A 72,089-nucleotide genomic window follows, 5' to 3' on the forward strand; every position below is an offset into this window, starting at 1 on the left:
GGGAAACTTTTAAAAGCCAGCAACGAATTAAGAGAGGGAAGATAGATTATGAAAGCAAACTAGCACTAAATATAAAAACAGATAGTAAGAGTTTATACAGGTATATAAAGTGGAAAAGAGTGGCTAAAGTAAATGTTGGTCACTTAGAGGATGAGACTGGGGAATTAATAATGGGGAACAGGGAAATGGCAGAGACTTTGAAAAAATATTTAGTATCGGCCTTCACGGTAGAAAACACTAAAAACATCCCAATAGTGGATAATCAAGGGGCTATAGGGAGGGAGTAGTACACGGTAAAACAATGGGACTAAAGTAACGAGTGGGGTGCCGCAGGGATCAGTGTTGGAACCCTAATTATTTACAATCTATATTAAAGACTTGGATGAATGGACCAAGTGTAACGTAACCAAGTTTGCTGACGATACAAAGATGGGAGAGTAATGAGTTAGGAGGACACAAAAAATATGCAAAAGGACATAGACAGGCTAAGTGAGTGGGCAAAAATTTAGCAGATGGAGTATAATGTTGGAAAGTGTGAGGTTATGCACTTTGGCAGAAAAAATTGAAGAGCATGTTATTATTTAAACGGAGAAAAATTGCAAAGTGCTGAAGTACAGTGGAACCTGGGGGTCCTGGTGCATGAAACACAAAAGGTTAGTATGCAGGTACAGCAAGTGATCAGGCAGGCTAATGGAATCTTGGCCTTTATTGCAAAGGGGGGAGTATAAAAGCAAGGAAGTCTTGCTGCAGTTATACAGGGTATTGGTGAGGCCACACCTGGAATACTGTGTAGTTTTGGTTTCCATATTTAAGAAAGGATATACTTGCTCTGGAGGCAATTCAGAAAAGGTTCACTAGGTTGATTCCAGAGATGAGGAGGTTGACTTATGAGGAAAGGTTGAATAGGTTTGGCCTCTACTCATAGGGGAGACTAGAACTAGAAGGCATAATCTTAGAAGAAGGGATCAGGGGCTGCCCATTTAAAACTGAGATGAGGAGGAATTTCTTCTCTCAGCGAGTTGTAAATCTGTGGAATTCGCTACCTCAAAGAGCTGTGGAAGTTGGGTAATTGAATACATTTAAGACAGAGATAGACAGTTTCTTAACAGATAAGGGAATAAGTGGTTATGGGGAGCGTGCAGGGAAGTGGCCTTGAGTCCATGATCGGATCAGCCATGATCGTATTAAATGGTGGAGCAGGCTTGAGGGGCTGTATGTCCTACTCCTGCTTCTATTTCTTATGTTCTTATGTAAAGGTGGACAAGTCCCCTGGACCTGATGGCTTGCATCCTAGGGTCTTAAAAGAAGTGGCTGAAAAGATAGTGGATGCATTGGTTGTAATCTACCAATATTCACTGGATGCGGGCATGGTCCCAGCGGATTGGAAAACTGCAAATGTAATGCCCCTATTTAAAAAAAGGAGGCAGACAGAAAGCAGGAAACTATAGACCAGTTAGCCTAACATCTGTTGTTGGGTAAATGCTGGAGTCCATTATTAAGGAAACAATGGCAGAACATTTGGAAAAGCATGATTCAATCAAGCAGAGTCAACATGGTTTTATGAAAGGGAAATCATGTTTGACAAATTTGCTGGAGTTCTTTGAGGATGTTATGAGCAGGGTGGATAAGGCAGAACCAGTAGATGTGGCGTATTTGGATTTCCAGAAGGCATTCGATAAGATGCCACATAAAAGGTTACTGCACAAGATGAAAGTTCACGGGGTTGGGGTTAATATATTAGCATTTGATTTTGATGGTTTAAATTTGATGATTACTGGTAAGTTGATAATTGAAAAACAGATAACCAAAAGCTTGGACAAAGAGGTACGTTTAAGGAGATCCCTAAATGAGTACAGACAGATGACGAGGTTTAGGGAGGGACTATTAACTCCCCATTTCTTTTTATATAGGGTGGTCAGGAGCAATCAGATTCTTAATGTGTACGTTCAGGTCCACACATAATAAGCAAACTGCTCTCTTTTTGGCATCTGTTGTAAGTAAAAATTAAGTCCTTCAACATACTCACTGCAGCTGGACCCCGTTCGGTCGTCTTTGATTTTTCCAACCATTGCTGACATGTTAAAAATTTTGCAGTGTCAAGATTGACCAGTAACTAAGTAACAAAGGGTATTCAATCTTCAAAACAACATGTTCATTAATAAAAGCAGAAAATGCTGGAAATCTCAGCGGGTCAGCCAGTAGATCTGTCTGACCCGCTGAGATTTCCAGCATTTTCTGTTATTTCACATTCCATCATCTGCAATATTTTGCTTTTGTATGTTGTTCGTTTTCCTTGTCACCATGTCCAACAAACCTTCAGTTGGTGTGACAATGTAAAGTTTGTGTCAGCTGTGACTCAGTGCGTAGCACACTTGCCTCTGAGTCAGAAGGTTGTGGGTTCAAGTCCCACTCCAGGAATTTGAGCACATAAATCTAAGCTGACATTCCAGTGCAGCACTGAAGGAATGTTGCATTGTCTTTCGGATGAGACATTAAACCGAGGCCCTGTCTGCCCTCTCAGGGGGAAGTAAAAGATCCCATAGCACTATTTTGAAGAAGAGCAGGGGCATTATCCTGGTCCTGGTCAATATTTATGGATGTGCTTATTTGCAACAGAAAAATGCTCTGTTTGGGTCCCCTTGATCACATGACCTGAATGCTAATTGGTCCCCTTGGAGGATAAGACATACCCAGCAGTTTCTCTGGAATGTGTAATTAGAACCGTCCAGCCCAAGTTCTCAGTGACTTTGCAAATTGTAATATGAGCCATTCTGACTGCCGACTCCAGACAGGAGAGAGCTCCCCCTCCCCACTCAAGTTCCTGACACCCCACCAACCCAAGTTCATGCCACATCCCAGCCCAAGTTCCTGAGTTTCCAGAGCCCCAAGTTACTGCCGCATCACAGCCCAAATTCCTGACACCCCCAGCCCAAGTTCCTGAACCCCCCAACCCAAATTCCTGACCAGCCCCCCCAGCCCAAGTTCATGCCCTATCCCAGCCCAAGTTCCCGATCCTCCCGAGCCCAAGTTCCTGCCCCATCCCAGCCCAAGTTCCTGCCCCATCCCAGGCCAAGTTCCCGACCCCCCCAGTCTAAATTCCTGACACCCCCTGCCCAAGTCCCTGCCCCATCCCAGCCCAAGTTCATTGCTTTTTGAAAGCTAACCTAAAAGCCCTAGTAGCTGGCAATAGTCACTGACCCAAATGATGCAGAATGAATCAAATGACACGGAAATAATGTAAAAAATGTAATGAAATTTATTGACATGGTCGGCAGCAGCTCCTGGGTCGTACAGCAAAGCAACATGGTTGGCAGCTGCACAGTTCCTCACGATACAGGCCCCATTTCGGGTTCAAGGTGTCTGCGCAAGCGTGGAACGGACAAGGGCAGAGTCCAGGGCGGTCATGTGTAGAAGGACACACAAAAAACTGTTGCAAATAATCACACTGAATATTTATCCCTCAATTAACATAACAGAAACAGATTATCTGGTCGTTATCACATTGCTGTTTGTGGGAGTTTGCTGTGTGCAAATTGGCTGCCGCGTTTCCCACATTACATAGAAACATAGAAAATAGGTGCAGGAGTAGGCCATTTGGCCCTTCGTGCCTGCACCGCCATTCAATAAGACCATGGCTGATCATTCCCTCAGTACCCCTTTCCTGCTTTCTCTCCATACCCCTTGATCTCTTTAGTCGTAAGGGCCATATCTAACTCCCTCTTGAATATATCCAATGAACTGGCATCAACAACTCTCTGCGGCAGGAAATTCCACAGGTTAATAACTCTCTGAGTGAAGAAGTTTCTCCTCATCTCAGTCCTAAATGGCCTACCCAACAGTGACTACACTCCAAAAATACTTAATTGGCTGTAAAGCGCATTGAGATGCCCGGTGGTTGTGAAAGGTGCTATATAAATGCAAGTCTTTCTTTCTTATATTTCAGACCCTGGAGCATTCTCTCTGGATACAACATGTAATACAAGAGGAGACCCTGGAGTGTAATTGCTACAATATGGTTGCTTCCATCAGGAGGTCCTCTAGTGTTCAATTAACAACATGCAAGTACAATACATATCACATTTATTTTGTAGTGGGTCCTGGGGGAATTGCCCCCAAGGAATGTTGATTTAAAAATATATATATTTTTTGCTACATGTTTGAAGTGTACTGTGATTAGATTACAAGATCTACTTTTCTCATAAACATGTTTCTCCTGCCCTATTTACAACAGAAATTTTCTGTAAAAATATCTGCAGTTCTATTAGTTTCTGGTGATCTAAGTACGTATTGTCAAACAGCTTTTCCATTTAAGGTTTAATATTTTAAAGATTGTCAACCTGATTGTTTGGAACTCTGCTTCTGGCCTGTTTGCATTTGAATTATTACAGGACTACAGTGGTGTCGTAGTGGGATAGTGATGACTTGTTTGTTTAGTAATTACAAGCTTAGTGTAAAATCATCACTGATCTGTTTGATTCTAGTTAAGTTGCTGGATTTTATGGAAAACCTTTGCTGTTTCATGAAAATGTAAAGTTCGACAATATTCTTGCAATGTTACCGTATGATCGATATTGCAATTGTATGAGCTTTTCTGTGTGAAGCAAGAGCAGACATATTTAAGTTAAAATTAAGTTGTATTTAAATTACTTTAAAATCTAATGAAAGTAATAGATTTTCTTTGAGAAAAGGAGCACATGCTTATACTCAAACGCTGTTGAATTTGGCATGAGATACAGCAGTGTCATGTGTATGTCTGCAACCTATTATTCCACATTTGAAATCCACCACTAATAGAGCTTCTACTATTTTATTAATTATCATGAATTTATTTCATCGCTTCTCTACTCTACTAAAAGTGATCTTATACTAATGATATAAACAAAAAGCACATCAAGGATCCATGATTGTTAACTCACAATAAATTATCCAATGTTACAATACATTTGCAAATTATTCTGCCGTTAAATATTATATCCAATGGATCTGTGATATGTCTATTTATTATAGTATTGTACAATTATGATACCTTACTTAATATTTGGTATATAAACCTTGCACATAAACCTGCATATAGAGATAGCATTTGAAGATTATCAGGCCCGACCTCAGATAGTCACAATGATCACATGACATATCTCTGCACAGGAACCCCAGGTGGCGATTAACACCACTCAGTACTTTGCACGCTATTGCTTTTGTACTAGTGCTGAAACATCAGAAGAGCTAACTCACAAAGTGTTGTGGGTGGATTTTAAAATCCCCCACAATGTAAACATGGGCTTACCATGTGTATAGCATGAATGGAGGGCTGAAAATGTGACATATCTGTACAAAAGCAAGCAATTGGTAACCAATGTCTTCCTTTTCTGGTTTCCATGTTAGCTGACATTCTTAACAGTCACCACCCCTCTCCTCAAAAAAACAACCCTTGACCTCTCTGTCTTTGCAACCTCCCTTTCCTCTCAAGTCCTTGAACGTGTTGTCGCCTCCCAAATCCGTACCCATCTTTCCCATAATTCCATGTTTGAATCCCTCCAATCCGGTTTCCATGCCTGCCACAGTATCAAAATGGCTCTCAAAGTCACAAATGACATCCTTTGTAACTGTGACAAAGGCAAACTATCCCTCCTCGTCCTTCTTGACTTGTCTGCAGCCCTTGACACAGTTGACCACTCTTTCCTTCTCCAACGTCTCTCCACCGTCGTCCGGCTGGGTGGGACTGCATTCGCCTGGTTCTATTCTTATCTATCTAAGCCTAGCCAGAGAAGCTCCTGCCCCCGCATCATTACCTATGGGTACCCCAAGGTTCTATCCTTGGCCTCCTCCTATTTCTCACTACATGTTGCCCTTGGTGACATCCGAAAACACAGCGTCAGTTTTTGTACAGGTATGCTGATGACACCTAGCTCTACCTCACTACCACTTATATCGACCCCTCCTCAGTCTCTAAATTGTCAGACTGCTTGGTCGACATCCAGTTCTGTATGAGCAGAAATTTTCTCCAATTGACTATTGGGAAGACCGAAGCCATTGTTTTCAGTCCTCAGCACAAGCACCGTTCCTGAGCCACCGACTCTATCCCTCTCCCCAACCTCTGTCTGAGGCTGAACCAGACTCTTCGCAACCTTGGTGTCATATTTGACCCTGAAATGAGCTTCCGACCACATATCCACAGCATAATTAAGACTGCCTATTTCCACCTCCATAACATCACCCATCTCCGCCCTTGCCTCAGCTCATCCGCTGCTGAAGCCCAAAACCATTCCTTTGCTACCTCTAGACTTGACTATTCCAACGTGCTCCTGGCTGGCTTCCCACATTCTACCCTATGTAAACTAGAGGTGATCCAAAACTCGGCTGCCCGTGCCCTAACTCGCACCAAGTCCCGCTCATCCATCATCCCTGTGCTCGCTGACCTACTTTGGCTCCCGGTTAAGCAATGCGATTTAAAAATTCTCATCCTTGTTTTCAAATCCCTCCATGGCCTCGCCCTTCCCTATCTCTGTAATTTCCTCCAGCCCAAAAATCGCCCCCCCCCCACACCCAGAGATGTCTGCGGTCCTCTAATTCTGCCCTCCTGATTATAATCACTCAACCATCGATGGCCGTGCCTTCTGTTGTCTAGGCCCTAAGCTCTGAAAGTCCCTACCTAAACCTCTCCGCCTCTCTTTCCTCCTTCAAGACGTTCCTTAAAACCTACCTCTTTGACCAAGCTTTGGGTCACCTACGCTAATTTCTCCTTATGCAGCTCGGTGTCAAACTTTTTTTTAATCTCCTAATACTCCTGTGAAGCACCTTAGGATGTTTCACTGTGTTAAAGGCGCTATATAAATATAAGTTGTTGTAAATTGCATAGCTGCGCAGCGCTCCAGGGAATCTGCGCATCCAGCTGGCCGGCTTTTCAATACAAAAGCCACATGTGTAAAGGGGCTGTGCAGCGCCAAACAAAATTAGAGGGGACATTGTTGGTATCTATGCAAAAGCTTGATCAAAAAAAAGTGTTTTGAGATTTTAAGAAGGAATGTACCAGATTTTGCAGTCAACAGCGAATAAACAGCATCAGCCGTTCATTACACATACATTTGCCCACAGACTTTTTATGGCCTTTTGCACTGGAACTTTCAGTGATCAGAAATCCAAATAAGCGCGGCACCCTCTACAGGGCATTTGGGACCTCTGTGAACAAGGCAAGCAACTGTGTATCTCCTCAACCAATCAGATTGAAGAATTCTTACTGAGACACGCAGAGTCTGAAACAGGAAGTGTCGGTTGGATAGTTAATTCAATGCCAAATCATGTACAGAAAGTAAAATAAAGAGGGAATGAAAGATGGGATTGAGAGATAAAAAAAGGAGAAAAATTTAAAACAAAATTAAAATGTTTTAATTCTTAGAAACTCCAACAATAAATAAAATCTGAAGGAATGAGACAGCAATTCCTGATTTCCGCATTTAATTGTGCATGTGCGGTTGCCAGATGTTCCTGCCTGATTTACTCTTTAGTAATGGTGAGTGCTGATAACCTTAGATTTTTTACCGCAAAATCCTCGCCAATATAAATTGCAGCCCACTTACCATTTCTTGATTGATTGTAAATCCAAACTGCCTCTAATGTTGCCTTTGCCGAGAAAGTCTTGATTAAACCAGTCTTCTGAAAGAAACTGCTAACACTGGCAGACACTGGCAAGAGATCCTTGTGGCTGATTAGCCTATGTTGATTAAATTATCACAGCTTAATGTCTTTGATGTGAAAGGAAAATGGAAGCCCGTCTGGGTTAAATTAAGCTTTTCTTTGAACCATTTTGGTCAGGCCTTTCTGTGAGAGAAGCTGAACTTTGGTCTGGTGTTGAATAGGGAGAATTTCTGTGCTGCATTTTTTCAACACTCGTAGGTCTCCGGTGGCATTGCTCAATAGTGTGCCAGAGAATGGACTGTTTCAAAGCAATATAGGTTTTATCAGGACAATTCTTCTAAAAATCCCTTTCTGCTAATAAAAGTCTTAATTAAATGGTTACCAAGCAGAACAATTTTTTTTAAAGTAGGAAGAAAAAAAGAACAAAATTAGGCCAATAAAAAAGAAATTGATTAAAAAAAGAGAATGAAGTTATCAAAAAATAGAGCTGGAAAAATGAAGAATGACCCTATTAAAAATTGAAGAGCTTGGGGACGAGGGAAGCTGAAAGGCGCCATTAAACAAAGCGGTTGAGAAAAATAGAAAATGGGATAATTAAAAAGCAAGAGGAATAAGGTATTAAAAGATAGAAAAAAAATAGAATAGGCCACAATTTTTTTTTTGGGGGGGGACATGATACAAAAGGAAGCTATTAATAATTAGATACATGCTGGAGGAAAAATAGAGAATAGGGCTTTAAAATTTAAAGCAGTGGTTTATATCTGCTCATTCCTTCTCTGAAAAATGAATGCATGTTCCTTGCTTACCTGATGATCCACTGGTCCATGTTGGGGGTCAAGGCCAGCTCACCTGCTATTTGTCTACCCGTGCAGCTTTGTTATTTCAGCTTTAATGTCATTTGTCGTTTGTTTTTGTTTGTGGTAATAAATTGTTCCATTTCCAGTTCTTCTAATCAGTTTTCTGTTTTCACTCATGTTTCCTTGTGAGTCACAGTTATATTTTCAGCGGACATTTTTCCAGTTTTCATTACCTCTCATCTACGAGGCTTCCATGACAAAATTTGTCATGAGGCCTCACAATTAATCTACATTTATTCTTACAATTTTTCCCCTGCTCTGAATTGATGGCTACCAATTTAAGATTTAAGACCACAAAGATTGTTTTACAGTATTGTTTATTCAATTTTACGGATCCTCAGACATGGCAATCATGGATTTTGATAAAGGAGTACCTGGGGATCGCTGAAAGTATTATTTGGGCTCTCATGTGCATTAGGCATGCCCATTGTTCTCAACTGATTACATTAGATTCACAGCACCACCTGCAGCTGCATTAACTTTGTAACCCTGGGACTATTCACTGCTTGTAAGTATAAATTAAAAATGGTGAGTGATTTCTAAATTCTATTGGTATTACACTAGTAAGTAGAATTGTAAAAGTAACATTATGTGACACATTGAAAATAGTGGAACACTGAAACAGCCAATTAATGTTATGTGACCGCTCTCTACTTAAAACACAGTAGCAACATAACCTACCTGAAAAAAAAAATCACAATATAAGAGCAGGTTATGGAGAGCGTGCCACTTTGTGGGCAAAAGCATTGGCCACACTTCAAACCATGGCCAGGATGAGGATTAAGTTTGCGATGAGAAAATTGTCTGGTGGCAACTCCTCCATGCTGAGTCCAAAAACCTGGATAAGCTACACAGAAAAAGTATAAAGGGTACGGTAGTGCATTGGTTATGTTACTGGACTGCTAACCCATAAAAATGAACTGATTCCAGAGAATGCAAATAAAAATTTCACCATGGCAGTTTGAGAATTTGAACTCAATTTCAAAGAAATAGGAAATAAAAAGCTGGTATCAGTAAAAGTGACCATGAAGCTGTCAGGTTGCCGTAAAAATCCAGCTGGTTTATTTATGTCTTTTATGGGCTGAAACCTACCGTCCTTACCTGGTCAGACGTAGATGTGACCCCAGTCACACACCATCGAGTAGACTTGTAACTGCCTTTGTAGCTTCTACCCGCAGCAGTTCAAAAAGGGCCACCCCTGCCTTCTCAGGTCAACTAAGGATGAGCAATAAATGCTTGAGATGCCCCAGTATGTCCCTACACTCTGTCTCTCCCTTTCTACCCCTCTTCCTCCAATGTGCGGCCCATTCAAGAGTCCACACATGCACGTTTTTTTTTATTTAAAAGCCGGCCTCACAGCTTAAAGGGAACATTGCTCTCCCCATACCTCCTCTTCCCTAACTATCTTCCCCCTTTCCTTTAGCTTGATTGTCCCTCCTCCCCGTCACTCCCCTCTGCTCCTGCCCCCCTCTAATCTGCCTCCAATCCCTCATCCATCTACCTTCCCTCTGCTCTCCTTCCCTCTGCTCTCCTTCCCTTCTTCCACTCCCCTTTTACTCTCTCTGTTCTTGTGCCGCACCACATCTCACCATCTCCTGATCCTCCTCAACTTTTCTCCCATTCCACCTTCTTCACTCCCTTCCTTTTATCCCACCCTCCCTTACCTCTACTCTATCCTCTCCCTAATATTCCTCCCCTCAAGCCTTTCCTTCTCTTCCATCCTCTCTTATCTGCCCTCCTCCTTTCCTTCTCTGCTCTTCTACTCTCCCCCTCCTGAAAAGTGATTTCGACTCACCTTGTTCAACACAACAGAACATCAATTGTTTAAATGGTAAATGGTCACAACAATTGATTGGTATTGTGACTACAAATGGTGGTGTGATGGGCACGTTATGTGACATAGTTTTATTGTGACAGTTCTGCTGTAAGTAGAATCATAGAATAGTACAGCACAGAAGGAGGCCATTCGGCCCATCGAGTCTACGCCGGCTCTTTTGAAGAGCAATTCAGTTAGTCCCATGCATCCGCTATTTCCTCATATCCCAGCAATTTTTCTCCTTCAAGTATTTATCCTTACCCTTTTCTTTTGTCAATCATCTTAAGTTTGTGGCCTCTCGTCATTGGAAACAATTTCTCTTTATTTACTCTAAAGCCTTCATAATTTTAAACACCTCTATTAAATCTCCTCTTAGCCTTCTCTGCTCCAAGGAGAACAACCCAAACTTCTCTAGTCTATCCACATAACTGTAATCCCTCATCCCTGGTACAATTTTTAGTAATGTATTCAAGTAACCGCAACACTCCCACATGCAACGCACAATCGTAACAGATTCTAAACTGTTACACTCCCCGTTTTCTAACATGTTAACCATGGCTCACTTTAACCCATTCAAGGTAATTTATTATCAAAGTGCTCGAGTAGGGGAGATTATCAGAGTTATCTCCAAAATTAATTATAAGCACTTCTGTCTCCACTGTAAAACCACCAAGCCTGGGCACCAATTTTTTCTGAAATTGATGAGATAGTTGCTGTTCAAGCACTCGAGAAGGGAAAATTTACCTGAAGAGTAACAATCTACTCTTTGAAAAATAAGTTGAACAAACTAAAATGCAGTTTTCCTTTACAGGAATGTGTTTAAAATGAATAGTGATGTTATTAATGATTTCTGCTTGTTTTAATAGATTTTCAATTCCCAAGGATACTAAAAAAACTGGCAAAAATGTTGTGCCTTCGCAGTTCATGTTTAGAAAATTAGAAGTCAAAGTGAAGCAGAAATTTATTTACAAGAATTTAATTGTATTAGGATCTTGGTGCAAATTTATTTCAAGTAAAATCGATGGCAGCAATTTTAAGAAATCACTGTTAAATACACAAAAGCATTGGGGAAAAAATGCCTGCGGAACTTAAAATCTGCATGAGGCTGGTGCTGGTTGGCTCCCTCCTTTTCAGAAAGGGCTGCAGAGAGGTTAGCCCCTTCCACAGGCAGCTGATTTTAAAGTTTCATGTCCCACTCCAGAGACTTGAGCACAAAATCTAGGCTGATACTCGGTGGATTACTGGGGAAATGCTGCACTGTCAGAGCTCCGTCTTTCAGATGAGACATTAAACCGAGAGGGTGGATATTTTTTACATCTGCCCCCTCAGGTGGAAGTAAAAGATCCCACAGCACTACTTCGAAGAGTAGGAGAATTATCCCCAGTGCCCCAGCCAATATTTATGCCTCAACCAATAACTCTAAAAACAGATTATCTGCTCATTGTTGCTGTTTGTGGGACATTGCAGCACACAATTTAGCTGCCGCATTTCCTAAATTACAACAGTGACTACACTTCTAAAGTTCATTAGCTGTAAAGCGCTTTGGAACACCTGAGGTCATGAAATGCACTATATAAATGTTTTCTGACCCTGCTTGACCTGAATGCTAGGTCTTGATTTGCGCATAATGCCACAGGTGATTAACTAGAGTACATAAAATGCAGAGATTACTTTAGAGTAAATGTTCATTCATAATTGGATTTATATATCTGTTGCTGGAAAAAGTGATGGTGTGGGTGGGGGTGGGAGACAAGATATACTAACACGACATTATGCTTCATTTAAATTCACCAGCTTCCTTTATTGCTAACACTGGTTGTTCAGAAACCTATTTGATTCTTTGAAATATTAATATATGCAAGTTAGCAGACTGGAGGAAATAGACATGAATTATCTGTAATAGGTAGCCTAGCAGGATATCTGGAGAAGATAGCTCCTGTAGCACTATGAACACCTTGAAGGCTTACATTGGTGTAAAGGTATGCTGTAGCTACTTAGTTCAGTTCAGATTTCAGCTTCATTTCTGTTTCTGAAGTTGATAATTAACTCTGTGGTAAGCAGGAATGTAGCATTATTTCCTTCAAAAGTCACGTAGATCAAGAAAATGTTCTGAATTTATTTTAACACATCATGGACTGACTGAATCTTTGTTTCTTTTTAAGTTTTTGTACAACCCTGGATCAGTGTCTTGTGCTTTTTGGCTACTATATAATTGCATTAGAGAATTAAATATTAGTTTTAGTCAGAACAAAACACCCCAACTGTGTTTGAGCATTGAGCACACCATGGCATGAGCAAGTCAAGGACCTAGTTGGGAACTGAGTGGATTAGAATGGCACCAAAAAAAATCTATATGTGAGGGTGAAGTAACAATTCAGTTAGAAATGCAGCGAAAGTAATAAGTGAATGGTGAGTAGAAAAATAAGGACATCACATTGGAATAGGGCAGATTTTAGAAAGATAAATTGGCATGAAAGGACTGTAGAACAAGAGAATATTCTTATAAAGATTACAAAGTTGCAGAATAAATATATATACTGCTAAAAAAGGAGAGACTACGTTAAGCTTCAGAATGCTACGGCTTAATACAAAAGGTTAGAAATAAATTAAAATTGAAGAGGGTATTTGGAGCCAACAAAAAGGTGAGAAAGAGAAAATAAGGTAAGGTTAAGAATAAAGAAAGCAAATAGGATGTATGAGAAGAGAATCTCAAATTTTACACAGTGCAATATATAAATAAATCAGTAAAAAGAGAATTGTTAAATGTTAGGTGGGACCAACAACAATTTGAATTTATGTAGTGTCTTTAACATTGCAAAATGTCCCATGGCGCTTCATCGGAGTGTTGTAAAACAAGATTTGATACTGAGCCACATAAAAAGTTATTAGGACAGATGACCAAAAGCTTGGTCAGAGAAGTAGATTTCAAGGGACGTCTTAAAAGAGGAAAGGTAGCGAGGCAAAGAGGTTTAGGAGTGAATTTCAGAGGTTCGGGTATTGGCAGCTGAAGGTACGGCCACCAATAGTGGGGTGACTAAAATCGGGGATGCTTAAGAGACCAGAAGAGGAGCGGCAATATCTCAGTGGGTTGTGGGACTGGAGGAGATTGCAGCAGGTCGAGGCCTTAAAAGAAGCAGGGAGCACTCCAGGGAGCAGCGCGAGCTGGTGCAGGAAGGCGACGGCAGTGAAGAGGGCGATTGGATTGGACGCCACCATAATCCAGGTCGGTGATTGGAGTGTGGGCAGGTACAGCAGGAGCGGCGAGGTTGGAGCGGCGAGAGATTGCAGAACGACGTGATCGGGGCCCAGGAGAGGCGTGAGTTCGGGGCCAGGAAGAGGCGAGGGCCCACACTGCGATATGTACGCACACTAGGTCCGTCCAGTCGTCTTGGTTAATCCTTACCACTAGACCAAGATCTAACTCCGTTAAGGCCGTGTGGTGGCTGGTGTGCAACGGGCCACCAGATGTTAAAGAAATCCATGCACAGGCATCTTCCATCCTTCTACATGTAGTTCGGGACCCGGAATATTAGGTCCTTCATTGAAAGTCATCCTCGATACGAGGGACCACCTAAGGAGAAGAACATAGATAGGGAGGGGCGAGACCATGGAGGGATTTGAAAACAAGTATGAGAATTTTAAAATCAAGGGGCTAGATTTTACACTTTTGTGCAGATAGCCCAAAAATGGGCATTATTTCCGGCGTGGGCGGTAAAAATGGGTTTTCAGATCGCCGGCTTGTCGGCCATTTTCAAAGCCCCTAGTCTCTATTTTAAAAATTGGGCATTACCGCGAGCGATATGAAATGGGCATTAACGTTAAATCTCTGAACTTCTGCCATAAAGTGTCACCGGCCTTAGCAACGGCATGGCAACGCTCGATTCCCGCGATTCAGGAGATCAATGGTCATCATGACATGCGCATAAGAGGAGACAGAGAGAGAGAGAGTGAAGGCGTGTGTGGGTGTGGTGTGGCTGCTTTGGGAGGAAGGAGGGAGAGCTGAGCTTTATAGCAAATTGGGGAAAAAAATATTAACTGTTACCAGCCAGATATTTTCCTGAATTTGGTGCCTATAAGAGGAGGAGGCGACACAGCACGCTGTGCAGACTGACGCTGGCGAGAGCAGTGAGGTGAGAGAGGAGCACATTGGAGGACGCAAAAGAGCAAGGAGGTTCTCGGACGAGGCAAATGCCTCCTTCCTGCAGGAGGTCGAGTCACGCTGGGTTGATTTGACACAGGGAGGGCGTGGGAAGCCCACCCCAAAGGCCTACCAGAAGATATGGGCCGAGATAGCAGAGGTGGTCTTGTCAGTGACCAATGAGGTGCGTGAGGGAAACCAATGCCGCAAACGATGGAACGACTTTGATGGATCCGCAAGAGTAAGTATTACATTTATTTACATGTACTTATGTATTTATATAATTTGATTTGTAAGAGTCATGAGTGACTATCAGCAGATGTGAGGTCTTTCACTTTGACCGGGAATGTTTTACTCAAAGCCTGCGGTCACGGTGCATGTCTTCATGATTACATCTGTCGGTTATGTGTTGTATCAGTCTCTGTGACAGTACCTAGCCATGATATCACGCAATGATCTCGTGCCATTTCGTCCTGTTACCTTTTACAGAAGAAGCTATCGATGATTAGATCCGAGCAGATGCGAACAGGTGGGGGGCCACCAGTCATAAGCGGCATCACTAAAATGGAGGAGCGGGTGCTCACACTCGTGGGGAGGCACCCCCGGACAGCCACGCAGGCAGCTGCAGACCCTGAAGTGATGCCACGTGCGTAAAGTATACACCATTGCGTGATCTAAAGTCAACTGATGTCACACCCACTCATATCTGAACAATAATATATGATAGATGGTTTCTAAAATTGTCCTATAAATAATGCTGGCCTAATGAGAATCATTGCAATGCACAATGTGTTGATGGTCATGAAATGTGATGTCTGTGATGATTTTGATAGCAGTGGTGCTTTTGTCGTGCATATGTGGTGTGTAGCGCTGGACACACCTTGTGACCCTAGCATCTCCTCTTCCAATAACCTCATTTGTGTTTTGCAGCTCAGCCAGCAGCCTGTCCCAAGGCAAGACACAGAGGCCAGAAGGTGGGGACGCGGGCCCAGACTCGGTGGACGATCCTACATCTGCTGCTGAGGAGCTCCGATTCTCGCCTGTCAATCCGCTGGGTTTGTTCGCTACGGATGAGAGCACGGACTTTGAGGAATCTGCATCACCAGACTCCAAAAGGCATTCCACCCCAAGCCATCTAGTGCTCCTCCGGCCATTCCCACCTCCACTCTGGAGGAACCGGGCCCAAGCACCTTGCCACAGGGCACCCCATTTGTCCCCAGGATGGCGCTGACCCCGCGGAGGTTTCATGGACGCGGCAGGTCTGGTCCATGAGCGCCAGATGAGAGCAGAGAGATGGTAAAGTTGTCCAGGAGAACTATAGACATAGGTGACCAGATCCTAGATGCATTGGGGGGGCATATCCTGATAGCATCTCCGGCACCATGACGGAGTACGCTCCACAGAGGCGGAGGCCCTGGAGGCGATAACCAGGAACACTGCTGGCACAGGCCTCCCAGTGGTCCTGAAGTATGGCACTCCATTCCTAGATCCCGCACCACCAGTGCTAACGACAGATGAGAGCAAGGACCAAGATCCTGCTTCTGGAGCCGAGAATGTTTCCACCTCGGTACCCCGCTCCCGTACCTGTGTAACCACTAGCTCTGCCTTCATCCTCCCCAATGAGGCACCGCCTAAGGAGCTCCTCGGCCAGCCGGCGTGGAGAAATTGGAAGGGATAGAGGTGGAGAGAAGAAGGGGAGGGTGGAAGGAAAGTGAGGTGCATGTCCGCAGGTGATGGCTTTGTTATATCTCCATCTCGGTATATGTAATTTGTTATAATGTATGGGGGGAGGGGGCCACATTCCTGGTTTGCATTTGTGTTCTATGTTGCTGGATATGTTGATCATTTGATTGATGTCAATGGCTGAAAAAGTGGGGTGGGGGTGGGGTGTTTTTGCCCATGATACTTATGATTTCAAACCACTGGTCGTATAAAATGTTTTTTATTCAACATAACCTTGTTGCGCATTGTCTCAGATAGCTGGACCGTTACACACTGGTGATTCCTTAACATGAAAGGGTATAATAATACTTAACTTGAATCAACTTAAACTTTAATTGGTACCAAGGTGATGCCCACCATTGATGTCTGAGCTGCACACACACAGCAGTGTGTCAGCTTTGTCAATAACAGCAACGTTCTTTCAGGCAAATCACTCATTTATGAGCTCCTGGCGTAAGAGTCTTGCAGCTATGTAGCCACTATGGGCCCTTTCCTGCGGTCAAGAGGGGGGCGTGGGCATGGTTGCATAGTCAGCCTGATTGTCTGGCCCGAGGTCAGCGACCAGCCCCTTGTCCTCCTCTTCCTCTCTCTCCTGAGGTGGACCGTCAGTCCCTTCTGGCAATTCTTGTCCCCTCCCGATAGCCAGGTTGTGCAGCATGGAGCACACGACCACGAATTGAGCTACGTGGTCAGGGTTGTATTGTAACTACTCTCCCGAGTGCTCCAGGCATCGAAAGCGCTGCTTAAGCACACTAATTGTTTTCTGGACTACATTGCGTGTGGCTCTATGGCTCTCATTGTATCGCTTCTCGGCCTCGGTGTGGGTGTCACACAGGGGGGTCATCAGCCAGGTGGCTAGGCCATATCGTTTGTCACCAAGCATCCAGCATTGTCCTTGTGGCTGACTGGTAAACATGTCAGAGACAGCGCTCTCACGCAGGATGTGAGCCTCATCGAAGTTGCCCGGACATTTGGCATTTACTGCCATAATTACCTGGCTGTGGTCGACAACTAGTTGGACCTTCAGGGAGTGAAATCCTTTTCTGTTGCGAAAAATCTCTGGGTCCTGAGAAGGTACCCGCATGGCGATGTGAGTACACTGTATTGCTCCCTGCACCTTGGGGAACTTAGCAATGTGGTAGAATGCTCCAGCCCTGTCAGTCTGAGCCTGTGGTCATGGGGAAGCTGATAAAGTCCATCCTACGCGCGAACAGGGCCTCCATGACCTGTCTAATGCAGCGATGTGTGGCATGGTGAGACAGAGAGGAAATGTCGACCACGGAGGCCCGAAAAGAACCGGACGCATAGAACGACAGTGCTGCAGTGACCTTGATGGACAGTGATGTCCTGAAGGTGCTGGCAGGCTGCAGATCTGCCCTTATGAGCTGGCATATTTCAGTGATCACCACTTTGTGGAAGTGCAGTCTCCGAAGACAAGTGTTCTTGGATACGTCAACATAAGACCGCTTCTCCCTGTAAGTGCGGGGTGTGTATGGTCTGGATCTCCTCCTCAGTCTGGCATGTCTTAGATTGGGCACATAATGATGTGCATTAGATGTTATGCCATTTGCACTCTGCAGCATCTGCGTAGTAATCATTGCAGGCTGTGAAATGCCTGGCCCCATTCCAATAAAAGTATAATGCCGATTGTTCACAAGCAATAAATTTCAACATTAAAAGACACCTACAGTAAAACCCAATCATCCACAGTCTGAAAAGATGTCTGTTCAGATGGTCACTTCACCCGAGAAGAACTCCAGAGTCAATCCAAACTCCCCTGAAGTTGAAGCAGCCTTTTCAATGAGCGACCTGCGATTTGACAAATGGCGCCCATACCACTGTGATTAGATCAGAACAGTTCCACTTTTCAGAGCAGTGTTTTGGGCGAGCGATATTGTGGGCGAGATGGTGAAAGTGATGCTGGGCGAATTTGATCTTTACGACAAATTTGATCTTTATGACAAAAAAAGGCAGGCGGTCGGTATTCTTGAATTTCGGCATTGTGTTGGTTTCATCCATTCTGATGATTCCGCCCCCAAAAAGTGGATGGGCGGTATTATTTTTTCGCGGCATTACGTACATGCCGAAAGTAACGCTCAGAGATACGTGTCTGAAAAATGGGCGTCAGTTTGCATTTTGTGACTATTTGGGCATAACACCTCATTTCAACGTTAAAATGGATGTTAAGTGGGCATTATGCATGTCAAAATAATGGAAAATCTAGCCCAACGTGTTGCTTAACCGGGAGCCAATATAAGGCAGCAAGCACAGGGGTGCTGGGTGAACAGGACTTGGTGCGAGTTCGGACATGGGCAACAGAGTTTTGGGTACCTCAAGTTTACAGTGTAGAATGTAGGAGGCTGGCCAAGAGTGCACTGGAATAGTCGAGTCTAGAGGTAACAAAGGTATGGATGAAGGTTTCAGCAGCAGATGAGCTGAGGCAGGGATAGAGTCAGGTGATGTTATGGAGGTGGAAATAGTCAGTCTTAGTGTTGGTGTAGATATGTGGTCGGAAGCTTATTTCGGGGTCAAATATGACACCAAGGTTGTGAATAGTCTGGTTCACAACCTTGGTGTCACTGACTCCAGCCCTCAGGAGAGGGATGGAGTCAGTGGCTGAGGAACGGAGTTTGTGGCGGGGACCAAAGACAGTTGCTTCGGTCTTCCCACTATTTAGTTGGCAGGAATTTCTGCTCATCCAGTACTGGATGTCTAACAATTTAGATAGATATAGTGGAGAGGTCGAAGTAGAGCTGGGTGTCGTCAGCATACATGTGGAAACTGACGCTGTTTTCGGTGGTGTCGCCAAGGGGCAGCATTTAGATGAGAAATAGGAGGGGGCCAAGGATTGATCCTCGAGGGACATCAGGTAATGGTGTGGGAGCGGGAAGAGAAGCCGTTGCAGGTGAATTGTTTGCTATGAATAGATAAGAATGGAACCAGACGAGTGCAGTCCCACCCAACTCGAGGACGGTGGAGAGGTTTGGAGGATTGTGTGGTCAACCGTGTCAAAGGCTGCAGACAGGTCGAGAAGGACAAGGAGGGATAGTTTACCTCTGTTATAGTCACATAGGATGTCATTTGTTACTTTGATAATGAACCCTGAGAGGAGAGACTGAGTTGTTCATATAGCATCTTTCACAACCTCAGAACATCCAAAAATGCTTCACAGCCAATGAGTGAATGTATGCCAGAAGGCTAGCTAATGTAATACCTTTTTCTAAAAAAAACCAATTAGTTTGACAGCTATGTTCAGGAAAATTTTAGAATCTTGAATGAAAGTCGAAATGACTAAATGTCTGTTTGGCAAAAATGACTAGAAGCAGCCAACAGTGAATAGAAAATTGTGCTCGACAAACCTGATGAGAGTTCTAAGGTGACAGATATGATAAGAGTAAATCCCGCGGATATGGAGCACATAAGACTTTCAGAAAGCCTTGACAAGGTACTGCACCGGAGATTAGTTTAGAAGATGAAGGGGTATGGAATTAGGAGAGAAGTAGCAAACTGGATTAAAAACCGGTTAAAAGGGAGGAAGCAGCAAGTTAATGGCAGTATCTCGGAGAGGCTGTCAGTGGGTAACAGTGTTCCATAGGGTTCTGCTCGGGGACCACTTCTGTTCACTGTGTATATAGGAATAGAAGATGTGTCCAAATTTTCAGATGATAATGAAATAGGATCCACAGTAAATAATTCTGAAGACCAAAGAAAGTTACAAGAACATTTTGAGAAGTTGATGAAAGAGGGAAAAGTGGCAGATGGAATTCAATGTTAGTAAATATGAGGTAGTACATTTTAAAAAGGAAAAAAGTAATTATACTGGGAAAGCTGGTTGATGCAGAAGGAGAGGCATTTGGAAGTTCAGGTTCACAAGACATTAAAAGCAATACCTCAAGTGGACAAGAGCATAAAAAATCTAGTTGTTTCTTGGTTTTATGATAAGAGGTATAGAATATAGAATTGAGATTTAAGCGTGGATCTATATAAAATCTTTCAGCCACAGTTGGAGTACAGAGAGGTTTTGGGCTTTGATGTCTATACCTAGGACCAAAAGGAGAACCTCTGTTGTCCCAGTTCTAATTGAGGATGGCTGTAACCACACCTTTTATACTCAGAATGTGGTATCTAGTCCTGGTTAGAAAATGCAAGTCATAATATTAGACTAAGCTGAGAATCCTGTGTCTAGACTCGCATCAATAATGCTAGTTGCCATCTCAAGCCAACCTAAGGTGCTAAAAACATTAGGGCCGAAATTGCCCACCGCCTGAAACGAGGTGCACCTACCGGTTTCGATGTGTTCTGACCCACCCCATGCATTGGGGCGGCCTAACTGTCGAAATTCAGCACTTCAGGGATTTTTTGAGCGGGGTGGAATTGGCCTCATCATGGGGGCGGGGTGAAGTAGCCGTCACTAGCGGGCGGAAGTGGGGTCAGGGCAGAGTAGCTGAGGCTGTCAGTCATCAGTGCCACGCTGATGACATAATCGCGCTGGCACGTCACAACGTCTCGCCCCTTTAGTTAAAGGGGAGAGTCGCTGCAAACTCTGCTGCCACTTTAGTGGCAAATACTAGCCACCAGGGAGGGTTGTGGTCAGGCTTGCGGCTGGCACCAAGAGGGGGTGCTAGGCTGCCTGTTGGCGGTCCGGCCTAACCCGTGGCCATAATTGTTGGCCCGACCTGGCAGTCGGCCAACAAAAAAAATAACATGCCGGCCACAGCAGTGCTCCCTCTCCTTTAAGGACGGCCGGGTCGCCATGCCACAGATAGTGTACCAATTTTGAAAAAGGGAAATTTCACAAGGGAGTCCCACCAGATGGGAAAATGGGTGGAGCGGTCCTGGACACCACTCCAAACCTGAGGTAGGACAATTTCCAAGTTGGCGGCTCCTCCACGGCGGGTTGGTGACCATTCTGCGCCTCCTCGTGGCCGCCGCTTTCATGTGGCCAGAGGCCTTATCGGAAGGGGCAATTTCGGCCCCATTGCCTTTGTAGAGGTTATGGCTGAGTATGCAGGCTCCAAGTTACCCCCTTGTCTAACCTGATCACCACACACCCTTGCAAAAGAGCAGAAAAAAACATTAGCGCAATTCGGTACTTTCCTGTTTTTCTGAAGCCATATGCTCAATTGAATATACCACTAGATCTGTCAGCTCTCTCCCCAATCTGGTGCAACAAGAAACTCCTAGATGCACTTGCTAAAACTGGATTTAGAGAAGTGCAGCAGGACTCATTTCTACACAAGGTAAAGAACCTGGAGGCCAATTAAAATGCATCCATTCCATCCAGCAGGATCTGTTAAAGACAAATTCTTGTAACAGACAGCAGTGCTCTTCCAACTGAGGGCAAACCCTACAGTTATAGATACACCAAATAACACTCCAATGAAACATTTATCTTCAGTCCTATATACCACACTCACTTCTACACCAACAAACTTCACTGAAAGTGTTACACAGGCAACTCTCATTTATCCGGATCGCTTGGGGATTCGGCAATTCCGGGTAAACGAATTTTCTGTTAGGGCGAGTTTACATTTTAAAGTTGACACTTTAATGAATAAATGCAATCAGCTACAAACAGTAACAAGGCAGTTAAGTATACAAAAGATGGATATTACCAGCATGCACGTACTTCCACTGGACTGTAATCGTAGAGGGACGAATGCTGCACTGGGAGTGGCTGCAGGTGGCCTCGAGGAGGAGATTGTCTAGCTCCCGGGTTCCGGAGCGCACTCTCCGGGCTGCGTTCTGTGCCTGGAACCCGGTGCCGGCACTGCCCCCCCCGTTCTCAACGTCAGCGGCCTCCGTGAGAGACAGTGGCTGCAGCAGCGCGCACACACACACACCAGCAAAGCAAGGGCGGAGGAGGGTGAACTTGTGTATTCAGCTTTTAGATTTTTATGGTAGATTTTCTGAGTCCTTGCTCATGGCGAGTGTCACGTTGTGCAATTGTTAGCGATTTTGCAACAGAATTTTAAATTCCGTTACAGCGGGTTTTCCGTTAGATCCGTATCTGGATAAACGCGAGTGCACTGTATATGTAAACTTGTTTAACCACCAGAGGGCTCATCCACTGGAGTCCCAAGGGATCCCACAATCCCTTGGGAGCACCTATACATAAGGAGGCGTCACAGGCTGGAGAGGCACTCTGGAGACCTGTAATAAAGGACTACGGTCACACCTTACTTTGAGCTCACAGTATCTGGTCAGACTCTTTATTCATTGCATAACAACTGGTGATGAGATACAGATGACGAATCCCAACGCAACGATGCAGAGAACAGTGGGCATCCTGGAGAAATTTTCGGAGGGAGGTGATTGGGAAACCTTCGTGGAGCGACTCGACCAATACTTTGTGGCCAACAAGCTGGAAGGAGAAGCCAATGCTGCCAAACTAAGGGCGATGCTCCTCACCGTTTGCGGGGCACCAACGTATGGCTTCATGAAAAATCTGCTTGCTCCAACGAAACCCACAGAGAAGTCGTATGATGATTTGTGCACACTGGTCCGGGGGCATCTAAACCCGAAGGAAAGCGTTCTGATGGCGAGGTACAAGTTCTATACATACAAGAGGTCGGAAGGCCAGGAAGTGGCGAGCTACGTCGCCTTGTAGGACACTGCAAATTTGAAGGACACTTGGAGCACATGCTCAGGGACTTCTTTGTACCTGGCATTGGCCATGAAATAATACTTAGCAAACTTTTGACAGTAGAGACCCCAACCTTGAGTAAAGCCATAACGATAGCCCAGGTGTTCATCGCCACCAGTGACAATACCAAACAAATCTCTCAGCACACGAGTGCTGCTGCAAGTACCGTGAACAAAGTAACGTTTTCAAATTGTAACATACAGGGCAGGCCTCACATGTCTGCAGCTGCACGTCAGCAGATGTCTGAGAGTCCACTATCAAGGGTGGTGAATGCAAGGCCATTAACACCTTGTTGGCGCTGCTGGGGTGATCATCGTTTCCACTCATGCCGCATCAAAGGATACATTTGCAAGGGCTGTGAAACAATGGGACACCTCCAACGTATGTGCAGGCGAGCTGCAAACCCTGCTAATCCTGCAAACTACCATGTTGCAGAGGACAGATCCACGGTGGATCACGATGAACCAGAGCCTCAGACCGAGGAGGCAGATGTATATGGGGTGCACACATTTAGCACAAAGTGTCCCCTGATAATGCTGAAGGTTGAATTGAATGGACTCCTGGTGTCAATGGAGCTGGACATGGGCGCGAACCAGTCCATAATGAGCAAAAAGACTTTCGATAAATTGTGGTGCAGCAAGGCCTCAAGGTCAGTTCTGACTCCCATTCATACTAAACTGAGAACTTACATAAATGAACTGATTCCCGTAATTGGCAGTGCCACCGTAACGGTCTCCTACGATGGAGTGGTGCACAAGTTACCACTCTGGGGGTACCGGGCGATGGCCCCACGCTGCTTGGCAGGAGCTGGCTGGGGAAAATACACTGGAACTGGGATGATGTCCGAGCGCTCTCATCCGTCGACGACACTTCATGTACCCAGGTCCTAAACAAGTTCCCCTCACTGTTCGAACCAGGCATCGGGAAGTTCCAAGGAGCAAAAGTGCAGATCCGTTTGATTCCGTGCCGCGATCCCTCTATCACAAGGTGAGAGCGGTACCTTGCATGATGAGAGAGGGTGGACATCGAGCTGGACCGGCTGCAACGAGAGCACATCATTTCGCCAATCGAATTCAACGAGTGGGCCAGTCCGATTATTCCAGGCCTCAAGGAAGATGGCACCATCAGAATCTGTGGTGATTACAAAGTAACTATCAATAGTTTCTCCCTGCAGGATCAATAGCCGTTACCAAAGGCAGACGATCTATTTGCAACGCTGCCGGGAGGAAAAACGTTCATGAAGCTGGACTTGACCTCGGTGTACATGACACAGGAGCTGGAGGAATCATCGAAGGGCCTCACCTGCATCAATATGCACAAAGGTCTCTTCATTTACAACAGATGCCCGTTTGGGATTCGATCAGCCGCGGCGATATTCCAGAGGAACATGAAAAGCTTACTGAAGTCGGTCCCGCGCATTGTGGTCTTCCAGGACGACATCTTGGTTGCAGGTCAGGACACTGTCGAGCACCTGCAGAACCTGGAGGTGGTTCTTGGTCGGCTTAATTGCGTGGGGCTCAGATTAAAATGCTCCAAGTTAAAACGCTCCAAGTGCCTGAAGTGGAGTTCCCGGGGAGAAGAATCGTGGCAGACGGCATCAGGCCCACCGATTCGAAGACGGAGGTAATCAAGAACACACCGAGACCACAGAACGTGACGGAGCTGCGGTCGTTTCTAGCTCTCCTGAACTACTTTGGTAATTTCTTACCGGGTCTTAGCACACTGTTAGAACCACTGCACTCTTTATTGCGTAAAGGAGATGAATGGGTATGGGGCAAAAGCCAAGAAAATGCCTTTGTAAAAACTAGAAAACAGTTATGCTCAAACAAATTGCTTGTGTTGTATGATCCATGTAAGCGTTTGGTACTAGCATGTGATGCATCATCACATGGTATTAGGTGTGTATTGCAAAAAGCTAATGAATCTGGGAAATTGCAACCGGTTGCTTATGCATCCAGAAGTCTGTCTAAGGCTGAGAGGACCTACAGCATGATAGAAAAATAAGCATTAGTGTGTGTTTATGGGGTAAAGAAAATGCATCAATATTTGTTTGGGCTCAAATTTGAATTGGAAACCAATCACGAGCCACTGATATCCCTCTTTTCTGAAAGGAGATAAAAACAAATTCATCGGCCCGCATCCAGAGATGGGAGCTCATGTTGTCCGCATACAAATACGCCATCCACCACAGGCCAGGCACAGAAAATTGCGCCGAGGCTCTCAGTAGGCTGCCATTGCCCACCACAGGGGTGGAGATGGCATAGCCTGCAGATTTAGTTATGGTAATGGAAGCATTCGAGAGTGAGCAATCACCTGTTACCGCCCGACAGATTAGAACCTGGACGAGCCAGGACTCCTTACTGTCCTTAGTTAAAAAAAAACTGTGTGCTCCATGGGAGTTGGTCTAGTGTCCCATTAGAAATGCAGGAAGAAATAAAGCTGTACCAAAGATGAAATGTCGATACAGGCAGACTGCCTTCTATGGGGTAATGGTACCAAAAAAGGGCAGGGACACTTTCTATAGTCATCTCCACAGTACCCACCCAGGCATTGTAATGATGAAAACAATAGCCAGATCCCATTTGTGGTGGCCCGGTATCGATGCAGACTTAAGAGTCCTGTGTGCACAAATGTAACACATGTTCACAGTTAAGCAATGCACCCAGGGAGGCGCCACTAAGTTTATGGTCTTGGCCCTCCAAACCGTGGTATAGGGTCCATATCGACTATGTAGGCCCATTCTTGTGGAAAAATGTTCCTAGCGGTTGTAGATGCATACTTCAAATGGATTGAATGAGAGATAATGTCGGCAAGGACATCCGTTGCCACCACTGAAATCCTGCAGGCCATGTTTGCCACGCACGGCCTGCCTGATGTACTAGAGAGTGACAATAGGCCATGCTTCACCAGTGCCAAGTTTAAAGAGTTCATGACCCATAATGGGATCAAACATATCACATCTGCCCCATTTAAACCAGCGTCCAATGGTCAGGCAGAGAGAGCAGTGCAAACAATCAAGCAGAGCTTGAAGAGGGTAACTGAAGGCTCATTGTAGACTCGCCTATCCCGAGTCCTGCTTAGTTACCGCACAAGACCCCACTTGCTCACTGGGGTTCCCCCCGCTGAACTGCTCATGAAAAGGGCACTTAAGACAAGGCTCTCGTTAGTCCACCCTGATCTACACGAACAGGTAGAGAGTAGGCGGCTTCAACAGAATACATATATGATCGCGCAAATGTGTCACGCGAAATAGAGATTAATGATCCTGTATTTGTGTTGAACTATGGACAAGGTTTCAAGTGGCTTCCTGGCAGTGTCATGGCCAGAGGGGAGTAGGGCGTTTCTGGTCAAACTTTCAAATGGACTCACCTACAGCAAACACTTGGACCAAACCAAACTCAGATTCATAGACTATCCAGAGCAACCCACAATAGATACTACCTTTTTTGACCCTTCAACACACACACCAGTGGCAACCGACCCAGCGGTTGACCACGAAGCAGAACCCATCACCCGCAGCAGCCCAGCAGGACTCACCACTCCAGGCAGCCCAACAAGGCCAGCTGCATAGCAGCCCAGCAAACGACTCACCAAAACCAGCATTTGCACTGAGATGATCAACCAGGGAAAGGAAGGCCCCAGATCGACTCACATTATAAATAGTTACACTATTGACTTTTGGGGGGGGGGGGGGAGGCAGTGTTGTTATATATGTAAACCTGTAATACCTTGTTTAACCACCAGAGGGCTCACCCCTGGAGTCCCAAGGGATGCCACAATCCCTTGGGAGCTCCTATACATAAGGAGGCCTCATAGGCTGGAGAGGCACTCTGGAGACCTGTAATAAAGGACTACGTCACACCTTACTTTGCGCTCACAGTATCTGGTCAGACTCTTTATTCAATACATAACAGAAAACATATAGGAAGCCTATGAATAATAAGCAGAAAGAAAGTCTGGCAAACTCTCAAATCACTTGCAATAAAATGTAGATCAATTCTGAAAGCACAACATCAAGCTATTCCATTGTTCCATGGCTGTTAAATGTTGGCAAGGATCCAAGACTAGCACCTTCTGGTGTAGCCTGATCAAGTTATTGTGGGCAGCAATCCCAGATAGCATGGAAGATAGTGATCAGCACTGCAATCCTCTCAGACTTACTCCCTTGCTTGAACTTGCCCCCACGGTTGCAATGAAAATTAATACATGTCATACTATTAGATGTTGTATACCTTCTCTCCAACTATGGTGAAAAGCATGTGAACTAACCATCTGAGACATGCCAGAGCAGACATAGAAACATAGAAATTTACAGCACAGGAGGCCATTTCGGCCCATTGTGTCCGTGCCGGCCGACAAAGAGCCACACGACCCTCGGTCAGCAGCCCTAAAGGTTACATATAAACCTATGAACAATGGCGGAAAGGTAACGAGTATCCAGCCCAACCAGTCCACCCCACACAACTGCGACACCCCTTACACTGAAACATTCTACACTCCACCCCAACCGTATAACTTCCACCTAGAATTGGAAAAGTTGGGATTACTTTCTTGGAAGCCCACAAACCCCGTACATAACATCTCTGCACAGAAAGGGTCAACTTACTTCCAAATATAGGAACAGGAGTAAGCCATTCCACCCCTCGAGTCGGTTCTGTTATCTGCTCCCAGCTGCGCAAAAAAAAATCCCTACCCCAAAAAAAGGCTTGGGTAGGCGCCATGCATAGCTTTAGCTATTCCTCCTTCCCGGAGGGAGGTTGTGCGCATTTACATTGCAGTTTTACATACTTCAGGAAGAGGGTGGTCATTCATTGCCTATGTTAAGGAAAAGTTAAAACCACAGCAATATGCAAACTAGGGTTCAGCTGATATTTTCCTACTGGATTTGTAACTTTCAATAATGAATCAAAATAAAAACCAGGCTATAAATCATTCCCAAACTTTGCTAGCCATTTAGAATCTAGATCATCCCCAATCTAGTTCTAAATTTATATTAATGTAGTCATACATGCCAAATTGGAACTTCCAGTTTTGGGCTGGCCTACATTAGCATGAACTGGGCCCCTCTCACCTCAGCACTGCTAATGGAAGTGATTCCAGCTTTTGTATACCATAGGCAGGATTTCTTGAAATCATCAATTCCAGAAACATTTCCATTAACAATAGAACTGTTGAGGAAGAGGGAAATGCATGCCCTTGGTAAGACCCCATCTGGAGTACTGCATTCAGTTAAGGGCACCGCACCTCAAGAAGTATATATTAGCCGTATGAGAAGGGACACAGTGCAGATTCACCAGAATAAGAGTTTAAAGGGTTACATTATGACAATAGGTTGCATAAAATTGCCCTGTATTCCCCCGAGTTGAGTGGTGATCTAATTGAAGTGTTTAAAATGATGGAAGGATTCAATAGGGTACAGATAATCTATTTCCTCTGATGGAGGAACCCAGAACAAAAGGGCATAATCTTAAAATTAGAGCCAGACTATTCAGAAGTACAATCAAGACTCACTTCTTCACACAAAGGCTCATGGAAGTGTGAACTCTCACCCAAAAGACTGTGGATGCCAGGTCGAATGAAGTTAGGGATACGAGTCAAAGGCGAGTAAATGGGGTGAGGTGCAGATCGGCCTAGATTTAATTGAATGGCAGAACAGACTCAAGGGGCTGAATAGCCCACTCCTATTCTTTTAAATGAAGGGGGAAAGAGAGTTTGAGCTTTACTATGGTGGGGGGGGGAGCAATATGAACAGAGATAGTTTGAACTGTCTGAAAGGTTAGAGAGTTCGATAGGGTATAGTGTATCTGAACAGGGCAGAGGACTGGATGTAACTAAGTTTGTCTAAGTTCGTCTGTTGAAAATCTTAAAGTTAGATTATTTAAAAACTCAGAATATAACTGCTAAGTAAAAGCAATTATATAACTAAATGCATAATTTAATGTAAAATTAAATATTTATAGGGTCCAAAGGCATGCTGTCCTTTCAAACACACCAATTTTGTGTCCAACTTTGGATTGCCCCCTTGGCGTTCATGCTTACGTTTATTGTCCATCAATACAAGCAAAGGAATTTTAGTCAAGAAAGAACTTCAAGAGCTCAAGAAGTTCTAAAGCACTACAGCTAATGAAGTTTGTTATGAGGTGTAAACACTGTTGTAATATAGGAATTATAAGGTACAATAACTGCACCTCATATAACTACTGGTTTTCATAATCAACTTATAATCACGACCTTTCTTGTGCTTTTTAGGGCTAGGTCAACTTGTGCTAGTTCTCAAGTACATACTCAATAAGGGTACATTGAAAAACATTGATTTAATTCTCAACTTCAAAAACCGTTTAATGTAAGAACATGGATTAGGTGGCATGGAGAAGTAAATGAGACAATTAAACAGTTATGCTTCGCTCTGGTTTTATTCAATATGGTTTTGCTATGTAGTTTCTGAACACAATTAGATTTTTAAGTGACTGAGAAGTCACCTATAAGAGTATCACTATCACATACAAAAAGGTAGAGGCTTGGGGAAGCGGGGGGCAATGGGAGAGAAAGTGGAGAACTGGTCCAGCTAAGCTAAGTACAAGGTACTGCCCTTAACTTGCAGAAGACGGTTAAAGAAAAAACACTTTGAAGCAATTTAATTAGTAACTCCTCCAACATAAGGCACTGGAACAATACTTGAAGTGAACTGTCAGCATCAATGATTAGATTTATTCTGTAGAGATAGTGAACTGATTAATGGGTGGAGATTTAAGAAGAATTCAAAGATATGTACAAGAGGGATGGGTTGCGCCTCAACAGAGCTGGGACCAATGTCCTCCCAAGGAGGTTAACTAGTTTTAGGGGGAAGGGTTTCAACTAATTTGATAGGAGAGACAAACAACATTAGAATAAATAGTTCAGAAATAGGAGAGGTCAGAGGGGTGAAATGTGAGGCAGACTAAGATGCGTTTAGAGTGCATGTGCATAAATGCACAGAACGTGGTAAATAAGGTACACCACAGGCACAAGTGGCCACATGAGATTATGATAGTGGCTCAAACAAGAGGAAAAATGTGTGCCTATAATATATTCAGGAAAAATAGGGCAAGAAAAAAAAGGGGCGTCAGTATTGATCAACAATATCATTACAGCACTAGAAAGGGATGATGTACTCAAGGGGTCAAAGACAGAATCTACTTGGTTAGATTAAGGATCAATACAGAAACCATGGAAAAGGTCAAGGAAAAACCAAACATCAAAATATTCAACTGGAGGAGAGCTAATTTCAGAGAGTTGAAAAGGGATCTGGCCCAGGTGGATTGGCAGGTAAATAGGAGATCTTGGTGTACAGACTAGACACATTCCCATGAGGGGGAAAAGAAAGACATCAAAAGCAAGAGCTCTCTAGAAAAAGCAAGAGCTCTCTAGAAGACTAAATATAGAGAGATTAAAATGAAACAGAAAAAGGAAGCTCATGATGTCAGGTTCATAATTCAGTAGAGAACCAAGCATTTTTTTTTTTTATTCGTACCTGGGATGTGGGCACAACTGGCAAGGCCAGAATTTATTGTCCATCCCTAATTGCCCTGGAGAAGCTGGCGGTGAGCCACCGCCTTGAACTGCTGCAGTCCGCGTGAAGGTACTCCCATTTTGCTGTTAGGGAGGGAATTCCAGGACTTTGATCCAGCGACATTAAAGGAACGACGATATATTTCCAAGTCAGGATGGTGTGTAACTTGGAGGGAAATTTGCAGGTGATGGTGTTCCCATGCGCCTGCTGCCCCTGTTCTTCTAGGTGGTAGAGGTCGCCGGTTTGGGAGGTGCTGTTGAAGAAGCATTGGCAAGTTGCTGCAGTGCATCTTGTAGATGGTACACACTGCAGCCATGGTGATGGAGGGAGTGAATGTTTAAGGTGGTGGATGGGGTGCCAATCAAGCGGGCTGCTTTGTCCTGGATGGTGTCAAGCTTCTTAAGTGTTGTTAAGAGCTGCATTCATCCAGGCAAGTAGAAAGTATTCCATCGCATTCCTAACTTGTGCCTTGTAGTTGGTGGAAAGGCTTTGGGGAGGCAGAATATCCAGCCTCTGACTCACTCTTGCAGCCACAGTATTTATGTGGCAGGTCCAGTTAAGTTTTTGGTCAATGGTGATCCCCAGGATGTTGAAGTTGGCGGATTCGGTGATAGTAAAGCTGTTGAAAGTCAATGTGGTGGTTACACGATCTCTTGTAGTCATTGCCTGGCATTTGTGTGGCACGAATGTTACTTACCACTTCTTGGCCCAAGCCTGAATGTCGTCCAGGTATTGCTGCATGCGGGCATAGACTGCTTCATTATCTGATGAGCTTCAAATGGAAATGAACACTGTGAAATGATCTGCGAAAATCCCCACTTCTGAACTTATAATGGAGGGAAGGTCATTGATGAAGCAGCTGAAGATGGTTGGGCCTGGACACTGTCCTGAGGAACTCCTGCAGCGATATCTTGGGGTTGAGATGATTGGACTCCAATAACCACAACCAGCTTCCTTTGTGCTGGGTATGACTCCAGCCAGTTTTTTCCCCCATGATTCCCATTACAATTTTACTAGGGTTCCTTGATGACATCAAGGCAGCATTTGACCGTGCGGCAAGGGCAGCCACTCTCACCTCACCAATACACCTCCTTTGTCCACGTTTAGATCACAGGTGTAAGGTCTGGAGTCGAGTGGTCCTGGCGGAACCCAAACTGAGCATTGATGAGCAGGTTATTGGTGAGTAAATGCTGCTTGATAGCACCTTCCCATCACTTTGCTGATGATTGAGCGTAGAATGATGGGGCAGTAATTGGATTTGTCATATTTGTGAACAGGGCAGGGCAGTTTTCCACATTGTCGGGTAGATGCCAGTTTTGTAGCTGTACTGGAACAGTTTAACTAGAGGGGCAGCTAATTCTGGAGCACAAGTCTTCAGCGTGACAGCCGGGATATTGTCGGCGCCTAAAGCCTTTGCTGTATCCAGTGTGCTCAGCTGTTTCTTGATATCACGTGGAGTGAATTGAATCGGTTGAAGACTGGCTTCTGTGATGGTGGGGACCTCAGGAGGAGGCCGAGATGGATCACCTACTCGGCACTTCTGGCCATAGATGGTTGCAAACGCTTCAGCTTGGTCTTTTGCACTCGCGTGCTAGGCTCTGCCATCATTGAGGATGGGGATGTCCATGGAGCTTCCTCATCCTGTCATTTGTTTAATGCTGGGATATAAGGTCACAGATTATGGTGGAATACAATTCTGCTGCTGATGGGTCACAGCACCTTATAGATGCCCAGTTTTGAACTGCCAGGTCCGTTCTGAATCCATCCCATTTAGCACTGTGCTAATGTCCTCAGTGTGAAGATGGGACTTGGTTTCCAAAAGGACTGGGTGGTGGTCACTGCTACCAATACAGTTATGGACAGATGAGTCTGCGACAGATAGATTGGTAAGGACGAGGTTAACTAAGTTTTTCCCCTTGCGTTGGTTCGGCCCAGTCTGGCAGCTAATGTTCTTCAGGACTCCAGCAGTAACGGTGCTACCGAGCTACTCTTGGCAATAGACATGAGAAGTCCCCCACCCAGAGTACATTGTGCCCTTGCTGCTTCTTCCAACTGGTGCTCAACATGGCAAACTGGAGAACTACTGATTCATCAGCTGAGGGAGGGCAGTGGGTGTCATGTCCAAAGCCAATGTTGGATTTTATTATTGCTCCGTGTAGTGATTTGCTACCAGAGTGGCGTGCTAGGCCATTTCAGACGGCAATTAAGAGTCAATCATATTTCTGTGGGACTGGAGTCACACATAGACCAGACCACATAAGGACAACATATTTCCTTCCTTAAAAAAGGAAGGAATCACATTGTTCACCAATGTTTATTTTAAAATGGGGCGCATGCACAGAACGCAACTGGGTACTCAAACAAATTGAAGCCCTTCCTGGCTGCCGCCACTTGCAAGCGCTGGCCTGACCCCGCGACACCCCAATGATCTCTCTGCCACACTTTCAGCCCCGATACCCCCGACCGCTCCACTGCAAACTCTCGAGTCCGCAATCTCTTCCGCCACTGACACCCCACCCTCCCACCGCAGGGGGGGGTTTGTATAGAGTTACTCTCCTTGTAACCTGCGAGCTACTCACATCCAGCAAAATCCCTTATTCAGCACAGGCCAGCTACAAAGGGTGCCGGATAAGGGAGGTTTAACTTGTAGTTCCATTACTGATGGTAGCTTTGTGTTCCAGATTTATGTAACAATTTAAATTCCATAGCTGCCATGGTGGGATTTGAATTGATCCAGATTAGTCCAGGCCTTTGGATTACTCATCATAGGCAGTCCCTCAGCATTGAGGAAGACTTGCTTTCACTCTTAGCATGAGTTCTTAGGTGGCTGTACAGTCCAATATGAGAACCAATTTCTGAAAACAGGTCAGACAGGTAGTCATTGAGGGAAAGGGTGGGCAGGGAGCTTGGCTTGCCACACACTTCTTCCGCTGCCTGTGCTTGATTTCTGCATGCTCTTGGCAACTCTACTTCCTGCACTTACGGTGATCTATGGCCAAGGACTCCCAGGTGTGAGTGGGGATGTTGTACTATCAGGGAGGCTTTGAGGGTGTCCTTGTAACATTTCCTCTGCCTTCCTTTGGCTCGTTTGCCATGGACAAGTTCCAAGTAGAGTGCTTGCTTTGGATTACTAGCCCAGTAACTATGCTACCATTCCCTTGGACACCAAGGCCCAGATTTTTCCACTGGCTTGTCAAGCCTCTTCAACCAATCAGATTGAAGTATCCTCAGTGTCCAAATCAGGAAATACAAATTAAGTGTACAGAAAGTAGATAAAGATTGGGGAAATACAGATGGATTAACAGATACAACAGAAAAATAAAAAATTTTAAATCTAAATTTCCCTTTACAGGAATGAGACCCACATGTTATTTTCAGAGCCAGACCAGTTCAGCAGTAAATATCACTCCATTTACTCCTGAATACACCAGCACCAATGTTTTTCAGCCATTTAGTGCTGAACCAGTGGTCAAGCACAGCAAGTTCATGCAGTTTGTCATTTCAAGGCTGGGTTGATCGGCAAGGACAGCAACAATTCACCGTGGTGGAGCAGGGTATTTGATGCAACTTCTGCGTTACTCCAGAAGTTGCTGTCCAATTTCTTCCATTGCAAATTCTGGACCATTAAGTACAGGGAGAACTGAAAAGAAAATAGGTGATTAGATTAGCAAGAAACATTCTCAAAGGAAACCCAAAAGTCTTTAGTAAAAGGGTACGCAAAAGGAAGGTTGGGGCAGATTAAGACAAAGATCTTTATCTAGAGGCAGAGGGCATGGCTGAGATACTGAATGAGTACTTTGCCTCTGTCTTCACTTGAGGATGCTGCCAACACTACAGTAAGAGGTGAGGGCACAGGGGCAGCACAGGCCAGCCGACATGGTGATGTGTGCGCACTAGGTCTGTGCAGCAGAGCAGGTCTGCAGTAGTCTTGGTTAATTCTTGCTACTGGACCAAGACCTAGCTGTCAAGCCCGTGTGGTGGCTGGTGTGCAACAGTCACCACACAGGAAGCAAAGGGAAATTTCAGAAGCTCTGGTGACAATCTGCCAAGCCACCTTAGATATGGGATCGTGGCAGACAGGAGGATTGCAATGGTACACCTATTCAAAAAAAGGGAAAATGGGGGTAATCCCACAATGGTGGGAAACTGACATTAATCTGGGACAAAATTGACACTAGGAAAAATATGAGTTAATGAAAGCCCACACTGATTTGAAGAGTGTTTAACAACTTGAGTTCTTTGAACAGGGGGGGGAAGGGAAGAGAAAGAGGACAGTATTGAAGTTCATGTATATGGACTTTCAAAAGGCTTCTGATAAAGTACCATATGTGGTTTACAAAACTAAAGCCCATGGAATTAAAGGGGTAGTGGCTGCATGGATACACAATTGGCAAAAGGATAGAAAGCAGAGAGAGTAGTGTGAATGGGTCAACAAAGTGTTTGATAAGAGTAAATAAGGAGAAACAGTTTCCAATGGCAAAAAAGGGTCAGTAACCAGAGGACAGATTGGCAAAAGAACTAGCAGTGGTACAAGGGAATTTAATATGAACAGCAAGCGGTGATGATCTGAAATGCATTGCCAGAAAGGGTGATGAAAGCAGATTCATTAGTAACTTTCAAATGGGATATTGGATAAAACTTGAAGGGGAAACATTTGCTGGGCTTTGGGGAGAGCAGGGAGTGGGGTAAATTAGATGGTACTTTCAAAGCCACAAAGGGCCAAATGGCCTCCTTGTGCTGCATCAGTCAATGATAGAGAACTATAAAGAAAGTTTACATTTATGTAGCACCTTCCACATGCACAGGACATTCTAAAGTCACACCCAATGGAATGAGTAGTTAGTGATGCAAGGTGCTGCATTTCCCTACAACAGCAATGAGATAAATGATCAGACACCAAGAACTTTCCTGCTCTAAATAGCACAAAATTGTTTATACCCACCCAAGGCAGCACAGCCTCTGCAACATTTCATCCAAAGGATAGCACCTATGACAATGAATACAGCACTCAAATGCCAATCTAGATTACATGGTCAAGTCTTTGGCTCTTAAACTCATGGACCTTGTAACTGACACTAATCTAGTTAGTATGTGCAGTTCAGATTACACCATCACAGGAAAGTAGAGTTCAGAGATAGGAATCCAACAGGTGTTCAAGTCAGAAGGAAATGTGTTGTTTTTTTAAAGTTAGGTCCATTTGCTTTTGGAGAAGCTTTTCTAAATTGAAAAGAAAATCAGTTAATGGTTCGGAAAACAGTTGAATTACTAGATGGCAAGTTTGTTTACAATTAGTTTGTATGAAAAATGTTAATTTACCAGAGAAATCCACAAACCCAAAGTACAAGTGGCTGCAGGAGAGCGAGTTAGGCCAGTTTCTCAAGCAGCATTCAGACGCATTATAAAAAGGCCAAAGTGTAGGACTGATTTATGGGGTTGGGGGGGGGGGCGGAGAAAGAGAAAGGAAGGAAGACAGAACTGGGTTGTTGGACTCAGTTGGCAAAATTCCTCATTTACATGCAAAATTCACAGGTGAAAAAGATAGTCCATCTAGCTTGTCCTATATAGTTGTGATGTGCAATACATGATAGACACTTCCTACCCACCCAGTTATGTAATCTCCTGAGGTGTACAGCCTGGTAAAACCCAGGCCAATTACAAAGATTGTGGAAAATGCCTCTTCCCTTTCTTCAGGCCCTTCATTATGTAAACTTCAATGTTGCTATATGGACACTATTTACCAGTTATTTAGCAAGTTTAAAAGTTTTTATATGGTTAATAGATTGTAACAGTATGCAGATCAGTGCCATCAAAAACATTAGATTCCAAATGTACACATGTTTATGAACCACTAATGGGAAATATTCCAAGTTAGACAAGCAATTATATGGTTTATAAAATGTCATTTATTTCATGTTACATAGGGCATTAACATATTTCCACAAGGCTTTTGGGGATTATGAAATGATTAGCAATTATAGTGGTCCAAATCTCACTGAACACCCCCTTACATGTGCACAAACCTGCAAAGAAAAAGTATGCTTTTAAAAAAGATACTGGGAACAATCTGAAGTTGTGTTTCCCATTCCAGTGTATCAAAAAGTCATGCATGTGACTTAATCATTCACAAGCACAACCTCAAACTTTAGCAGAAACATGCTGTAACAGTACAAAGTGAATACCATAATGACATGGACAAGTGTATAGTTTTTTTTTAAAGTGAAGATTCAGAGAATTCCAAAATCACATGGTACTTTTTAAAAAAAACTTGATTGTACATTTTTAAATGCCTTCGGCCTCACAATTTCCCAAAATAACTCGTCATTTTATTACAGAACATAAGGCCAGTCTTCCTGCAGTATAGAGGAATGTGCGCAAGTTACTTTGCTCTAATTATGCCACGTTGCTGTTAATAGTAAATATATTGCATGTATTACATCAAGAGTAGTGGAGGGAGAGTAGACAATGCAAACACAAGCCAATACCAGCAGGACAACTCAATATGGAAAGGTGGTTCCATGGTTCGAGTGTGGGAGGAAGCAAAAAAAATTCTCAGTATAATCCAATTACTGTCTAATGCAGCAAATTTCTACCAATTATGTTCACAATACAAACACTGCAAGTATTTCTTTTTTAAAATATTAAACGTTCTGTCCTCTACATTTTATTTGGAGGTTACTCATGTTATAAAGTTAAACTATATACTCTTCTACAGCAGTAACCACACACCAGGAAGGCAGACAACCATCAACACAAACCAAGGAATGGACTTTTAAAGCAGTGGTGTGTGGTGTGTTGTGTATGTATATGAAGACTAAATTGGGGATTTTCCATACATAGCTATTCAGTACAGTACTGATGAGTTTTTGTTGCTATAGGAATTTTGAGTGGAGCAGTAAGGAATGGAGATGTGTAAAAAGATTTTGGGGTTTGGACCCTACGTGCATTCAGTTTTCTCCAGGCTCAGCTGCACAGGGTTCACACTCATCTGGTGCACTCTCAGTTGACCATAGCTAGGAAGGAAGAAAAAAGTGTCACTCAGATTCTCATCTGTAATATTCCAAATAACAAATTCCAACAAATGGAGCACATCAGCAAAACATTAAAATGCAACACTGCCTGAAAAGGATCCATTCTTAGCAAAAAACCTCTCACTGCAGCAGGTAGTATACATTAATACCAAATAACTAGCCATTAAAAGAATTGCCTTTAACAAAAAAAAGTCTATCCTTGCATGCACTGAATTTCAGGCATTTCCCCTAATGCATATCATGAATAACTAGCAAACATCTGGTGACACTGGTAATTGTGCCAAACTGTACTATTTCATTCTCAAACACTGATGCAACTACTATTGAATATGGTCACACCTTCCATAAATTAGCCTCCAAGGAAACTTATTGGCTATTGGTGCTTGGATCTCCCATGTCCTTGGCATCATCTTGACTAGTTGGTAATGACATCAACTTTGCTTCATTTAGATGCCATGCAGCAAGTGCATTTTTAAAAAGGTTTCAGTTCTATTTTTGCCATTTCTTTAACATTTAAATTGTCATTTACACTCATGGGTATAGTTTAACTAGTAACATTAGTCACATTTAACTTATTCATGCAAAATTCACTCATATGCAACCATTAAATACCAAACCCAGCATGTACCCTTCATGCATCAGAATACCAAGTGTAAATATTTCAAATTTATGGTACCAAAAATGTTCATGCAGTAGTTGGATCAGTGTAGCTTTTCAGTATTACAATTGTGCACTAAAGCCATACAAGGAAAATAAGTTGAAAAACTTACTGTAAGGTTGTCTCTAAGCAACTGCATAATGAGGGTGCTGTCTTTATAGGAATCATCTTGAAGAATATCCAGATCATGAATAGCCTGATCAAATGCCTAGTAGACATAATCAAGGATGTTAAGGAAAAAGGGTGACAAAAGTTTATACAATCGCTTCTGTAGATACTACTGCTATTTCCTGTCAATTGACATTACTACCATTGCTAACAATCTTGAAGGACTTGGCTGTGGGAAAGCAGACATGACTCCTCAGATAGTTCGGTGAGGAGGAGAATCAAGTTGATTTATAACAATGCTACAAATTATATGCAATTCTAAATTGTAGAAAGTCAAGTCTGCCTCATGTTATTCAGGCTGATGGAATTAAATGATATTCATATACTAATGCAAGTTATTTGCTTACAACAATGAGGAGGAGGAATAAGTGGTATGGAGTTGAAATCTGCAGGGAATACAGCATTGACTTTTTGGCACCAAACTACAGGAAGACAAACTTGCTTTCAGAGCAGGTAGACAAATGGCAAATTAAATTTGATAGTGAAGTGTTGGTGATTCATTTTGGTAGGAAAATAGGACATTTGAAGGAACAAAAAAATGTGGCACTTTAGTCAGTCAATGAAGTACTTTTTGAAGTGTAGTCACTGTTGTAATGTAGGAAATGCAGCAACCAATTTGTGCATAGTAAGTGGTCACAAACAGCAATGTGGTAATGCCCAGATAATCTGTTAGTAAGGAGGGGGATAGAACATGTCCAGGGATTTATAGACTAGTCAGCTTAATATTGGTGGTAGGAAAACTAGAATCCCTACTAAGGGAGAAAAAACATCTAGAAACCAAATATAATAATAATAGTCAGCATGGATTTCAAAAAGGTAAAGTCTTGCTTGACCAATCTTTATGAACTTTTTGAAGAGGCAACAAGTGTAGACAATGGTAATGCAGATGTAAATGTAATTTATCTAGCTTTTCAAAAGGCCCTAGATAAGGTACACCATAATAGACTGAACAATAAGGTCAGAGAATGCAGAGTCAGGGGACAAGTTGCAGAATGGATAGCAAGCTGGCTTCAAGACAGAAAGCAGAGATGGGGTAAAAGGTAGTGGCAGTGGCAGAAGGTGGGTAGTGGTGTTCCACAAGGAGCAGTGCTGGGACCACTTCACAATTTATATGAATGATTTAGACTTTGGAATCAAATTCCTAAATTTGCAGACACCACCAAATTGGGGACAATAGTCAATAGAGGAGGACTGCAACAAATTACAGGACATTAATAAGCTTGCAGAATGGGCATATCATTGGCAAATGAAGTTCAACACTTGCAAATGTGAGGTGTTAGGAAGAATAGGGAGGTCACGAGTCTAGGTGGGGTAGAGGAATAAAGGGATCTCCAGAGTACAAATACACAAATCAAAGTTGCGAACTGGTTATTAAGGCCGTTAAAAAGCAAACCAAGCTAAACAGGAGCCACACAATGAAGAAATGAGGCTTGTAAGAAAGGTACTGCAATAATTGGGAGATTTTTATCTTCATATTGATTGGACAAATTAAATTGGCAACAGTAGCTTGGAGTTCAGTGTATGCAGAATGGTTATTGGAACTATTTTAGATCTGGTAATGTGCAATGTGTCTGGATTAATGAATGATCTGTGAAGGATCCTCTTGGAAGAGTGATCATAGCATGGTAGAATTTCAAATTCAGTTTGAGGGCAAAAGTCAATGGTATGAAGGCAGAGCTGGTTAAAGTGGACTGGGAAAATAGATTAAAGGGCAAGACTGTAGAAAAGCAGTGGCAAACTGAGATATTTCATAACTCTCATTCCAGAGAGAAAGACCAAGGAGAATGAACCATCCATGACTAACAAAGGAAATAAAGGATGGTATCAAATTGGAGACATGCACTATTTGCAACATTGTAAGGCCAGAGGATTGAGAAATAGTTAGAAGCCAGCAAAGGATGACTAAAGAAAGAAGATAGCGAGAGCAAACTAGCAAGAAATATAAAGACAGTAAGAGCTTCTACAGGTATATAAAAAGGAAAAAACAATGGCTAAAGTAAATGTTGGTTCCTTAGAGGATAAGACTGGAGAATTATTGGGAAACAAATGACAGAAACTGCAAATATTTTGTATCAGTCTTCACAGAAGACACACAAAAGCATCCCAATAATTTTGGGGGGGGAAGAAAAGAGGGGGAAAAAAGAAAAAGTACTAGTCAAACTAATGGGACTAACATAATAGGAGCAAGAGTAGGCCATTTGGCCCCTCAAGCTTGCTCTGCCATTCAAGAAGATCATGGCCTCAGCTCCACTTCCCTGCCCACTCCCCATAACCCTTTATTCCCTTATTGCTCAAAGATCTGTATCTCCGCCTTAAATATATTCAATGACCCAGCTCTAGTTTCTCCTATGAGTAGAAATATCCTTTGCATCCACCTTATCAAGCCCCCTCATTATCTTGTGTTTCAATATCACCTCATTCTTCTGAACGCCAATGGGTATAGGCCTAACCTACCCTCAAGACAACTCCCTCATCTCCAGAATCAACCTTGTGGACCTTCTCTGAACAGCTTCCAATGCAAGCATATCCTTCCTTAAATACACAGACCAAAACTGTATGCAGTACTCCAGGTATGGCCTCACCAATACCCTGTAGAGTTGTAGCAGGACTTCTCATACTCTATCCCCCTTGCAATAAAGGCCAACATTCAATTTGCCTTCCTTTGCTGTACCTGCATGCCAGCTTTGTTTCATGTACAAGGACCCCCATCTATTTCACTTTCTCCATTTAAATTATAATTTGCTTTTCTATTTTTTCTGCCAAAGTGATAATCACAATTTCCCACATTATACTCCATCTGCCAAATATTTGCCCACTTAGCCTGTCTATATCCCTTTGCAGAGTGTGTCCTCCTCAATGTGCTTTTCCACCCATCTTTGGATCAACAAACTTGGCTACATTACACTCAGTTCCTTCATCCAAGTCATTATAGATTGTAAATAGTTGAGGACCCAGCACTGATCCCTGTGGCACTCCACTAGTCACTTAGCCAACCAGAAAATGACCTATTTATCCTGACTATTAGCCAATCCTCAATCCATGCCAATTTATTACCCCCAACCCCATGAACTTTTATCTTGTGCCATAACATCTTGCATCTTATCGAATGCCTTCTGGAAAATCCAAATTATCCACCCTGCTCATTACAACTCCAGCAAATTTGTCAAACAATTTCCCTTTCATAAAACCATGCTGACTGCTTGATTGAATTATGCTTTTCCAAATTTCCCACTATTGCTTCCTTAATAATGGACTCCAGCATTTTCCCCAATGACAGTTGTTAGGCTAACAGCTATAGTTTCCTGCTTTTTGCCTGCCTCCTTTTTAAAATAGGGCCATTACATTTGCAATTTTCCAATCTGCTGAGACCACCCCAGAATCCAGGGAATTTAGGTAGATTACAATCAATGTATCCCACTATCTCTGCAGCCACTTTTTTTAAGACCCTAGGATGTAAGGCATCAGGTCCAGGTCAGCCTTTAGTCCCATTATTTTTAATTAATACTATCACTAATGAAGTAGTACTAAGCGCCTCCCTCCCTATAGCCCCTTGATTATCCATTATTGGAATGTTTTTAGTGTCTTCTACTAAGACCAATACAAAATATTTGGTCAATGTCTGCCATTTCCCAGTTCTCCATTAATTCCCCAGCCTCATCCTCCAGGGGACCAACATTTGCTTTAGCTACTCTTCCTTTTTATGTACCTGTAGAAAGTTTTATATTTCATGCTAGTTTACTTTCATAATCTATCTTGCCCCTCTATCATATTTTTTTTTAAAGTCGTTCTCTGCTGACTTAACAGTGGTGAACAAGTCTCCTGGACCTGATGACCTGCATCCTAGGGTCTTAAGTGGCTGCAGAGATAGTGGATGTATTGGTTATAATCTACCAAAATTCTCTGGATTTTAGAGGTCCCAGCAGATTGGAAAACTACAAATGTCACTCCTATTTAAGGAGGGAGACAAAGGAAAATCCATTAAGCAGGACATCAGGAAAAGCATAATTCAGTCAGGTAGAGTCAGCATGGATTTATGAATGGGAAGTTATATTTGACAAATTTGTTGGAATTTGAGGATGTAACAAAAGATGGATAAAGGGGATCCAGTGGATGTGGTGTATTTGGACTTCCAGAAGGCATTGGAGGTGGAGATAGTGTGATTTTTCAAAAATAAAGGGAGTCATGGGCTATGGGGAGCAGGCAGGGAAGTGGAGTTGCAGCCAGGATCAGATCAGATATGATCTTATTGAATGGCAGAGCAGGCTCGAGGGGCCAAATGGCTCACTCCTGCTTATGTTCATGTGTAAGGTTTATTTCTAGAGGTATCGAATGGAAAAATAGTAAGTTATGCAAAACCTGTATCAAACCTTGGTTAGACCACAGTACTCCACAGTTCTGGTTGCCATATTAGAAAAAGGATAGAGGCACTGGAGAGGGTGCAAAGATTTACAAGGATACCACCAGAAATGCAAAGGTATACACATCAGGAAAGGATGAACAGGCTGGGTCTCTTCTCTTGAAAAGAAAGAGGTGTGACCCATTAAAGGTCTTTATTATGAAAGATTGAGTGGCTAGAGAGAATGGTTCCACTTGTGGGGGGGAAAGCATAACTAGAGGCCACCAATATAAGATAGTCACCAAGAAATCCAATAGGGAATTCAAACAAAACTTCTTTGCCCAAAGAGTGGTGAAAATGTGGAACTCGCTACCAGAGTGATTGGAGCGAATAGTATAGATGCATTTAAGGGGAGGCAAGACAAACATGAGAGCAGTGATGAGTGTTATGCCAATAGATTTAGACGAGGAAAGACGAGAGAGGAGGCTCACGTGGAGCACGAACAGGTTGGGCTGAATGGCCAGTTTGTCATATCCTATGTAAATTAGAAACAGTAGTGTCCCACCACCCATCCTTGGGTTACTCTACTCAGTACTTTGCCCCACCTCAAAGTAACTCCCAAGTACCCATTTTCCCTGCATCCAATATTTTCCTTGGATGCCATAGCTTTGGGCTCAACTTTGAGCTTCAAGTATCTTCTCAAAATCTAGGTACAAGACATTAGGGGGCTTACCACAGCCCATTTGGGATGCTCCCTCCTCAAAAGGAGTCATTTTCTGAATACATGCCGACAGTTATTATTGTCCAGATCATCAAGTGCACACCAATTCCATTGTTTCACAAGGGACTGAAGCATGACTAATGGTGATGTCACCTTTGACTATGGATAGTATGTTGACCCATCTCCCAATTAATTTGTACTGACTCCCTCAAGTGGTCCAGCCTCACAAACCTCTGTCCCAGTCTCCTTTAGCACTGATAGTCCATCCCTATTTGTGAGAACCTTTTTAGCCTGTCAACAACTTCCATTACTGAGCCAAGCCAATGCAAGATCAGTGGTCCCAGGTTCAATTCCCAAACTTTGAATTATCCAATCGCAGCCAGAGAACCAGGGAGAGAAAAGAAAAAGCTAAAGCTCCTATCTGAATCACTAACCAGTAACCCCTGGCTCCAAGTGCATGTTTGTTGTTGTCAGGCAAGCACTAGGTCAGACCTAGCTCTGAATGATATGTAGTCAGCTTACTGGCATTTAAAGTTGTGATCCGACATTAGTAATGGCCACTTTGGCAAGATTCTGTACCTCAGCAACAAGTTAATGTCTTCAGGAAAGGAAAAAATGCCACTGCAAATACACAAGCCAATATGACAATCTGAAGTAAAAATTTGTGCATGAATTTTGCCAAGCTTTATAATTGAAAAACTATTGTACAACTTACTTTTCTTGCCAGTTTACAGGCACACTCTGGAGAGTTGAGAATCTCATAGTAGAACACAGAAAAATTAAGGGCAAGACCCAAACGGATTGGATGCGTTGATGGCAGACCATCCAGACTGATGTCAAAGGCTGCCTGGTAGGCCGTCTGTGAGTTTTCTATCGTTTCTACATCAGCAAAAAATTATTTAAATTTAAACACTTGTTTGCCTTGTGAAACTCAATTTGTTCAACAAGGTTACAATTACTATCATCTCATTGCCAAATCTGCAATTGCATGTATTGAAGATACTGGCTATATTCCATTTTGAATACTGCAATTTATAGAAATTGACATACTAGCTATTAAATATTGGGGCAATAAATTCTTGACTTGGAACAGGTGTACCATTCTCCCCAGGGCTCCTTCAGCCTACTTAGTCTATGGAATAAGTCAAATGCTGCAATATTTAGAAACATAGAAAATAAGTACAGGAGTAGGCCACTCGGCCCTTCTAGCCTGCACCGCCATTCAATGAGTTCATGGCTGAACATGCAACTTCAGTACCCCATTCCTGCTTTCTCACCATACCCCTTGATCCCAAAGTAGTAAGGACTACATCCAACTCCTTTTTGAATATATTTATTTAGTGAATTGGCCTCAACAACTTTGTGGTAGAGAATTCCACAGGTTCACCACTCTGAAGTTTCTCCTCATCAGTCCTAAATGGCTTACCCCTTATCCTTAGACTGTGACCCCTGGTTCTGGACTTCCCCAACATTGGGAACATTCTTCCTGCATCTAACCTGTCTAAACCAGTCAGAATTTTAAACATTTCTATGAGATCCCCTCATTCTTCTGAACTCCAGTGAATACAAGCCCAGTTGATCCAGTCTTTGATAGGTCATTCCCACCATCCCAGGAATCAGTCTGGTGAACCTTTGCTGCACTCCCTCAATAGCAAGAATGTCCCTCAAGTTGAGGCCAAAACTGTACACCATACTCCAGGTGTGGCCTCACCAAGGCCCTGTACAACTGTAGTAACACCTCCCTGCCCCTGTACTCAAATCCCCTCCCTATGAAGGCCAACATGCCATTTGCTTTCTTAACCGCCTGCTGTACCTGCATGCCAACCTTCAATGACTGATGTACCATGACACCCAGGTCTCATTGCACCTCCCCTTTTCCTAATCGGTCACCAGATAGTCTGTCTCTTTACCACCAAAGTGGATAACCTCACATTTATCCACATTATATTTCATCTGCCATGCCTTTGCCCACTCACCTAACCTATCCAAGTCACTCTGCAGCCTCATATCCTCCTCGCAGCTCACACTGCCACCCAACTTAGTGTCATCTGCAAATTTGGAGATACATTTATTCCCGCGTCTAAATCATTAATGTACAATGTAAATAGCTGGGGCCCCAGCACAGAACCTTGCGGTACCCCACTAGTCACTGCCTGCCATTCTGAAAAGTACCCATTTACTCCTCTTTGCTTCCTGTCTGCCAACCAGTTCTCAATCCACGACAGCACACTACCCCCAATCCCATGGTGCTTTAACTTTGTACATTAATCTCTTGTGTGGGACCTTGTCGAAAGCCTTCTGAAAGTCCAAATACACCACATCAACTGGTTCTCCCTTATCCACTCTACTGGAAACATCCTCAAAAAATTGAAGATTTGTCAAGCATGATTTCTCTTTCACAAATCCATGCTGACTTGGACCCATCATGTCACCTCTTTCCAAATGTGCTGCTATGACATCCTTAATAATTGATTCCATCATTTTACCCACTACCGATGTCAGGCTGACCGGTCTATAATTCCCTGTTTTCTCTCCCTCTTTAAAAAAAAAGTGGGGTTACATTGGCTACCCTCAACTCCATAGGAACTGATCCAGAGTCTATGGAATGTTGGAAAATGACTGCCAATGCATCTGCTATTTCCAAGGCCACCTCCTTAACTACTCTGGGATGCAGACAATCAGGCCCTGGGGATTTATCAGCCTTCAATCCCATCAATTTCCCGACTAATAAGGATTTCCCTCAGTTCCTCCTCCTTACTAGGCCTCTGACCCCTTTTATATCCAGAAGGTTGTTTGTGTCCTCCTTAGTGAATACCGAACCAAAGTACTTGTTCAATTGGTCTGCCATTTCTGTGTTCCCAGTTATGACTTCCCCTGATTCTGACTGCAGGGGACCTACATTTGTCTTTACTAACCTTTTTCTCTTTACATATCTATAGAAGCTTTTGCAGTCCATTTTAATGTTCCCTGCAAGCTTCCTCTCTTACTCTATTTTCCCTGCCCTAATCAAACCCTTTGTCCTCCTCTGCCGAGTTCTAAATTTCTCCCAGTCCCCAGGTTCGCTGCTAGTTCTGACAAATTTGTATGCCACTTCCTTAGCTTTAATACTATCCCTCATTTCCCTTGTTAGCCACAGTTGAGCCACCTTCCCTTTTTTATTTTTAAGCCAGACAGGGATGTACAATTGTTGTAGTTCATCCATGCGGTCTCTAAATGTCTGCCATTGCCAACCCCTTAAGTTTCATTTGCCAATCTATCCTAGCCAATTCACACCTCATACCTTCAAAGTTACCCTTCTTTAAGTTCTGGACCATGGTAGTTGACAGCCATTAGGCAACCAAATTTCCATGTACCAAAACCAGTAATGGGCATACCCTTGACAAGAATTTCACATTAATGGCTACTAGTCAAATTCAAAAGTGAAAGTGTGTTTTTCTTTAAAGTTACTATTGGTGCCACTAGCACTGCAGTACAGAAATTCATCAAATTTGAGAGAAATGAAAAAAGTTTACTTACGCTTTCGGTCATCTCCAGAAGCAACTTCAGCAAGGTACCGATAATAATCTCCCTTCATTTTCAGGTAGAAGACCTTGCTTTCTGGATTGCTAGCATTGGGAATCAAGTAACTATCCAACAATCCCTAAAAAGAAAACAGAAGTCAATGTTTAATACAGAGAGACAGAGACAGAGACAAAACCTAGTCAAGTATTACCTTGCATTCAGCATACTTGGTTGAAATAATTGGCAACAGTAAACTGCAACATTTTTATTTTGCAACAAACCAACAGCATCTCAATTAGCAGAGCATTATGGCAATGCTGACGGGCATAAAAACCTGCAACATTAAAATGGACTGCAAGGAAAATAAAGTTACGCAGATATTGGAATCTGCCATCACTAGCATGATTTAGGCACTACATGGACATTAAATATTAAAGAAACTATATTGTAAGACAAAAAAGTCAACAGGTTTGGATAAACACATTTCATACCACAGTACTCCATCTATACTAAACCCTGTATTAAATTATAACATAGCACTTGAGCAGCTAGTTCATTGGCCCTCCATTCACAATACTTGTGCAGTCAATTTTCTGCACCCCTACAAAACTCTTGTTCCCATCCTAGTCATTCCCCTGGATATGGCACCCCCTCAAGTCTAACAGACTTCAACATGCTGAAATACAAATGGCTTAGCCAGCTATTGCTAGATCTGGCAGAACTGTCAACTGCCGCCAGGCCTCACCTACTCCAAATTATCTGAGGAGTGGTTTTTGGCTTTGCCACTACCATCTCAAATTCCCATCCATCTTCACCATGCGCAGCAAGTTCATGGACTTTAGTCACAAGGGAATTCAAGAAATGTCACAAGTGGTTGAAGCAAACAGTATAGATGCATTTAAGGGGAGGCTAAACAAGCATGAGGGAATAGAGGGTTGGTTATGTTTATAGATTTGAGGAAAGACAGGAGGAGGCTCAAGTAGAGCATAAACACCAGCAAGGACTGGTCGGCCAAATGGCCTATTTTCAGTGTCGTATATCCTATGTACCTCTGCCAGTTGCACCGCCCTTCCTCACCCCCCCCCATCCTTATGCATTCTCCCTTCGAACCACCTAGGTGTTACACAAGTTCTCTTGCCAAAATCCCTATGCCTCTCCATCTCCTGCCTCCACCCTTCAACACCACTTGTCCAAGCTTATGGGATCCTCTACCCCCAGGAGAAAAAATAATAGGAGCAGGAGTAGGCCATACAGCCCCTCGAGCCTGTTCCACCATTTAATACTATCATGGCTGATCCGATCATGGACTCAGGTCTACTTCCCTGCCTGCTCCCCATAACTCCTTATTGGTTAAGAAACAGTCTAAAATTTATTCAATGACCCAGCTTCCACAGCTCCAAGGCAACAAATTCCAGATTTACAAGAGAAGAAATTCCTCCTCAGTTTTAAATGGGCAGCCCCTTATTCTAAGACTATGCTCCCTAGTTCTAGTCTTCCCTATCAGTGGAAACATCCTCTGCATCCACCTTGTCAAGCCCCCTCAATCTTATACAAATCAATAAGATCACCTCATTCTTCTGAATTCCAATGAGTAGAGGCTCAACCTTTCATATGACAACCCCCTCATCTCCAGAATCAATCTCGTGAACCTTGTCTGAACTGCCTCCAAAGTATATCCCTTAATAGAAATCAAAACTGTACACAGTATTCTAGGTGTGGCCTCACTGATATAACTGTAGCAAGACTTCCTTGCTTTTATACTCCATCCTCTTTGCAATAAAAGGCCAAGATTCCATTGGCCTTCCTGATCACTTGCATACCTGCATACTATCCTTTTGTGTTTCATGCACCAGGACCCCCAGGTCCCACTATTGCAATAATTTTTCTCTAAATAAACTGCTCTTTGGCAGAAAAAAAAAATCAAAGTGCACAACCTTGCACTTTCCAACATTATACTCCATCTGTCACTATCCCCTTTCGGTACATCATTTTGATATTAGGACCATTTTAGTTTGTCGACTGAAAATTTATGGAGGGGATGGGGGAACTGAAATTTTCACCAAGTTGTCTCATTACTCTCCACCTCCGATAAGAGCTTAAGCATACAGCTTTTGCTCTATCACCATCCTCCAACAATTATGTAGTTCCAAGGGACTACTTCTACTTTCCCCCAACCAATTGTAACCACAGCATTTCTAGCATGGGCTGCTTTAGCCCCCCCTCCTTCCCTCTTTATAGCCTCAGTCCTCCATCTCTAAATCGGTCACCCCCTCCCCCAAACTCCAGTATCATGTACCATCCCCACCACCATCCATAGTTTGTCTCCTAGGTCTGTAATCCCTGCACTGAGCTTTCCTTAAAACTGGTCACCTTTTTGGCCAAGTTTCCCTTCTCCCCTCCAGTACACAGAAAATCTCAGATGGAGAAGCAGCCACATTGAGGTGTAGCACAAACAGTATTAGATTCAGGTCTTTACATTTGCATATTGGCAAAAGTGTCAAGTTTATGCAATACTACTTTCATCTAATGATTTTGCATCTGAATTTGGCATCTGTTGAAACAGGCAAACCTGAAAGATATGGCCCATTTAACATTTATACCTATAGAATTCAAATCAAAACAGTAGCATAATTATTGTAGTACATCACATTACAAGTCTAAACCCAAGAGAGACCGAAAAGGACCAGGTGGGGAGAAGACAGCAGAATTATTTTTCTGAAGCAGGACAATTTGGACTGCTGGCAGTTTTTAAAATTCTCTTGATATAGTTGTTAAATTAAAACTTAGAAACTAAAAGGCATTATAATTTAGATTTGTAATTAATCATTCTGGTATCCTAGAAAGTATTTTGAGCACTATGGATGTAATTGCCAGTTATTCATTAAGTCACTTAAGCATCACAAGTGTTGGATCTCAGCTACAACTTTAAGGGGCTGGTGAAGCACTTCCTGAATGGTGTAACTGAAACATTCAACAGTTGAGGCAGCATAAATGTAATAGGCAAAGGCATCCAACCAAAAGGTAAGTTTTTTTCCTTCAACTTTAAATATCTCTGGGTAGTCAAGTATTGCATTTTGTAATGCCATCTTAATTAGAATACAGGCTTCTAATGTATTAACACATGAAATCTTGCCCCACCTAGTCATGATGTGTGTGTGCGCGCACGCATGCAGGGGAAGAGGAGATGAATGTAACTCAGCAGGGAAACAGAAGCAACTGACTGAATAGTCTCGATTGGTAAAAGGAATCCCATGAGTTCCCTCCACTGGAGAAACAAAAAAAGCAAGCCAGGTGAGCCACTAAGCCAGCCAAGTTCCAGGTGCACAAGTTTGTGGCCCTTAGACTGCAAGCTGTGTCAAAGCAGTATTAGGAGACTGATGATTTTGCAGGGCAAGAGGGGACAATGAAAGGTGGTGAGGGTGTAGGGAACTATTGAAAAAACACTGCAGACATGTGACAGGAATCAAGCCTCAAGCAGTTAAGCACATAAATGGAGTTGATTATAGAGGGACAGGTTTAGAGGACTTTGTGCAAGGAGGGCAAGTTTAGCAGAGATGAATCACTCAGTGTAGAGGTAGTTGTTGACAATGATACATTTTTTTTGGGGGGGGGCAGAGGGAAAGAGGGCTTTTTCAGGCAACAGATAAGTGCTGAGTAGCAGTATGCAGTTCATGGAATTCAAAGTCACTAATTAATTTGAATCAATCCCCCACCTCCCTCAAGCACCAAAGATAAATCTTTAAAAAAAAGTTACTCAATTCAAATTATTGGATAATTTGATCTTTTTGCACATATATAATAACAGCTAATGGGAGTAGAGTCAATTTTCAGAAAAAATACAATTGACTCAAAGATGCAATTGGTCAATTGGAGTAGGCATACATATTTGACACAAGATGCCACCATTTAGCTCATTCTCTTGTGTAATGTAAATTGGCCCAAACAGTGAACGTGACCACAAGAAAGGATGCTCTTCAGATACCAGATTAGGCTGCAATGTTATATAAAACTAGTGTGAAGTTCTACCTAAACTAGAAAACTCATACCAGGAATTGATCACTCAGCATGAATTGCTTCCTGACTTGAAATCTTAAAGCAATTATATGAAAGCAAATCTAGAGATGGCCCGGTTATCAACTTCGTATTGGAAACCCATGATCCCACCCTCTAGCTTATCCTCATAACTCACTGACTCCTATCCACCACTTGAAGTTTCCCCTTTTGTCGCAATTACCAGAACTGAACATAGTAAGGTAAAGTCTGACCCACATTCCAAAACAAATTTCTGAACAAGTCAGGCACCATCTGAAAAGAACAGATGAGACTCAAAACTTCAATCTGCTAAGTTTGTATTCAGCTGGTCTTCCCATTTAGTGCAACAGAATCACAGATATTGGAAACCGGCCATTCAACCCAACAGGTGGCGTTTATATTCAACATAAGCCTCCTCCCACCTCACCCTCATGTACTTATCTAGCTTCCCCATAAAACACATCTATGCTACTTACCTCAGCAAGTTGCACATTCTAACCACTCTTGAAGTTCCTCCTGAATTCCTTATTGGATTTATGAGTGATTACCTTATATTTATGGCCTACTTTTAGATACCCCCACAAGTAAAAAAAATACTCCTGGTATTAATTTGAAGAGGTTCAATAGGGCAAAGACCTCCACCAGGCCACCTCAGTCTGAGAGAAAAAAAAAAGAGCCCCAGCCTATTCAATCTTGATTGTTAACTCCATTCTGGGATCATCCCTGTAAATCTTATGCAGTGCTTCTATATTGTTTGCAATATGGAAACCAGGACAGTGATCTAACCAAGGTTCTATACAAGTTTAACAGATTTTGCATCGCAGAAACAGGCCATTCAGCCCAACTGGTCCATGCTGATGTTTGTGCGCCCCATGAGCATATCCCTCTATTCCTTCCTCCTTCATGTACTTAGCTTCCACTTAAATGCATCTATACTATTCGCCTCAATGTGGTAACGAGTTACATATGTTCCACACTTGAGAAATAAACACCTGTTCATTTGCACTTTACAGCCATTAACCAGTGTTTACTTTTAATGAATCATCTGGACCCCTTGATCCTTTTGCATCTTGATCCTATTTAGTATGTTAAGTTAAATATTAATTGTCTGGTAGTGCAAGACCACTTCCAAATTTTAATCCAAGACCTCCAATTGCAAGTTGCAGCTTCTCTCAGGCTGGGGCTGGGAGAAAGAGAAATGACCAAATACCTCAACCAGTTCCCGAGCTGACCTGAAGTCCAGGAGCTCAAGTACAAACAGTGGGATACTCAATTGACAGATCCACTCTTACATCTAGACAGGCCTAGAAGCATAAAGTTCCCTGTCAAATTTGGCAAGCAATTTTCCACAAGCCAACCTCGGCTTTGAAAAAGTCCCACCTTGAAACAAGCATAACCAAAGAGTGAAAAAAGTTAGCCAGACAATGAATGTGTGTATATATACATACACACAACACATTGGAAGTGCAACTTAACCTCTAAATTGATTCTAATTTGGAACTGTCCAGCACAGCACAGGAAAGGATACCATGAAACACCACAAGTGCATCAAATTGCACAATGCAAAATTCAGCCATTGTAAAATACTGATTGTGGCCAACATATTCATCCACCGAACTTCCAATTCTATTTAGTGTTGAAATTGACTTTGCAGTGGTAGGTTAGATGTGTGGTGTTTGCTCAAAAGCAATTTGGGTTGAATGGCCAATTTCCATGCTGCAACTTATATTTACTATGTACAGCCCCACCAGAAACAGCATCCTTCTACACTATTGATCAGCAATTCATGTCAACTCTTCCTTCACATCAACAATGGATTAAAATACTGCTGGTAGTCAGCACACACTAAAAGGTTCCCTGTCTGTGGGATAATTTCTAGCACCAAAAACAATTACCAATAATTCTGCTATCAGCGCTCCTCCTCTCCATTAGAATGAAACATGTGGATCACCTGCAGATCAAATTTAAATATCCTGCCAGCATTGTTTCATAGCACAAACCACACCAGCATCCATTGGTTGGATTAACATAACATTTAGACACCAGCATTTAAGACCCACAATAATCAATCAATTATGGCAACTTTTGCCTTTTGGTGCCACCTTGTCAGTGATGCAGTGAAGTCATAAGCAGTCATAAGCAGGTTACCATTAAAATATCAGGAATCCTTGCAATTCACTCACCAGCAGCCTTTTCTGTCATTTCCCCACCCAAGTCATGCTAATTCAATCCACCATGATGGGTTACTGCCATGTTTTCTCCCACCTAAACTTTACTTTAAAAAATGAAATGCATCATTTAACTTGGGTGCATGTGCCTTTGGACTTTGTGGTTATATTAACACATCCAGTTGGTGTGGCTTTCTGTGGGAATGTGACTTTTCTCCTTGTGTAGACCTGGACTTCAGTAAGTTGTCAGATTTGAAGCAACTAAGCCACAATGTAGAAACAATGAGTTTTAAGTTCTTGCTGGTTGCAGTAAGACAGTCAGAGCACCGAGAACATTAGTTGCTCTAGGCTACTTGAGTTCAGGACAATGAGATGCCCATTCTCTTTTTGGCTGGAAATAAAGATACTGTGGTGATTTTTAGGTAGTGGAGGGCAGAATGTTAAATTTCCCCACAAGGTACATAGGAGTTGCAACATGGAAACTGATCATTTAGGCCTTGACACAAATAGCTCAATTCACATTTACCCACCCAGTTCTCATCCCTGCAAACACTTCCTTCACCTGTACAATCTAATGTTGAATTGACAGTTTCTGCTTACACCTTTGAAGTTTTTCCTGGACAGTTCTAAATCTTATTTAATCTTTTACCAATGTCACTCATTTTTGACCAATGGATGAAGTCAAAAGTTGATTATGCCCTGTAATCTGCATTGTTCCAATGAAAAAAGCCCCAAATTTGTTCATATTTCCTTAAAATCCTCACTAAAGCCCTGTATCTGTCCTATCATAGGCAGTCCCTCAATATCAAGGAAGACTTGCTTCCACTCTAAAAGTTCCCAGTACAGGCCAATATGGGAATTACAGTCTCATCACCAGTGGGAACAGAGTCATTGAAGGAAAAGGTGGGTGGGGTATCTGGTTTGCTACACACTCCTGCCTGTCTGTGCTTGGTTTCTGCATACTCTTGGCGAGACTCTAGATGCTCAATGCCCTCCTGGATGCTCCACTTATGGCAGTGTTGGGCCAAGGATTCCCAGGTGCAATGGGGATGTTGCACTTTATCAAGGAGGCTTTGAGGGAGGCCTTATGGGCTCATTATCTCTTGGCTTTTAGATTTTCATCTCAAAATGAAACCTAGAATTCAAGTAGCTGTTTTTAAAAATTGTAGCCAAATCAATCTGCAGCGCTGCCTTTTAACATCCTATAAGCCTGCACAGAACCTACTTGGATTGATTATTGCAATTATTTACAACCAAAATGCATCACCTTACACTTACTGATGTTGCATTCCATCCACCACTTTAGCCCATCCCTCCCCCTCCCCCCATATCAGTTTGCAATTGCTTCTAGCCTTCTAAAGAATTGACTATTTCTCCTACTTTGGCATTGCAATTCAAATCACTGATCTGTACTGTCAATGGTGTGTGGCCCATACTGAACACAGAAGGGCACCACTACTCAAGAGTGCCCTAATTTCCTACAGGCTTCTGCTTAAATTTAAATTTTTTTTAATTTAATGTCCAATTTGCTATCTTTCTCTCCCTTCCCCCCCCCCCCCCCCCCAATTTCTTATCCCTTAAATCATAATACTCCTGCTTCCACATGGACTGTGTCAAGTTGTTAAAAGTCCATGTATCCTACATTCATTGCATCTCCCCTGCACTTCAACCATGTCCTTTACCTGGTCAAACAAAAATCCATCCTGGCTACTTCCAACTATTTTCTCTTCATCCAGATACATAGTAATTTCATTCTTAAACATTTTCCCTACCAGATGTTAAGCTAATCAGGCTGTAATTACCCAAGTGAGCTCAGTTCCCATTTAAAAAAAAAATGGGTACTACATTGGCCACTGACTTTCACTGCACATCCATAGAGCCCCACATTCTAGGGCTGTTGCAATTTCCTCCCTCAACTTCCAGATCCTAACATGAATCCTGTCAAGCCCTGGCACATTGTCTTCCCTCAACTAATGGATTTAACATTTTCCTTTGAGCCATCACAATATTGCTCATTGCACCTCTCCAATATGCTCCTCCACATTTAATCTTAGCCTTCTGGCTAGCTCCAATTGCTGGTAATAGATTAAATTTCTAAATTTGTTGCCATTTAAAGTTGCATTGCATTCAAGTGGGCGGGTGTGGGAAGGGGAAGATGAAGTGCACTGCATAAATTACCTGGTATGGAATTAGAGAAGAGTTCATCAGGGAGGCGCTAGCACCCAGAAGCAGAAAACTGGGCCAGAACCCATTTTAAATTGGGTCTCTAGTCAGTACTGTGCAAGGGTTTCCCCAGGCATAAATAGGGGTTTACTCCATTAACCACCTTTCCATCTACATGGCTAAAATACTGTACATGACTGAAGGAAGCGGACAGTATATTAAAAACCAAGACCGGGGCAGGAAGTCGCAAAGCCACAATTTCCACATCACCTAGTGGGTGCCTGTTCGTTTAAACTGGCTGATCACAAAGTCCCACTGGGGTTAATGCCAATTAACAGAAACAGCTACATTTAGAATACAACACTGACCCCCATTAAGGCAAAGGAACCCAGAATGTACAAACAGAATTTTGATAGCTATACATGCCCTCCAAAATTCATGTACACATTAAATGATCCAGGTTTTAACTAATGTTGATTGAACATTTACCAGAGACAGTGTAAAGCAAAAACCCACATCATACATGACAAATTATATTTAGAACATCTGTCTAAAATATGAAAAGTGCAAGTCAGAACAGAAGCTTTGAGAAATTCAGCCTGGGGTGGCTACCAAACAAGGCCTCCACTGATCATTGCATACACCTATGCATTCCAATCCAGGAAACCACCAAGTAATGTGTTGCTGGTCTCAATTTTAAAGCATGCTTTGAAGAATGTTACTAGCTTGATAAACAAAGATAAAGTTGAAATTGAGAGAGAGTGCAGAGAACTGCAACCACATTAAATTAGTGACACCTATAGTTAAACAGAAGTGATTGTCAATTAACAGCCAGCTTTGATAACATGTATAATCACTACAAATGTCAAAGAATTGTTGGCTGGAAAAGGAAGATAACAGATCAGTGATGGTATATGATTGACATCAATCCACCCCACCCAGCATACACACCCAGTTAAACTAGAGCACCATAAAATGTGAAGCACCTTTTACAGTCACTGTCATGTAGTATCCTGAGCATTCAAATACTGATTTGGAATGTTATTGATAATTGTAGCAGCTTGTTAAGGAATTTGATTATGTGGCACAGCACATTTGGTTGTTATCTTTTGCAAGGGAAAAGACAACCAAACAGAAAAACCCACACCCAAAACTCAAGTGGAGACCTATTTTCCCACTGCACCAAGGTACAAAGTTTTAAAGGTGAGCATGATTGTCTTAGATCAACTGCATATAGTTTAATATAACTTTTGGCCCAAGATCTTAAACAGCAATAAATGCCTTTATTTCAGGAAACATACAAACCAGTGTCAGCTATGTTAGTTACAAGTCAACTTTGGCATATTACAATTATTGACAGGGCACAAATGTAATCGAAAACCTCCTCCAATTCAGAAGAGCTCAAGTATAATTCTCAATTTATTCAGTAAGGAGTGGCAATCACACTGCTGTCGAGTGCCAAATGCACCTACACATTGAGTCTTTCGCCTAACCTCGCCCAGAAAAAGCATTTGACGAACAGGTTACCTTCCGTTAGATGTTATAAACTTGAAATTCAAACCCATTTTCCTTATTTGTTCAGTAGGCAGTTATGCAAACCCAAAGTATATATAAAAAGGAACTGAGGTGTCTTTTGCCAATGACGAGCTATTAACACTGGTGCGACCAAAAAATAAATAGCATTTTAGTTCATAATTAACTTTTAAAATGTCAATGAACAGCAGCAAGTAGATATCAGCTAGATGCAACTTAAAAAATCAAATCGAGATCTATCTGAAATAGAAAAAAATCTGGTTTGAATGACATTTTTACCTCTTAACACGTGTAGGCTAGTGGCATACTGACCTAGAAAACCTATATCTATCCCATCACACTGAAAGAGCCCTTTAGCCACATTGCAGTTTATGCGTAAACCTTTTTAAAAAAATGCTAGAATTGACCACAAAAGATCTCATTAAAGATCGCGTTGAATGTCAGTATTTCTGATGAGAATCTCTTGCTACAATATAGATTTTTGTAATAATTTTCACATCAAACGCTCCCCCACCCCTTTGTTCGCTTTTCTTACCAGGACGTCGTTGCAGATGTCACGGAGCTCCGTTTCTACTTTTTCCCGGTAATCTTTGGTCAGTTGCAATCGCTTAGAGTCGGTATCGCTTTTCTGCTCGATGCTAGAGATGACCCTCCAGGCCGAGCGGCGGGCCCCCACCACGTTTTTGTAGGCGACCGACAGCAGGTTCCTCTCCTCGTTCGACAACTCGGAGCCCTGCTCAGTCACCGCTTTCATCGCGGCGGCCATGTCGTCGTACCTCTCGGCCTGCTCGGCCAGCTTGGCTCGCTGGACCCGCTCGACGTTCTCCGGGTTGCTGTTGACCTGCTCGACCGTCTGCTCTGGCTTGTTGACCGTCTGCTCTGGCTTGTTGACCGTCTGCTCTGGCTTGTTGACCTCGGTGTTCTCCATGATTTCTTTCTCTCCCTCGCCTCTGGCTCAGCTCCGGCGGCGGCTTGCTCCTGGTGCTGCTGACGGCGGCTCCGGTGCGCTGGATTGTGCGGTATGGAGAGGGCTGGGTTGGGCAGCGCTGCGATGTTCTTCACTTCCACCCTCAGTCAAAAGGTACAGACTGGTAACAAAAGAAAAATATAAATGTAATTTGAAAACAAAAGCCGCTGATCGGGTCGAACCCTCTCGCAACAGGAGAAAAAAAGGGGCATCGAGAGCGACACGGTGCGTCCCTTCAGAAGGGTTTCGTTGACCTTTCTAACGGCCGCTTATTTCGCCTCCACAATCTGTATGGAGGAGAGTTTGGCCGATTCAATATGTGCAAAGTACAGATTAACAAAAAAAATAGGAAAATGGCGGATTTTAAATTCACTAAAGCATTTTTTTAAGCCGAAGGATTTTTTTTACAACAAAGAAACACCAACCCCCCCCCGACAAATTAAATTATTTATTTCAATTTAAACTTTGTTCACCCTTATATTATTGCCCCCTTCGCCTCCCCACATACACATACAGCGATGAACCTCACGGCAGATACCCACGACCAACCTTTCCTACGCTGAGCAGCTCCTCAAATGGATCAGCTTCGGCCAGAGGAAGACGGCAAGAAAGTCCAACCCACCCTGACCAACAGATCGTGGCCCGCCCCCTCGTGCGCTTTATATTGACAGACAGCTCGCTCCGCCAATAAAACAAGGCAAGCGACAGCCAACCGTCGGAGGGCAGCCAATTAGCAGAGGGCACGGGGCGGGGATGGGCGGGGCCTCTGTACCGTTCCGACAGGTTAGGTTGACCGGCAGTCTGCGGCTGGGCCACGGGGTTTCCTCCAATTAGATACAGGGTGAGATGACGTTACTGTTGTCATGACGATCACCAAGAGCCCTGGCAGGGACAGGGCGTGGCACGAGACAGGGGACTCGCGTCAGCTCCGCGGGTTGTTTAGCGTTGGATGGCAATCCACTGAAGCAATGAGGAAAACGTACTTGAAACTTAAGGGTTAGATGCTCATAGCTGAACAAGACTAAATAATAAGAACAAATAATTAATCCAGTACATAACTGCACCAAAAAAGCAACATATTATACCTGAGTTAATTTTAACGTTGAACACCGGACATTGATGCAGCTCAGGAAACGAAATCGACGCAGTCCCAACATTTTAAAAAGACGGTATTCAACAAAACATTTAAGCTTTCAACTGTTGCTGTTAAATATTGCGTACGCTGTGAACATTATGTCGACAAACATTGCTATTTTGTGTACAGGAAGCTCCCACAAACACCCATGAGATGAATGACTGTTTATCTCTTTTTTGATGATGTTGGTGAAGAAGGAAGTGTCAGCTAGGCCATTGGGAAATTTCCTTGCTCTTATTTAAGTCGTGCCTTGGTACATCAAATATCTATTGAACCACTAGAGCAATTAGAAAGGGTTTGGTATCTCATCCATCATCATCATAGGCAGCCCCTCGGAATCGAGGAAGACTTGCTTCCACTCTTAACATGAGTCCTTAGGTGGCTCTACAGTCCAATACGAGAACCACAGTCTCTGTCACAGGTGGGACAGATAGTTGTTGAGGGAAAGGGTGGGTGGGACAGGTTTGCTCCGTTGCCTGCGCTTGATTTCTGCACGCTCTTGGCGATGAGACTCAAGGTGCTCAGCGCCCTCCCAGATGCGCTTCCTCCATTTAGGGCGGTCTTTGGCGAGGGTCTCCCAGATGTCAGTGAGGATGTTGCACTTTATCAGGGAGGCTTTGAGGGTGTCCCTGTAACGTTTACCCTGCCCACCTTTGGCTCGTTTGCAGTGAAGGAGTTCTGAGTAGAGCGCTTTGGGAGTCTCGTGCCTGGCATGTGAACTATGTGGCCTGCCCAACGGAGCTGATCAAGTGTGGTCAGTGCTTCGATGCTGGGGATGTTGGCCTGGTCGAGGACGCTAATGTTGGTGCGTCTGTCCTCCCAGGGGATTTGTTGGATCTTGCGGCGACATTGTTGGTGGTATTTCTCCAGCGACTTGAGGTGTCTACTGTACATGGTCCATGTTTCTGAGCCATACAGGAGAGCGGGTATTACTACAGCCCTGTAGATCATCAGCTTGGTGGCAGTTTTGAGGGCCTGGTCTTCAAACACTCTTTTCCTCAGGCGGCCGAAGGCTGCACTGGTGCACTGGAGGCGGTGTTGGATCTCGTCGTCAATGCCTACTCTTGTTGATAGGAGGCTTCCGAGATATGGGAAGTGGTCCACATTGTCCAGGGCTGGACTGTGGATCTTGATGACTGGGGGACAGTGCTGTGCGGTAAGGACAGGCTGGTGGAGGACCTTTGTCTTGCTGATGTTTAGCGTAAGGCCCATGCTTTCGTACGCCTCAGTAAATACGTTGACTATGTCCTGGAGTTAAGCCTCTGTATGTCCACAGATGCAGACGTCATCTGCATACTGTTGCTTGACGACAGAGGTTAAGGTGGCCTTGGACCTGGCCTGGAGATGGCGAAGGTTGAACAGGTTCCCACTGGTTCTGTAGTTTAGTTCCACTCCAGCGGGGAGCTTGTCAACTGTGAGGTGGAGCATGGCAGTCAGGAAGATTGAGAAGAGGGTTGATGACGCAGCCCTGTTTGACCCTGATCCGGATGTGGATTCGGTCTGTAGTGGATCCGTTGGTAAGGATCATGGCCGCATGTCATCGTGGAGCAGGCGGAGAATGGTGATGCATTTTTGGGGGCATCCGAAATGGAGGAGGACACTCCATCGACCCTCGTGGTTGACAGTGTCAAAGGCCTTTGTAAGGTTGAAGAAGGCCATGTATAAGGGCTGGTGATGTTCCCCGCCTCACAACTTGAGCCGCCTCGGGGAAATCCCCTCCGTGCCTTTCAGTTCCGCGCGGAGGTGTTTCCTGTATGGGCTGCTCCTGCACACTCTCAACTTTGCCATCCTCGCCTGCCGTCCGGACACGCCATGGCATACCATCTTGCCGTCCGGAGGAGGCGGGGGTCCCCGATGGAGGGCACTCTACGCAGGCGTCCTCCCACTATTTGTCGGGGACTTGGCCTGGAGGGTGGTGCACGGAGCAGTGCCGTGCAATAAATTTTTAAGCCGGTTCACAGGTTCCCAGGCCGCTTGCAATTTCTGCGGTCTGGAAGAGTCCATGTTCCATGTTTTTATTGAGTGCACGAGGTTGCAGCCCCTGTTTTGTTATCTAAAGGGGCTGCTCCTGAAATTCTGACTGCACTTCAGTCCCACACTCCTGATCTTTGGGCACCCTGTGCGGAGGGGAGCGGGCAGTAACCTTTTGTGTGGCACCTTATCGAATGCCTTTTGGAAATCTAAATACACCACATCCATCGGTACACCTCTATCCACCATGCTCGTTATATCCTCAAAGAATTCCAGTAAGTTAGTTAAACATGATTTCCCTTTCATGAATCCATGCTGAGTCTGCTTGATTGCACTATTCCTATCCAGATGTCCCGCTATTTCTTCCTTAATGATAGTTTCAAGCATTTTCCCCACTACAGATGTTAAACTAACCGGCCTATAGTTACCTGCCTTTTGCCTGCCCCCTTTTTTAAACAGAGGCGTTACATTAGCTGCTCTCCAATCCGCTGGTACCTCCCCAGAGTCCAGAGAATTTTGATAGATTATAACAAATGCATCTGCTATAACTTCCGCCATCTCTTTTAATACCCTGGGATGCATTTCATCAGGACCAGGGGACTTGTCTACCTTCAGTCCCATTAGTCTGTCCAGCACTACCTCCCTAGTGATAGTGATCATCTCAAGGTCCTCCCTTCCCACATTCCTATGACCAGCAATTTCTGGTATGGTTTTTGTGTCTTCCACTGTGAAGACAGAAGCAAAATAATTGTTTAAGGTCTCAGCCATTTCCACATTTCCCATTATTAAATCCCCTTTTCATCTTCTAAGGGACCAACATTTACTTTAGTCACTCTTTTCCGTTTTATATATCTGTAAAAGCTTTTACGATCTGTTTTTATGTTTTGCGCAAGTAATCTATCTTCCCTTTATTGCTTTTTTCGTCATTCTTTGCTGTTGCTTAAAATCTTCCCAATCCTCTAGTTTCCCACTAACCTTTGCCACCTTATACGCATTGGTCTTTGATTTGATACTTTCCTTTATTTCCTTGGTTATCCACGGCTGGTTATCTCTTCTCTTGCCACCCTTCTTTTTCACTGGAATATATTTTTGTTGCGCATTATGAAAGAGCTCCTTAAGACCTAATAGATCGCAAATGCAAAGCATTTCTGAGCCTTAAACAACAACCCAACTCCGGAGCAGCAAAGCAGCATTACAGACGCCTCAAAGCTGAGGTCCAACAAAACACCTGGGACCTAAAGAACAGGTGGTGGATGGAGAAAGCACAGGAGATACAGCAGCTGGCCGACAGCGAGGATTCTTCATCGCAGTCAAGGCCACCTACGGTCCAAACACCCAAGGCCCCACCCCACTGCTGGCCAAGAACGGGGGAACACTCATCAAAGAAAGCTGTCAGGGCCCGCTGAAAGGAGCACTTCGAAGATCTCCTCAACTGAGACTCTGCCTTTGCCTTTGACTCGAATATTCTTGACTCCATCCCACAGCATGCTACTAGCCATCACCTCAGTAAAACCCCAACACTGCACGAGGTAGAAAAAGCCATAAGACAGCTTAAGAACAACAAGGTTTCGGGAGCAGATGGAATCCCTGCTGAGGCACTGAAGTATGGTGGGGAGGCAGTACTGGCGTGAATACATGACCTCATATCTCATCCAAAGCACCTCTGACAATGCAACATGCCGTCAGTACTGTGTAGAAGTGTCAGCCTGCAAGAGTGGAAAAGGAATAATAACACAGAAAAAAAACTTCAGACACATACATTTCTGTAATACTCCTCACACAGAGGGACATCTCAAAGTGGCTTACAGCACCGAGGAAAGACAGTGGATGCTGGGAAGAAGGGCAAGTGGAAATGTTGAGGGCCCATTCAAAGAGAAGGGTTTTTGAAAGCAGTGTAGGAGGTGGCAAAGAGGAGGGAGTTCCTGAATGACCGGCATTAGTAGCTGAAAGTGTGGCCATCAATTGTGAAACAAGGAAATAAACAATGCCAGAGGAATGAAGGGTGAGTGAGAGGACTGGCTGGAGAAGATCAGTAAGGTAGGGTGAGTGAAGGCCATGGAGGGATTTAAAAGTGAGTACGAGGATCTTGGAAAGCAATTTGCTGGGGTTTAAAGGAGAGGCTTCATGGAAATATATGACTTTTACAGTCCAGGAGATGGGCTGCAACATGATGAATAATTAATGAATTAGGAGTGGAGTTGAGGCCAGGCTTAGATCAACCATGATCTTATTGAATGACAGAGCAAGCTCAAGGGGCCAAATGGCCTACTCCTGCTCCTATTTCTTACGTTCTTATGAGTTATATTGTGACAATTTACTGCTCCACCCACTTACATATTTCATCCATGTTATTTTGTATGGTCTTAGCTACCTTATTAGACTCCTTCCTCCTCCCCTTTAGTATCATCTGTACATTTGACCAATTTGCAACAAATTTCTGAATCCAAGTCGTTCATGTAAATTAGAATATTTTTCTAGTTTCTCTCCCATCTGCCCTTGTGCCCTGTCTGAGCTCACCTTGTCCATAAAGCCCAACCCTTGCTCCTCTTGACCTCATTCCCACTAAACTGCTGCCCACTCAACTTTCCTTCTTGACTTTCACGCCGGCTGACGTAAATGGATCCCTTTCTTCAGGTATTGTCCCCCTCCCTTCCAAAACCATTATCCTCACCCCCTCCTCAAGAATTGCATCCTCAACCCCTTGACCCCTATGTCCTTGCAAACTAGTGTCCCATCTCCAATCTCCCTATCCTCTCAAGTCCTTGACCATGTTGCCATCTACCAAATCTATCCCTCAACTCTGTGCTTCACTCTCTCCAATCAGGTTTCTGTCCCTGCCACAGTACTGAAGCGACCCTAACCAAAGTCACAAATGGTGTTCTCTGTGACTGTGTACTCATCCTCCTTAATTTTTCTGCTGCCTCCTCCAATGCATTTCCTGTCTTGTCCAGCTCAGTAGGATTGCTCTTGCTTGATTCCACTCTTGCCTATCCAAGCATAACCAGCAATGATTTATCTTCCCGCCCCCGCGCTGTTGCCTTGGGAGTTCCCCACAGATCTATCCTTGGCTCCCTGCTTATCTTCTGCTACATTCTGTCCATTGGCGAAATCATTGGCATATATTGCAGCTCCCGTGCAGCCGGCTCACTGGCTTTTAAATAGGAAAAACCACGCATATGCGGTATTTTGAATGGGGCTTCTATGCTCCTCCCACTTTCTTTTCCCTACCTTTGGCAGCTGTGCCTTCAGCCATCCGGTCCCTATGAACTTCGCTGGTGGGGCCCCTCTGCCACTCCCCCTCCTTAAACACCACCTCTTTGACCAGGCCTTTGGTCACACCTAATATCTCCTTTGGTTCAGCATCCACTTTTGTCTGATTACACCTCTGTAAAGTGCCTTGGGATGTTTTTCTATGTGAAATGGGCTCAATGCAAGTAGTAATATTAGGACCTCACCAGCATTCATCAGCTTCCTCATGATGACCAATAGCTCTTCATAAGTATCATTAATCCTGGGGATTTGTTTGATTTTAGCTCTTTGAGCTGGTTTAGAACATCCATCTCATTACGTCAAAGTTGTGAAGCCCATCTGGGTTATCCATCTGGAGGACATGTCACTAGTGTTTTTGCTAGTGAATACATGAAAGAAGTAATCATTGAGTTTATTAACTATTTTATGTTCATTCTTGTTTTTGGCACTGTTAACATTTTTAGGGTTCTCACCTGTTCTCTGCTGTACTGAAAGAATTTCTTGCTGTTAAGTTTAACCATTCAGCTATGCTCATTTCATGTGTCCTCCCCTTAACACCATTTTAGAAATCAAAAGAAGCAGGCCATTTGGCCCATCAAGTCTGTGCCAGGGTTTTTTAAAAATAAGTGAACCAGCTAGTCTAATCCCACTGTCTCATTCATTCCCCATTCCCTTTCATTTTTCTCTTCTTCAAGCAATTCCTAATTCCCTTTTAAAAGAAGTTATGGACTTTGGCCTGAGGCAGCGAAATCCACACATTCTTGTAAGCTCCCTTTAATTCTTTGTGATCATTTTTAATTTGTGCCCTCTCATTACCGTCTCTCAAACAGTGGAAACAATTTTTCAGTATTCACCAGATTCTAACCTTTCATAACCTTGAAGACCTATATCAGGTCATTGCTTAACATTCTAATGCAAGGCCAGCCAAACTATGGGCAAAGCAAAAATACAAAATATAGCAGCTACTTCTGCATTCGTCTTACAAAAAGAGTTACATCTCAACACCACTCTCATAAAATTACAAAAGGTAATTTTAAAATACAGACTTCCGCATCCCCATAATTCTTCTCAAAACCCTCTTCATAACTGTTGTGTATGCATGCCTGTTTACTGTGTGATGTCTGTAACACTGTTATGCAACACTGAATGTACCCTTACACTGTACACATCTTGCCTGTACACCAGAGGGTGCTGCTGCTGGAGACCTAAGGGTTGCCTGCACACGGCAGGTAACCCAGTATAAAAGGGAACTCACAGCTTGTTGTCGTCACTCAGGAGCTGCAAATAAAGGACTGCAGGTCTGCACAGTTTAAGTATCATACCCTGCCTCGTGGAGTCATTACTAAAGGTGCCTACATATACTACAACTGGCGACAGGAATACGAGGTCACGAACTACATGCTCAACATGTCTAACCTCAGCAACTTTCAGCAATTTACAGAGGGGGAAGATTGGGACGCTTTTGTGGAAAGATTGGAACACTTCTTTATAGACCTGGACGGGGACACACCGGCTACACTACCGAACAAACGCAGGGCCATCCTGCTTAGCAGTTGTGGGCCCACCATCTACGGTCTCGTCAGGGACTTACTAGCCCCGGAGAAGACAACCACCAAGAGCTATGAGCAACTTGTAACAATCATACAGGAACAACTAAAACCGAAAGAAAGCATCCTCATAGCCAGGCACCGGTTCTACACTTACCAGCGACCTGAGAGCCAAGAAATTGCCAAGTATGCTGCACACTTAAGAAGACTAGCTGCACCGTGTGATTTTGGCGACCACCTTAATGAAGCACTAAGGGACATATTTGTCATTGGAATCGGCCACGAAGGCCTCCTCCACAAATTGCTCTCGGCTGACATCACGGTCACCCTGCAGAAAGCAGTTCAAGTGAGCCAGGCCTACATGGTTTCGGGCAGCGACTCCAGGCAAATACTGACCCATGACTCTAAACCGGCGAGTACAGTGCACTGCATGGATACTTCTAAAGGCAGAAATGCTGCCCCGAGTCCCGCAACCCTAAGTCTGCCACATGGGGCAAACCAGATGGCCCCATGCTGTCGCTGTGGAGGAAACCACAGGGCCGACCAGTGCTGCTACAAAGACTATGCATGCAAAGGCTGCAAAAAGAAAGGGCACCTTCAGAGAATGTGCAGAAAAGGCTGTACTCAGTGTGTCTCTGATGAGTTGGCTGATCACCAGGGCTCCGACACAGATGAAGATGAAGCTGCTGAAACCCTGGAAGAAGAGTATGGAATCTTTAGCTGTTCCACCGGAAGTTCTCCGTGGATGATGGAAGTGGTCATCGATGGGGTCCCAGTCTCCATGGAGATCGACACAGGGGCGAGCCAGTCTGTGATGAGCCAAATGACCTTTGAAAAAATTTGGATGAATCCTGCCACTCACTAAAACTATCTCCTGTCCAGGCAAAACTGCTCACCTACAACAAAGGTAAAATCCAAATTGTTGGCAGTGTAGACGTCCAGGTCTCCCAGGGTGGCGTGTTGAACAAACTCCCCCTGTGGATTGTAGCCGGCGACGGTCCCACGCAGCTGGGCAGGAATTGGATGAACCGGGTCCACATCAGGTGAAGTGGCCCTGTGGAAGAAAAGACCACCATAGCCCTCCTGCGGGAAAGCCAGGAAATGGCTGCAACACCAGCAGCACAAGGAGAAACACTTGTAATCAAAATGGCCGCCGCCATACCACAAGTAAGCATGGAGGAGCATCACATGACACCGAGCGGCCAATCGGATTTGAAGGCTTCCTTAAAAGAGACCGTTAACCAAAGAAATATAAAGGGAAAGTTTCAACTATTTGAGTACACGGACTTTAAAGCTAAATATGCGATTAAAGGGTGCAAGTATGAAAATGTATGCAATGTAACAATGAAGTGTGATGCTGGTTTAATTAATGTGACTAATGATATGAATGCAGGTGTCAGTAAGGTTAAGAACAAGTTTATTATGCTTAACAGTAATGATAGAGATTGTGAAATGCCTAATGTAACCATGTCTGTTGAAACCAGGACACCCAAAAGTGATGCAAATGCTAGAATGTATAATGCAGGCTCGACTATGTGTGATCAGAGCCAAGGTGTCATGTATACCGATAGGACACTGCCAAAGGACATTGGGTCCTACAGGGACCATGCTGATGCCAATGGAATCCCCCTGTGGGAGACCCCCAGGTCCAGCAGGCTAGACCTTTGGAACGAATGTGATGCCCCTTGCAGGACACACACACAGGCAGTGGGAGCAGACCCACTACAGGGACAGTGGTCAATGGGCAGCCCAGCCACCACCAATAGCAACCTGCACCAGACCAGCCCTACAGCTCCTGGCCACCAGGGCCAACACCAGGAGCATGAGGCCAATACCCTCCAGCTTCCCTGGCAAACCCTGGGATGACCTGACCCTCATCCCAATTGGTGGACAAGGAGCCCACCCAATCTTGTGGCCCTGCCCACCACCCCACAACTACCCACATCACAGTGTATACACACCACCCACTGCTGCCGTGGCTACCTCCCCGAGAGATCCCACAATAGTGACATCCACTTGGTTTGTGTGTGAGGGAGGGGAAACATACGAGGCCAGCCTCAAGCACAGGGGTCACACCTGGCAACCACACAACCCTCACCACAACCTCCAATAGCCCACCACTGATCACCTCCCCTGGTCATGACAATAAGGATTTGAAAAATGCTCAGGGGGGAGTATTGTTGTGTATGCATGCCTGTTTACTGTGTGATGTCTGTAACACTGTTATGCAACACTGAATGTACCCTTACACTGTACACACCTTGCTTGTACACCAGAGGGTGCTGCTGCTGGAGACCTAAGGGTTGCCTGCACACGGCAGGTAACCCAGTATAAAAGGGAACTCACAGCTTGTTGTCGTCACTCAGGAGCTGCAAACAAAGGACTACAGGTCTGCACAGTTTAAGTATCATACCTTGCGTGGAGTCATCACTAAAGGTGCCTACATATACTACAATAACTAACTTCTCATCCCTGGTAACATCCCACTAAATCTATGCTGCCCTTTTACTATTACATTTATATCCTTCCTATAATGGTATGTCCAAAACTATATACAGTACTTCAACTGTGCCATATAACTAAAGTCCTGTAGAAGTTCAATATTTCTTCCTTGCTTTATATCCTGTGACTTTGGATATAAAATAAATGATTTAATTGGCCTGGTTGTAGCCATATCGGCTTGTATAGTCACCTTTAATGACCAGTATGTCTGCTTACCAAGATCCCTCTGCTAATGTGTTTCTGAAGGTTATATTCATCTCAGTGGTTCCTCGAATTTCTCTCTGTAAACCATATAGAGTTAATTTTTCCTTTTAATTCCACTTCAGATTGTTTAATTGATTAATTTAGGTTCACTCTTGTTTCGTCTGTATTTGTTTCTCCTAGGTATGTATTTATCCTGCATGCTCAGTATGCCTTCAAAGATATTTAATTTCCTCAACCAAAGATTTTCCCCCATGCCCTTGATTTGGCCTTTTTAAAATTATACATCTGGGTATTGCTCCTTGGTAGTGTTAAATCCCAGATCATGTTGAATTTTCTGATTCTGTGATCATTATTACCTTCTGTATTATTATCATTATTAACTTCTGTTTTCTGTGTGTTATCTGGGTCACTTACCATCACGAAGCTGAGATGTGAGCTTGCTCTCTTAGTTTTCCTAATGCAGTGCATCATGAAGCAATTGTTCATTACATTTTGTAACTCAGACTCCAAACCACAAGAGCATTTGTAATTATCAAGTTGATTGAAATCCTCCATTATTATAACCCATTTATTTTACATACCTTTATTCTCACTTCCTAGAGTAAACTACCTTTTTTCTTATTCTCATCTGACAATTTATAGGATTCCCCTACACATTTCTTGCTAAAAACCAACTTCCCTTCCTGGCCCCATGATACTTGACATTGTAAATTGTTCTCTCTCCTTAGGTACTGTCCCCCTCCCTTTCAAAATCGCTGTCATCACCTGTCCCACAAAAACACTATCTTCGTCCTTGTAAACCACTGCTCCATTTCCAACCTCTCTTAACTCTCCAAAGTCCATGAATGTGTTGTCGTCTCTCAGATCAGTGGCCTTCTTTCCTGCAGCTACCTGTTTGAATCCCTCTAAACAGGTCTCCATCTCTCCCACAGAAGCAAAATGGCCATAACTCTATAGCTTTGCTCGAGACTCCATCCCCTTCCCCAGCCAATGTCTTAAGCTGAACCAGACTGTTCTCAAACTGTGACCCTGATCTGAGCTTCTCAATCCATATTCCCTCCATCACAATGGCTAACTACTTCCACCTCTGGAACATCATCTGCCACTACCCCTACCTCGGCCTGTCTGCCATTGATACCTTCATCTATGGCTTTGACACCTCCAGACTTGACTATTCCAATGCTCAGTTTGCAGGCCTCTCATCCTCCATCCTTCAGATCAGCCATGATCTTATTGAATGGTGAAGCAGGCTCGAGTGGCCAAATGGCCTACTCCTGCTCTTAATTCTTATGTTCTTATGTTCACAAAGTTCAGCTCATCCAAAACATTGCTGCCTATATCTTATCCTGCACCAAATCCTGCCCACACAACAGCCCTGTCCTTGCTGACCTATGTTGACTCCCAATATTTGAAATTTAAATCCTCATTCTTGTGATTGAATCCCACCATGGCCTCATCATCCTTATCTCTGTAAAACTTATCCAACACTGCAAGCACCCCCACCCCCTTCTCTCACCCCCTATCCTCATCATCATCATAGGCAGTCCCTCGGAATCGAGGATGACTTGCTTCCACTTTAAAAGTGAGTTCTCAGGTGACTGAGGAGTCCAATGCAGGACTTACAGTCTCTGTCACAGGTGGGGCAGACAGTGGTTGAAGGAAAAGGTGGGTGGAGAGCCTGAGTTGACGTACGCCCCTTCCGCTGTCTACGCTTGGTTTCTGTTTGTTCTCGGCGATGGGCCCCGAGGTGCTCAGCACCCTCCCGAATGCTCTTCCTCCACTTGGGCGGTCGTGGGCCAGGGATTCCCAGGAGTCGGTGGGGATGTTGCAATTTATCAAGGAGGCTTTGAGGGTGTCCTTGAAGAGTTTCCTCTGCCCACCTGGGGCTCGCTTGCTGTGTCGAAGCTCCGTGTAGAGTTTGGGAGTCTTGTGTCGGGCATGCGGATGATGTGGCCCACCCAATGGAGCTGATCAAGCATGGTCAATGCTTCGATGCTGGGGATGTTGACCTGAGCAAGAACACTGATGTTGGTACATCTATCCTGCCAATTGATTTGCAGGATATTGCGGACGCAGCGCTAGTGGTACTGCTCCAGTGTTTTGAGATGTCAGCTGTATATAGTCCATGTTTCTGAGCCATATAGGAGGGCAGGTATCACTACTGCCCTGTAGACCATGAGCTTGGTGCTGGTTTTGATGTCCTGGTCTTCAAACACTCTCTTCCTCAGGCGACCGAAGGCTGCTCTGGTGCACTGAAGGCGGTGTTGGACCTTGTCGTCAATGTCTGCTCTTGATGACAGTAGGCTCCCAAGGTATGGAAAATGGTCCAAATTGCCCAAGGCCTCATCGTGGATTTTGATAATCGGGGGGCAGTGCTTTGTGGCGGGTTGAGGTTGGTAGAGGACCTTTGTCTTACGGATGTTTAGCGTAAGGCCCATGCTCTCGTATGCCTCGGTGAAGATGTTGACGATGGCTTGGAGTTCGACCTCCGTGTGTGCACTGACGCAAGCGTCGTCTGTGTACTGTAGTTCAATGGCAGAGGATTCTTCAGCGCAGTCAGGACTACCTATGGCCCAAGCACCCAAGGCCCTACCCCAAGAATGGTGAGGTACTCAGCAAGGACATAGAGGCACTCAGCAAGGACAGAGAGGCAGTCAGTGCCCATTGGAAGGAACATTTTGAAGATCTCCTTAACTGAGACTCTGTGAGTGTCCTCGACTCCATCCCTCAGCATGCTACCCGTTACCATCTCAGCACATCCCCAGACCGACACGAGGTAGAAAAGGACATCTGACAACTGAAGAACAAGACAACAGGGGCAGATGGAATTCCCACCGAAGCATTAAAGCATGGCGGAGAAGAACTATTGGCATGAATACATGACCTAATTCCTCTTATCTAGAAGGAGGAGAGCATGCCAGGAGATCTAAGGGACGCCGTAATCGTGACCATCTTCAAAAAAAGGGACAAGTTCGATTGCCTCACTCCCTCCCCACTCACACACACACACACACACACACACACCAACTCTCCATTCCTCTGACTCTGGATTGTTTTGCATACCCGACTCTCTTCTTCATATCATTAGTAGGCATGCATTTAGCTGCCTAGGCCCCATTCTCTGGAACTCTCTCCTTAAACTCATCCCCCTCTCCACCTCCTTTGTAAAACCCACTTTTTTGACTGAACTTTTGATCACGCCTCTGAGTATCAATGTCCATGCTTCCTGCCATGAAGTCTCTTGAGATGTTTTTCTCTGTTAAAATTCCTATATAAATGAAAGTTGTGGTTTTGTTAGGTTTTCATATATCGTGGGATTAACTCACTTCAGCTGCCTCCTCCACTTCTGTTTGTCTTTCAGACAAGGGCAGTTGAGCATAGATTTTTTTAATATAAGAGGTCTAAATTTTACATTAGCACATAACCAGAAAGTAACATTTTTTAAAGGTAACAATTTGGCATTTGACACCAAATAATAATGGGCAGGAGCTGAAATTCACTTCAGAGAACAAGTGCAAATACTAATTCATTGAAAATGACAGTACAGGTAGAAAAAGCCATAAAAAGGCCAACACCATTTTGGGCTTTATAAATAAGAGCAGAGTACAGGTACAACTGCAAAAAGGTTATGGTAAATTTGTGCAAAATAATTGTTATGTCACAATTAGAGGCCTGTATGCAGTTTTGGGTGCTCCTTTATTTAAAGGACGTTAAAACCATAGTGAGCTTACAGTGTAGATTCACTAGATTGATATGAAGGATGAAAAACGATCGTTATGAGGAGAGACTTGAGATACTGGGACTATTTCTACTGCATCAGACAAGGCATAGAGCAGGTTTATTAAA

The 72,089-nt window shown here is 43.7% G+C and overlaps 1 protein-coding gene across 2 annotated transcripts; it reads right to left on the minus strand.

Moving 5' to 3' along the window:
- Window positions 1–36,240: 36,240 nt before the first annotated feature.
- Window positions 36,241–58,262, minus strand: LOC139267130 (14-3-3 protein theta-like). Of its 2 annotated transcripts, none has more exons than XM_070884972.1 (6): window positions 58,185–58,262; window positions 57,204–57,756; window positions 46,788–46,911; window positions 43,987–44,150; window positions 38,159–38,254; window positions 36,241–37,370 (listed from the first exon to the last, which is right to left on the minus strand). In XM_070884972.1, the coding sequence occupies exons 2-6, from the start codon at window positions 57,594–57,596 to the stop codon at window positions 37,305–37,307; spliced, it is 843 nt and encodes a 280-aa protein (XP_070741073.1). In that variant the 5' UTR covers window positions 57,597–57,756; window positions 58,185–58,262; the 3' UTR covers window positions 36,241–37,304. The 2 variants fall into 2 exon arrangements, with proteins under 2 accessions (XP_070741073.1, XP_070741075.1); XM_070884974.1 differs by lacking the exon at window positions 58,185–58,262 and adding an exon at window positions 58,109–58,130.
- Between the last annotated feature and the right edge of the window lie 13,827 nt (window positions 58,263–72,089).

Source organism: Pristiophorus japonicus, chromosome 7, assembly GCF_044704955.1.
Source record: "Pristiophorus japonicus isolate sPriJap1 chromosome 7, sPriJap1.hap1, whole genome shotgun sequence".
In the NCBI taxonomy this organism is placed as follows: Eukaryota; Metazoa; Chordata; class Chondrichthyes; family Pristiophoridae; genus Pristiophorus; species Pristiophorus japonicus.

Bases quoted from the DNA above. Each gene is read 5' to 3' on its own strand.
- LOC139267130 (XM_070884972.1), bottom strand. From the start codon at position 57,596: ATGGAGAACACCGAGGTCAACAAGCCAGAGCAGACGGTCAACAAGCCA. The intron at 46,912-57,203 runs GTAAGAAAAGCG...TTTTCTTTTTAG, and splicing joins ACATCTGCAACGACGTCCTG to GGATTGTTGGATAGTTACTT. The intron at 38,255-43,986 runs GTAAGTTGTACA...TATGTCTACTAG, and splicing joins CCTGTAAACTGGCAAGAAAA to GCATTTGATCAGGCTATTCA.